Source organism: Sebastes umbrosus, chromosome 6 (genome assembly GCF_015220745.1).
Source record: "Sebastes umbrosus isolate fSebUmb1 chromosome 6, fSebUmb1.pri, whole genome shotgun sequence".
In the NCBI taxonomy this organism is placed as follows: Eukaryota; Metazoa; Chordata; class Actinopteri; order Perciformes; family Sebastidae; genus Sebastes; species Sebastes umbrosus.
In genome coordinates this window covers 11,061,469-11,133,557 of record NC_051274.1, presented here as the reverse complement: position 1 = coordinate 11,133,557, position 72,089 = coordinate 11,061,469, and the positions used below count along the sequence as shown (strand labels likewise).

The 72,089-nt window shown below is 40.5% G+C and overlaps 1 protein-coding gene across 1 annotated transcript; it reads left to right on the top strand.

Annotated features, from left to right (window-relative positions):
- The first annotated feature begins 15,714 nt into the window (after window positions 1-15,714).
- LOC119489434 (teashirt homolog 2) lies at window positions 15,715-61,912 on the top strand. The gene is made up of 2 exons (XM_037771853.1): window positions 15,715-16,836; window positions 58,165-61,912. Exons 1-2 carry the CDS (start codon window positions 16,797-16,799, stop codon window positions 61,197-61,199), a joined length of 3,075 nt encoding a protein of 1,024 aa, XP_037627781.1. The 5' UTR covers window positions 15,715-16,796; the 3' UTR covers window positions 61,200-61,912.
- Window positions 61,913-72,089: the final 10,177 nt, after the last annotated feature.

Below are 72,089 nucleotides of genomic sequence, written 5' to 3'. Positions count from 1 at the left end.
CAGAAAAAAAAATGTAAATCAAAATATTTCGTCAGCCCTCCCCCGATAAATCATTCTGCCTTTTCCTTTCATTTGTCCAGGTCGCCTTGTCAAGGGTAATGCCCTTAAAATGTCAATTGTCACAGAGAGCACGCATCGCATTAGACATAAAGTACAGTTCACCACACACACAAAAACAGCAGTCAGTCGCAGCGTTGTACAGAAAGAAATAAAATATGGAGCTCGCACTTCCCTTTTTCCCCGGAGGCCCTGTGCACTTATTATTTGTCAGAGTGACAGATGTTTTTCAAATGATGGTGTCTCATGTGTGCTGAACTTCTACCAAAGCCCCACCGTGAGAGACTGCGGGACGTTATACACCATCTGATGGTGGAAACCTCCACGGACCCAATCCCTTTGCTGTTAGGCTTCCTGCAGGGAAGTCTCAACAACAGAGGAGGAGGTTGTCAGGGTGGTCTGCTCTGCTGAGGTGATGGCGAGCAGCAGCAGCAGCGGGCTCGGACCTGGACCCGACTCACAGCAGCAAAACAAAACATATCCAGAGTTAGATTTGCTCATCGGAATTGAATTTGCAGAGTGCTGTGAATTTGTTTTGGTGGCTGCAACAAAATATTATTTACAGCGCAAGACATAAATATTAATATAGGCAGAAAACAAATTTGCAAGTAACTCTGCGACTGCTCAGTTCCACAAACTGAGCAGAAAGAAAGAGGTCATTTTTGCAATATGCATTTTTTTTTTTATATGTGTGTGGGAGGAAAACACTCAGGTAACATCATAGAGCTAAAATAGTTTTAGCGGGTGGTTGTGGAAATATGCAGTGTTGTCTACCAGCACCGGGAGGGTCAATGAGGGGGTTTTTGCTGGACTTTCAGCTCAAACAGAAGCAGACTACACATGTATTTAATACAGATATATCTGTGAGATTTTCCCTCATCACACAGTAGAAGTGTTAATATGTATTGCACTCTACATGGTTGCTTTAACAATATATAACCTCAGAAAACCACTCGTGTTTTGAAAAACATGTACTTCACTTAAGGACATCCCAGAGCAAACATACTATTTTTGTTCCACTACCTTTATGTAACATCCGCAGCACACTGTAAAGCTACATTTTCACTGTAAAACGCCAGCTCACTTAAAGCAGCAGTAGGCAGGATTGGAGCAAATATGATTAAAAAAAGTTTTTTTTATAAAACGGTCGATATATCCTGACAGTAGTGCATGAGACAGGTAATCTGAAATAAATCATGTGCCTCGGTGTCCTCCGGTGTCCTCCGGTGTCCTCTGGTGCTCCGAATGGCATCTGCAAGATTTCACAGAGTCAATCAGAGCCGAGCTGGAGCCTTGCCGTCTCTCAGCAGCTGTCAATCACTCGCGAACTGTGATCAAACGGTCAAACTAGGCAGCGCTGATCAAATATGAATCAATATTCTGTTACTGTAATGCCTATTTCTCACCTGAAATGTTTTCAGAAACATCTTGTAGTGCACTGTTTAGCTGTAAAATGAGAAAGTTTGCTCCCGCTGGAGGGCGATGCTTGGTATTTCCTCAACTGATCTCAACATGGCTGCCGTTCTCATTTTACAGAGAGAAATAGACATTACAGTAACAGAATATTGATTCATATTTGATCAGCGCTGCCTAGTTTGACGCTTTGATCGGAGTTTGCGACTGATTGACAGTTGCCTCTGTTGAATGAACAGCAAATAGGAACGCTCTCTCTCTGAAATGACCTGTGATTGGCCAAAGTCTCCCGTCACGGGATTTTTTAAAGCCTGAAAACAGAGCCAAGAGGAGGTGCAGAAGACTAGTTTTCTCTCAGAACACTTGAATTACAATATGCTGAAATGTAATTTTTGCCCAATGATGCCAAAAACATTCTGCCTACCCCCGCTTTAAAGATAGAGGAATCACAGCAAGTGTAGCTGGATCGCTGCCTCTATAGCTGACCCACTGATGTGTGGACAAAGTGTTAGGCCCGTGCTTTTCTTTTTGACACAACACATTTAAAATCAAGTACAACCCCGTGTTTATTTAACATTTTTATTAGATTGCTTCCCCGTTTGCTCTGTAAAGTATTTGTTTACCTCTATAACAGTTTTGTAATATTGAAATCAAACAAAAGAATACATCTTGTGCATTCAAGTGTAACTTGCAAAAAAAAAAAAAAGAAATCTGGAGAGAGGGCTGTTTCTGTTCTACATACGCTGCACATTCGCCAAGCGAAAGTGCAACTTTGTTATTGTGTTTACGACCATTATATGATTTTTGTAATGAAATCACAGTGTGTTTTCCGGACCACTGGGTGCTTTTAATAGCGTTGGCCACCTTTCTTTTTTCCAATTCAAGGTGTCCTCTACACACAGTATGTATATCCAGAGCAGCAGCATTGACTAGAGCCAGCACTCGTGAAGCGAAAATGCTTATTAGTCAAACAGTCCCCATCGGAATAATGCCACGGTCAGCCAGTGGTGAGGGATAACTCTGTGTGGATGACACTCCGGAGCCTATTCTGTAGGGGATCTGCTTTAGTACAGCACGCACAAACATGATGTATGGACACACAAGCAGAGAAGCATCATGGGACCGCACGATGGAAGAGCTGCGGATGAGTTACTGGAGCAAGAGCAGGGCTCGCATCGAACATGCTCTTCAAAACAATGACAGCATGTTCTAGTTTCTGTTTAACGACCCATTTGCCCCTGCAACCTTGATCAAAACCTGTCTGTAAAAATAAAGCAGTTAAAGATGAATATGGAATGATTATAGGTAATGTTAAAGACCGCGGCCTCCGTAGAATCCCTCGAACCCCTCGTGGTGAAAAAAATGTAGACCACACAACACAAAAACAGACGTCCAAGTCATTTGGCTACTTTTTTAATGTTACATAATGACTAAAGGATGGTCACAGAAGAAAGTGGAACAACGGAATTTGTCCGCGCATCTTCAGGAAACAGGTGGTGCAAGAAGCTTGGTGACGTCGGGACTACTCACAGGCGTTGTTGTTGATCTACAGTAGAGTTAATGACTATCACACCAGCAGGCCAGGAACATGCCAGCGCCAGTCAATCTGAGCAGTTCCCTGAGCTTCTTTCTATTTTGTGTGTGCTGGACTTTTTACACCAACCTGGCAGTTTTGTTTTAGTTTATTTGTCTATTTGCACACATATACAGCAGCATAAAACCAGCTAATATGTAAAACAGATGTGACAGGAGAGTAGGGATGTCATGATACCTTAAATTTAGTCGATACCAATACCAGGGAAATTCCACGATTCTCGATACCCAATTCGATATCACAAAACAATAAACTCTTAGAGCTAGTGTTATAAAGTTAAAAAGGTCATAATTCCCTCTCTAATATCTATTTTATATTGCTGTGAAAACATCTCCTTCCAACAACTGCATGTATTGATATTATATAAGTTCCAAGCCAAAGCCAAAAACAAAATTTTACAAAACTGCATTTGAAGATACCACGATAACGTTATAATTTACCTTCGCCCAATTTTTACTGAATAGAGCCTGAACGCATCATCAATGGAACTCAATGGAACCTCATTAACGTTAGCTCTGTTAGCTCTGTTAGCTCTGTTATTTAGACAAACAGGACCGGCTGCTAACAGCTAATGTCAACTAGCTCTCCTGCCGATTTCAACATGGATTTGCTGTTGACAATGTAGCATTAACAGGGAAAACAATAGGGTTTATTTCATCCTTTACTACGGGACGCCGTTAGTCTCGAGCCCTGCATACCTGAAGGCCACCGTAGCTCTCCGACAAGCTTGTGAAACAGGGGTAACGCGAGCCGCCATCTGACTTCCGTTGCTCCTAAAGTAGTATTATTATGGTTATTATGTTATTACGGTTTTGCACTTGGCGGCTCACATTACCGCGGTAACGTAAAGGGAGGAGTGAGTGGAGGGGTACTCAGTTGGTTGCAATCTGCAACCACACCACTAGATGCCGCCAAATCCTACACACTGTACCTTTAAAAGATGTATGTACACCATTGACTCCTGTCTCATAGCTCAATGTACACCATGCGTCTTTTGTGGAACAGTTTATACTCTGGTAGTTTAAATAAAAGTTAAAAGAGCAACAAAGCTAATAAGATAAAGATTGCTTCTTTCATTGACTTTGTGGCTCTCAAAGGCAGGGCAGCTTGTTATTGGTCAACGGTACAAATGTACGTGTCAAAGTTCACAAAAAAACTGCCCACATCTCGTGAGTGAATCCACTGATTGTGGTGATTCCGATGAAATGAGCTGATCTTTGCTGCAACATCCCCCAGTTTGAACTGCTGGTGGGACTGGGCCTTAACAGAGTTATATTTAGTCTGACTTTCATTGCCAGGACCCTTCAAGTTTAATACAAAGAGGTTTGTCAAAGCATCATATATTTATGTGGAACATTTGCTGCGTATGGGGAAGGGGAAAATCAATTTCCCGCCCCCTCTTGATAATTGATTGTTTTTTCTGAGTGTACTAGAACGATGACATGCCAGGCCTATCATAGTTTGAATGGTAGTAAAGCAGCCAACACCTGCTTGTCTGTCTATCTGTCTCTCTAATTTTTTATACATCTATTTTTTAACATATATTTATCACCCTTTAAATAAATCCAGCTGCTTTTCTGTACCGCGACAATGAAATATGAGTATGTGTAAAACAATAGAAAAACATGAAGCAGGGACAGGGTTGTACGCTTTACTGATTTAATTCCTCGCCTCCACTTAACAGTCTCTAAGACACCCCGTCATTAGCCGGTAAACCTTCTCAAAATAAATCCAATCCCATAAATCTACCTCTGAAGCAATCTGATACTTTTAAAAAGTGACAGTGACTGACCTTGAGATTTATTTTTGTCACACCAGAAACTGTCTCCCTCAGCAACGAGAGATGTGCCTGTCCAGATGGTTTTGTGTGGCATCGTCTTGCTAATTGTCAGTGATGCCATCAAAGGGATGTAGCAGACCTGACAACTTAGCTGATGAGCAATAAGATGAGTACGAGGGGGGAAATTAGAGCCAAAAACATGTGACAGTTATTTTGTGCAGCCTACCTATGCTTTTAAAGCACTTTATAAATCATTTGGCTTCCTTTGTTTCCTGCATTTGTTGCAAGAGTAGAAAGGAAAGCTATTATTATTATTAAACTGGGGTTCAAAATAGTCATTTCTGTGTTATTAGGATGTCTAATTACATTATGCAAGCTATAAATATCTCTGCAAACATAATAATGCAGAAGTTGTTGGTCCATAATAGCGTGCTGCATTAAATCGCCCTCTATGGTAATAATACGTCACATTCTTTGAAGCTATCACCTGTCTAAGTTCACTTCAGAGTTGAATAGGCTGCAGCAGTCCGTCCCCGGTGACTGTAAAACATGCAAGACAAAACATATGACACAGGGGATGATCCTGACCTGAGAATGACATGTGCTAAAGTACATTATAGTCATTGCCAGGATAAAGGTCACATTGACTCCTGTTATAAATTGGACAGGACAGCTCCAGCATACATGGAGTGTCAAGTGCGAGGAGGTCTGAAAGAAAATCCCTCGGATGTTTCGGGACACACGCGCGCACACACACGCAGGCGGACGGATAAAAGTGTCTACGTCTCGCTCTCACTTGTGATTAGCACACTTCATCATCACATTAAAGGAGAAGTCCGCGCTAAGTTCATCACATAATGGAGATGCTTTTTTTTCTGCTAGTGGTCATCAAAATACTGCAGGTAGGGATGCAAGTTGAAGTTCAGGGGTTTGTTATTGCCACTGCTTATACAGTTAATGAGTAAAATTCACAACTCTTCTGTTGCAGAAACAAATATATATTTACATGTTCATTTGAGGCATAATAGTAGCGACTAAGAATATCCCGCCTGGAACGGCAAGCAAGAGCTAGACTTTTGCTCTGAGATACAAAGGGAAGCGACTTGAAAGGAAATAAGCAAATGAATGCAATGCCTCATTAGGCGGGCTTTATTTGACCGTAGCCAATTAGAGAGCATCTGTAATTTAAAACAGTCAACCTAAAAAAAGACTCAACCAAGAACATATTTCTCTCGTGGGACCCAATTCTTTGCCTTGTTTTCATTCAAATTATTATTATTTTTCTTTATACCAGTGACATTTTCTATTTGAACGAGTATGAATAATACACAGAGGACACTCAAGTTTAGAAACATGCAGACAGTCAGCCCTACAGCGGGAGTTTTGTAAGTTGAGATAAAAGAGGGGATTTCGCGGAGGTCAAGGTTGCACGCTGATGTGTTTGGCCTTGCTCTCGGCTTGGCCGTGCTGCTGACTTGCGTTGTGATCAATATCTCTCCCTCTGTCTTAATCAGCGGCTCGCTGAGGTATTTGCGGGCTGTTACCTTAATGGCACAAAGGTGCACTTTGAAAAACAAAAGCTGCAGCCGGGGCGAGACTGACAGCTGTTTACCCCATGAATCACACCTGGGTGTAGATTAACGTGGCGCTCCTCACAAACAGAGGCAGCGCTGAAATATTGATAAGGAGAAGTGGATTCTGAGGCTTGTGTGAGTGATCCGCATCAAAAGATATACGACCGAAACAAGATTGCGACTGCTTACTTTGCAGGAGGGAGCCTCGTGGAAAAATAGTAACACCTGTATTGCTTATACTGGTTGTTAAGCATTGGAATAAAATTTTGTGCAATATGCATAACCAAATGCTGGAATAATGAGCCATCTGTATGTGTGGTCCCTTCCTTGGAGATGCCAAGAACGGCACCATCTGTGATGCAGCTACCAGCTGTTTTCCTTCTTATTACATGTTTATTAAAAGCTGAAGTTGTCCTCTTCAAGAAGAGTAAAAGAGAGCATGGGTGGCAATGTTGGTTATCTGATTGCCTCCGTCTCCATTAGAAACAGACTCCAGCTCCGTTTCCTGGTCCTATAAAAACACACTAACTGTTTCAACAGAACAGAGGGAGGGCTAATTAAATACTCCTTCTTTTTCATCAGCGACTCGCAGGAAATTAAGAGAACAAACACAAGATTGACTGGCAGCAAAGCAACAAACATGAAAGAGAGGATGAATGAATCTAATCCGCCAGGACTGGAAATAAATAAATAAACGATGCCACTTACCCCACCTTCACTTAGCCCTTTGGGTTTGTATTTCAAAATCCCTCAGCAGGGTTTACGCATCTTTTCTAGTCGCATTGTTTTCAATTTTCAAAACCTATTAGCAGGATATCGATCGACCACAATTGAGCATTTATGCACAGCAGGCAACCTACATCCCTCAAGTCAGAATCAGATCACATCTCCCATAATTGAGGGTGGCAGAACTGCAGACCACCCTCTGCAACTGTCAACAAATTTCAGGAGCTCAAACTAAGATGCGTCAGGAAAGCATCCCGCGCCGAGTGATGGACACCGAGAAGGAGGACTGGAAATGTCCATCAGCATCCTCTGCCATGCTGCTGAACGAGACAGGTCAGGTCTGAATAGACACTGACAAACCCAGGGTGGACACACTGTCGACGCAGACTAAAGCAATACCAAGGGACAAGTGACAGGCTGCTCTGATGCCTTACTTAACTGCAGAACGAACATGCATGCGGAGAGGCAAAAAAATAGTGCACGGCGGATCGGACACCGGCGTGCACGCTCGTCCATATGGACCGACAGGCCTCACTCCCTTTAAAAAAGAGATTAAAGAAACTTCAGAGGCGGTGTTTAGCCTATAAACGAAAAAAGTCAAAATGCTGAAGACGGCACCGTGCGTTAATATCTGTGATGAGAATCCGAGAGCAGAATGTAGACTAAAAAAGCAAATTGATATTTCTGACAGTGCATCCATTTCTGAGGTCAGTGTGTTCACTCTGCTCAATGCTCAATAAAACAAACAAAATGCCATCTATTTCTGTATAAACAATTACCTGCCATAGATTGTAACCTTATTGGATCGAGTGAAATGTTTGAAATAAATCATTAAAGGCGCTGACAGGGCATTTATCTTCACTCTTGCTTTAATGCTCTGTGCACAACACAGTGGATGAAGTCAGTCAAGGGTGTGTGTGTGTATGTGTGTGTGTGTTTTTTTTTACTAAGCCGGGCCCCAGTGCGCCTCAGTATGTGTGCTTGTAAGAGCACCGTTGCGTGTGTCAATCCTCCTGTGGAGCCATGTTCTCAAAGCTCTTCATTTTGAAATCAAGCATGAATAATTAAACCATTTCACAAGGCTGCTTTAACGATATATTACATGAGAGGAAATAGGTCAAGCAGCAATGTTAGGAAGATTGTTTGCATGGGTGTTATTGGGTTAAAAAAAAAAGACGGCGAACAATACTCCCCTCCCTTCATGCCCCATATACTGTAGTTACTCTACAGAGTGACTGACGGCTCCTACAGATATGAGTTAGGGTTACATCTGGGTCATAGCGTCGCTCCACCTGAGACAATACGTCAACTTTAACCCTATACCACTGGAGGTGATGTTCACGAGCACACAAAAGTATTAGTAGAGTAACCGTATTTAAATGTGTATTTAGTTTTATGCATGAAAGAGCAAGAACGAATATTGAGAAAATAAATGCTTTAAAATGAGTTTGCCACAGAAAACATAAAAGTGCAGCAAATAATTACATTATAATTATTAGCAAGAAACGTCTACTGGCCTAAAGGGGAAATAAATGGTGTTTCTGATGTCAAACCATCAGAAACACCAACATTATATAAATACAAAGTTCTACTATTCATAATTATTAACTAATTAATATGCAGCCTATTTAGAGAGCATGAAAGGTATTGTAAACATTACTTACATAGTAAGGGCTGTGTATTGGCAAGAAGCTGGCGATACGATAGATATCATGAGGGGTTACGATTCAATATATTGCGATATATTGCGATTTTTAAATCTAATTTTAGGAAAACTGTCATAGTATAAAGAATACACCACCATATGCATAAAACCTGAGTAAAAAAAAGTTGACTTTTTTATGCAATCAGAACAGTGACATCTGTATTTGCATTAATCACAGTCGCTGCAACATCAACATCATGTCGTTACTTTGAGAGGGTACATCTCTTTCCAAATGAAATAAGTATTAACTGAATTAATATTTGCATGTAAACAATTAATTAAAAATCTATAGTTTCTATATTTTTGCTTTATTAGCTTACCGTAGCATATTATAGTGGTGGCGTCCCACCTCACCTGAAACAACCAATTTCCTGAGGGAAACCCTGACTTTCTGGACTCCTTTGTTTATTTTAATCTTTATAGCAACTATCATTTTATTTACTGCCCCTTGTGCTGACATTTTCACTTCCTCGGATATTCCGTATCATAGCAATCAAATGCAACCAAAGCGTCTCAGCTGATAAAACAATATGTGCCTTATTGCCCTTCTGTGTACAAGTATTTAATCAGTCATCTTTGTCATTTATCAATAAACCAAATCATAGCCTGACAATAAAGTTTATTTATATTGCACTAAAATCAGGATAATTTAAGAAATTTGCAATAAATAAAGACAATGGTGCCAATACCGTATATCACGCTTTTGAGCCATTTATTATTATTACTACAGAGGAAATTCCAACCCTAGTTGTCAATACAAAATGAGAGAGACTGAAGGCTTTGGCGACCAAAGAAAGAGGACCAAAATTCTCACAGCGCGACTGCTGTTATGACCTTTGATCTACGTCAATCATAGCTCTACGATTCACCAGGAATTCATCGTACAGTGTGACACAGATTGCGACCGTGACTTTATCAGTACCGACTTGCACAACCTGCAAGATCGCTGTAATCGCACAGTGCGTAGTGGCCTTTACACACATTATATACACATACTGTACATACCAACTATAGCCTTTAGTTTTCAGTGTGTACAGTTTGTGATGCACAAAAAGCCGGTGGTGGTACCGAATCAAAAGTAGTCACCAAAATAATGGTAGTATGAGGTATTAACACCTGTCACGACGAGAACGACAAGTACCCACTTGTCAACTTACCACCAGCATTAGGTACAAACAGTGCAACAATATCACAATGGTGACTGTGTCTCTATAGTACACTATAAAATTGTAAAAAAGCAGTAAGTTGTGACTGATGTGAAAAAAAGCTCCAATGATCTCTGTCATCTGTTACATTCAGCCCTGAGGACAAACACGCTGAGTCCCACAAAGCTCCTTTAACTGTGCTTTCAACAACAGCAACAACAACACTCACATCAGCTTGTTCAACCTCACCTACTTTCAACTCAACCGTGTTCTTCTTACACAGGATAGGACCACATGCTATTGTGTGTATAACCATTAATACCCTTCACGTCTTTGTGCTGCTGAATGAATCGTTACACGGCAAACATTCCTTTTAACACGTAAATTTAATGTAATTTAGCCTGTTTCTGGAAACGTCTTCAAAACTCTACAACCAAGGCGTCATTTCTAGATGTGTTAAATGATGTTTACATCTGTTTATATGATCACAGATTACCACCATCAGTGTTTCATGTGATTTGTTATTCCCCATCCTTGAAGCAACTTCATATTAGGCTTGCATCATTATATCGCTGCACTATAGTCCTGCTCTGGGAAATTTTTATTTTTAACCGCTTGTCAATCACGCAACAGGAATCTTCTATTTTTTTGTTTTTTTTATAGACATCCTCTGAATAAGTAATAGCTCTTTGTTTTTAGCTTTGGTAAGTTTTCACAAGCATTACATGAATTACATCTTCATATCAAGCAGCTGCTTTTGACTGTATGCATATGCTGTTGTTCAGCTTTGAAAATTATGAAACCAGACTTCAATCACCGTCTGTCCATCGTACATGAAATCTCATTTTTGGATTAAAGACAGGTTTGGATTTCCTAGACCGTCCTCCTTTTATCATGAGCATTATAATTAGACTCCCTATTGTCGAAAGACTGTGTAACTAAATAGTGCAACCGCATAATATGAATGAGGCCAGTGTTATGATATTGGAAACAGTCTCAGGTTGAGTCCAGATTGCACTCCATTGGATTATTGACCCGTGGGATCAAAAAGCTTTTGTGTTTTTAAATGTTCTAGATTCACAGAGAGAGATTGTTACTCGTCACATAATGTGAGCAGGTCTGTGAAGTTTGTAAAACTGTGTTTGAACTCGCTCTGCTCCTGCAAATCGTTGTTTGTCAGATGTTTTGCCTTTTAAATGCATTTGAAAGATTTACCATTTTCCGCTCGATAATGTTTGTATGGACAAGCTATATGTATAGAGTAATCATTTGGACGTTGTTTCCAGAATTACAGCTCTGGGCCATAATGAACAACCAGGCAATGCAGCCCTTTCAAAATTGTAGAATTCCTGCAAATTAAAAAAAAGAAAAAGAGAAGATGTTTCACTTTCTAGAATACAGTTTTAAGTACTTGAACTGTGTGAGCTCAGATCCAACCAATTAGATGCTTTTGAAATGTTAGAGAGAGGGAGAAGACTGACACAAATGTCAGAGATGGAGAAAAAGGGAAATAAAACAGCTTAATTGCACTATTGTCCTCCTTCTCATTGTGCTGGCTGAAACCAACGTTTCTGAGTGCACATTTTGTCATAGAGTAACATGATAGATAGAAGGATAAACTGTTTTTTGGTTTTTTTGACAAATCTAAGTCCAATATTCTTTTAGGTCTGTTTTGGTCTCCACCATCTCCTGAGGGAAATATGTGGCTCTTTAGCCGCCAAATGCTCCACTACATCCACCAGCTAGTCACATTTGGTGCTGGGCAGTAAGTGTACACTTGTTTTTTTGCATTTTTGCATTCTGCTGCAGTCGAAAAACAATGCTATGAGAGCGGCGAGAGTGAACCAAAACAGTAAATGACTGTAAAACCAAAACGTACAGCTGATAGAAGCCATAGGGCTGAGGGGAACCACAGTCAGGTGATAATTCCCTGTGGGTTTGTCATTATGAGTGACTCATTTCATGTTAGACGTACTGTAGTCATTTGATAAATTGCTCATATAAAAAATATTGATGTTAGCAACCTTAAAGGGGACGTATCATGCTCATTTTCAGGTTCATACTTGTATTTGGTGTTTCTACTAGAACATGTTTACATGCTTTAATGTTCAAAAAACATTATTTTTCTCATACTGTCTGTCTGAATATACCTGTATTCACCATCTGTCTGAAACGCTTCGTTTTAGCGCCTGTCTCTTTAAGCCCCCCCTCCCAAAAAAGCCCAGTCTGCTCTGATTGGCTTGATATGTCTCCTTCAAGGTCATCATGGCATCATTATATTATTATAGAATGATGTGTTCCGTATTGCTGGTCAGTTATGCTGGACGGTTAAGTGGAGTGTCTTCATTTATTTAAGTATTCAGATACGCAGGTTTTTGGACTTTGGATCGGAATTCTTAAAAAAATTCCTGAATTCGGATCATGATCCGAATCACCACCAAAATTGAATGGATTGTTCATTGTCCTCCAAAAAATGTAATTCAAATCCATTGCAAACCTTTGGAGTAATCCTGCTAACAGAGAAACAAACAAACAAACAATCCAACGCCGGTGAAAACATAACCTCCTTGGCCCAAGGCCTTTAGCATCAACAGAGAGTGTCATGCGTAATATTTCTACCATAGCAATGAATAATGTAAATATGTTGTGGTTTTAAAATGTTGTTTAAAATGATGGTGTTCTCTAGTGATTTGCCTTAAGCCTTACTTGAACTTTGAAGACAACAAAACTAGAGCTGTCAAAGTTAACGCAATAATAAGTTCTTTTATATCTCAGGGTTACTACACAGACTGCATGTAACACTCAAGGTTAACCTGAATCTCCACTCCCACCTCTGAATGGTCCAGAATAGACTGTGAAGAAAAATCGAAAAATAAGAGAACTCAGGTCAGAGCTCTGGCTGCCGTCAAAAGACACTTTCTGAAGCTGCTTTGTTGACAATAAATTAAAGGCTGATTTTTTCGACATTCCAGAAGTGCCATGGGTGACTTCCAAAGAATGTGGGCACATTTTCTGTGTCAGAGCTGCCTGCAAATCAAGCGTACATGGGTGTAAAAGCCCAAACAAACATTCAAAGAATGTACAAACTCTGCTTCCTGTTATTTGACGGAGATGCAGCTCAAATTCTTGACGAGATCTGAGATAAAATAATGATCTGAATTCGGGCTTCGGCAAACATCGGCTTATGTAACTGGGAAGATTTTCAAATTCAGTTCACATTTCAAATATCTGATTGCAGTTCCACTTTAGGTTTAGACGCCTGTAAGGTCAAAGTTCAAAGACGTTAAGTTTTGTTGTCAACTTTCTCAGTATGTGGGCTGCATATTTTCTTCTTCACTCCAAAGAGAGCCACAGGTGGCTCCTAAAAAAATCACTAACAAGACATATGTTTGTCACATTTTGTTACAGTGGAGGATCACACGTAAGTGAAATCTGTTGAAGTTATATCCCGGAAAATCCTCAAGCAGCCAGGTATGAGAACTGCAACCATGTGAGGGAGGAAAAGCTCATCAAGACTTAAGGGATGACAAATTCCACCATCTGCACGTGGATCTGCCGCCGCTGACGGTGATGCATGAGTAAAAAGTTTGAAGTTTTTAAGAAGCAGTTTGGCGAGCAAAAGTGTGGGCGAGTCGGTGTGGGAAATTCAGGTGACGCGAGGATACAGCGAGCGGCCGACAGCGAGCGGCCGGCAGCAGAGCGAGGCCATTCTGCGAGAGATAAGGTGAGGTGGCGGTGGGCGCCGCCGGTGTAACGCCTGTCACCGTACGCGCACGCTTTGTGTACACACGGGGTGTTAAGAGCTGTCAGACAGGTATGGCTCAAGCTTGATCCGAGCCATGATTGATCGCACAGGTTCAGGTGGAGTTCACGGGAGGTCTCTGGTATCACTGGCAACATGAGTGACAGACACAAAATAGGGTGATGGAATATTATCAGGAAGCCATTTGTAATGCGGGGCGAGCCGGGATCTCTAAGGGGTGTTGTCTCTCTGAAATGAAGTCATCCATCACCTCAACTTCATATTTGATTAGGTCATCATGAGTATAGCTTTTAAAGAGAAAGAGAGGAGCAGTGTTGTTCTTGTAACAGAGTGATACAAAAAGTTAGAGGGTGGAGCTTAAAAGGTTCTCTGAATTGTAAACATATTCATTTAAAAATAAAAATGCAGAAGTGTGAAAAATATATTTCAGCATCAAAAGTTATTGAAATGTCAACCTTATGGAAGCATTTTACTAATTTCAGCTCTATGTCAAGTCTGTTGATGCAAAATCCCATTCTGTACATATAACTGTTTGTAAAATATAAGGTATTTCAGTGCTAATACAGTGCTGTTACAGAAGTAAAATACTTGATTAACTGTGTTACTTTTAGGTAGTAACATTAAAATAGACCTGAAATTATTAGCCGATTAATCCATTTTAATAATCGATTAATTGCAATTTATTTTTTAGCAGAAAAGTCAAATATTCCCTATTTTCAGCGTTGTTATTGCACAGTAAGGATTTACTGCCTTTCTTTGATTTGTTTAATAGCAAAGTGAATGAATTTAGTTTTTTTAAGAGCCGGTCAGAGAAAACACGCAACTCGATGACGTCTTTATTTAATCGACAGCTCCGGGAAACTGAGTTCTTCCACAAAGAATCACACTAAAACACCACTGTAAAGCTTGTGTTTACCAGAGATGTGCTCATAGGTTTCTTGAAAATACGTCATTCAACATGAAAAAGCATAAAAAATGACTAATCTACGAAAGAAATCTTAGTCTTCTAACACTCACACGATTTTATTGACTAAACCATGAGGTGATTTAATTGACAGATCTGTGAAGCTGCATTTCTCTGCAAAGAATCACACAAAAGCACCACTTTAAATCTTGTGTTTACCAGAGATGTTCTCATAAGTTCTTAGGAAATAACTTATTTCAAATAAGTCACTCAGCATGAAAACAAGCATGAAAAATGACTAATCTACCAAAGAAATCTTAGTCTACCATCACTCATACGACTTTGTCTGTGACTAATCTAGTTGATTTAATCGACAGATCCGTGAAACTGAGTTTCTCCACAAAGAACCACACAAAAGCACCAGTTTAAATCTTGTGTTTACCAGAAATGTGCTCATAAGTTCCTTGGAAGTAACGTATTTCCAGAAAAACTTATTTCAAATAAGTCATTCAGCATGAAAAAAGCATAAAAATGACTAATCTACTAAAGAAATCTTAGTCGACTATAAGACCAAAACGACCGATCAGTCAACTAATCGACTAAGAGGGGGCAACCCAAGTTTAAACTGAATGTGTTGATATGATAAACAAAAGTTTATGTATAAATAATATCCTGAAATTGCCAGGTGACCTAATTGTTTTGTATTATAAGTATGTGTTCAAATCTCACTGTTTACATAGCAGTAAACTAGTCTATTTTTTTTAATAAAAGATACATAATCAGATTACACCACTGAAATATTGTTCCCAGTCAAGTTTTAAGTAAACTGCGACAAATAGCATTTTTAAAGTGAACTTTGTCAAACATAATGTAATAATAGATAGATAGATAGATAGATAGTAACTTTATTAATCCCGAGGGAAATTCAAGTTTCCAGCATCACAGTTCCATAGTGCAGAGCATGTTGGCAGTAAAAAAAGTTAGTAGTGCAAAGTACAAAGAAATATACCAGATATAAAAATACAAGGAGCTGAAGAAGAAAACTGTTAAAACTAAATATAGTACACAAGTACTATAATACATATAGTACATAATAATACACTATACAATACATATAGTGCATAATAATGCACCTTGTTTAGTGCATCTTGTAATGACATACTCAGCTAAGGGAACAGCTCAGATGTAATCTGATTTTAAAAGCTAAATGTTCATGTAAGCAGGTTTCCCCCTCACATGAAGCAGGTTATTCTGCTACACCAGAGCAGTGACTCTCTGTGTTGGAAGGAAATCTTAAACAAACTTTGTGTCTTTCATTCAGCGAGCAAAGCAAAGCGGAAGCTGTAGGAAAAGGATCTGAAAAACAACAGAAACCGAGAAAAGGCAGCGAGATAGAAAGCAGCAGCACACAGCCTGTGTTCCTCCTCCTCCTGCTGCTGCTGCTGCTGCTGCTGCTGCTGCCTCTTTTTCCCTGGCCTCTGTTCCTTTAATAAACTCATGGTTATCTAGTGTAACAAATGTCTCGCTGCCATCATCAAGTCCAGGCGAGGAGGGAGGAGTTTTTAATGTTCAGTTTGTTCTATGGATCGATGTCTGCTGGCATCGCCTCTCTCTCTCTCTCTCTCTCTCCGTCTCTCCGTCTCTCTCCTGCACCGTGCGTAATATACTGTACCATTAAACCAAGAAGGCTTTTTACGCGCATTTCCTCTCCACATATTATCCGCCGAGAAAAACTGCCTTGCGGAAACTGCCTGACTGACACGCGTCGATCAACATATGTGGCACTGATGGACAAAACCGGATGGTGAAAGGAGACGAATCGCCCCCCGTAGGAGGAGGAGGAAGAAGAGGAAGAAGAAGAAGAGGAAAAGAAGAAGGTGAAAGAAGAAGAAGAAGAAGAAGCCCGACTGAACATCTGTTTCCACCGCTGAAAAAGCGATTCCTAACTGGATTTTGGTTTCATAGTGAGAGAGACTGAACTACTCCGAGAGAGCCAAAATAAAGACACGCTCTCTCTCTCTCTCTCTCTCTCTCTCTCTCTCTCTCTCTCTCTCTCTCTATGCATGGACTATCGTAGACCGCATTCAGATTTCACCTGGGCACAGTAGTGAACTGCGACTCCAACAAAAAAAAAAATGCCACGGAGGAAACAGCAGGCTCCCAAACGGGCTGCGGGTAAGCGCTTTTTATTCCCTCTTTATAATAATAACATGAGTGCAATAATGTGTGTATTATCTTTGTTATGATTCTGTGTATAGCTCGCCTATATAGCACACAGGGTTTTCACCCACCTCAAACTTTTATCATGTGGGACCCCCTGAATAGATCCGCATCAGACCATGTGTATTATAGAGAGACATATAGTCCCCCCATCTGAGCAGGTTTCTTGTAGTTGGATTTAGTATGCTGCAGTTATATAACTGTGTGTGTATACTGTGGTGAAGAATATGGACACATGCAGCTACATTTTTTTTAATTTGCTGAACTAATTCTCATGTCACCCGGAGACCCCTCTTCTCAGGTGCTCCAAATAGGGGCCTCATACCACAGTTTGGGCACCACACTGCTGTAAGAAAGGTCAAATATTAAACAATAGGTGGGAGGTTGCAGCATCACAAGCTGCCCCTCTGCAGTTTTCTTGGGGTTAAATTAATAAGATGTTAAAGAAAACTGTTCATTAGGATTTTTAAAAAGACAACAAAAGCTGTGTGGTTTAACCCTCAATAATCCTGTCACGAGGTATTTTATTCATCCATCATTGATCAGAAAGTTTTCAACTCACAGTTTTAGAAAAAGAAAGAAAAAAAAAACTCCCTCCGGTGTGTGTTTGATTTGACCCCCTCTTGAAGTGCACAGAGAGGGGCTGAAAGATGTGGAGCCGGCTGTATCCGTAGCAGATGAACTCTGTATGAACTCTTCATAATCTTATGGACAAATGGAGAATGGGTTACACTCACTCACTCACACACACAGACACACACATGCACTCCATCCGTGCTGCTGGCAGAGGGAGAGGTTGAGGTTGACGCTCACACACACACGCACTCCTCCACAACACACACATTTCACTTTTTTTGGTCAGCGGGGTAATATAGAAAAACCGACCATATGTGCATGTCTAGTGTTTGTGTGGCAAATTAATAATCTTCAAGGAGGGCCCTCACACAGTTTAGCTCAACGTGGGAGTGCGTGTGAATGTTTTCTTTTCATAATGTAAGATTTTGCACTAAATCTCAGCGTCTCGTCTCTTCAGATAAACACCGAAAACATCCCACATATCTTTTCCAAAAAAATGCACAACTTCTCCTTAAGAAACGTCCACGTTCACAAGGTCACAGAATCAACGTAGATCTTGACCTTTATATTTCCGCAGTCTTGGCTTCCTACTTCCTATACATTTTGTTCCCCCCCAAAAAAACTGCCTCATTAAGATGGAGCTGGCGGATTAAAACTAGTCTGATCAATGGCATTTCAGCATATGAGGATGCAATTACTTGGTTGTGGTGTGTGTTGAGAAGTTATCAGTCTTTATTATGGTTGCGGATGTAGCAACCAGATGGCGATTGTTCTCTGCCAATAATAGCGTCTCTTTATACCCGCTTAAGATACTGAGACCCTTATCTGCCCGGCACACTCTCAGTTTGCACACACACATGTACACACACACAAAAGCACTCGCTGCCATACACTAAATATTTTCCCACATTTCAGCCTCCAAAAGCCCCCTTTTCTTAAAAACAATGCCCCCCAGTTTTTATTCAGAGAACTTTTGAGAAGATGCCTAAGTGATCCCTTTACACGCTCTCGGCTGCCTCGCCTGTACTCTGGTAAATGTGTCAGCCCTATAGAGAAATAAGCCTTCCAGAAGAGTTTCTTCATTGTTGAGGTAATTGTCTCCTCTTTGACAGGCACATTCATCAGTGGCTTAATGGTCAATCAAAAGTTGGCAGGCAGAGTGTTTTCATTCTTTCCTATCCACTACATTAGGAATACTTAATCAAAATGTCTCCCGGTAATGGCTGTGAAGAGTTCATGACTGACTGATCCGTTGTCTGCGCCGATAGAAAATTAACAGCTCGGCACTGGAGAGATGTGGGCCTGCAGATAAACAAATTGTGCATTAATATTTCATCTTCAAGACCTGGGATGTGCTATCAAGCGGTGGAATATTCCTGGGCTGTGTTGTCATTTTTCTCGCGTTCATTTTTTTTTTTTTTTCTCCTGTATTCTTGAAGGCTCTTTGCAGCTGTAACTCATTTCACTTGATGACTTTACTGGGGTTACAGAGAGTGACGACAAATTGATTACCTGGCAGAGCAAGAATGGAGCGAAGAGAGACGCAGGCTGACAGTCATGTTATAATAATATGTTTAATGATGTGTGGAGGGGGAACAAGGAGAGAGGAGTATTGAAATAAGAGCATGGAAGATGCAAAGGAATAGGGTTTTTTTTTTTGTAGAGCTCTTAAAGATGCAGTATCCCTCTTGGTGGAAATGGTATTTTGCAAGGTGATGTAAAAAAAAATACCCACCATTCCCAGCTCCAAGCATTAATTCAGAGGACATTCGGCATCCAGGGTGCTTGTAATCTCCTCTGGGAATTGTATTATTAATAGGCACATTTGTAAACGTGAGACCACAGACGCACTAGTAAAGGCCAGTTGTATCTGATTTACTTCCTTTGCATGCATGGTTTGTATGGTAATTTAAAATGCCAATTACTCAGCGGTCCAGGATGGGATGCACTAAACCTTTGCTTTATCACTGAGAAAGCATCACTAAGACAGAGGGCTATCAGGCTACACATCCCAGGTTGAAATTTGTGTATCAGGTTTATATATGGTGTAAACCTAAAGCCCTATAAGTGCACGGGATGCATTTTTGAGTGAAGGGAGCCATATGTTATTTCGCGGCCGTGGGAGTATTCCTCTTACTGTTTTTTTTTTTTTTTCTTTTTACAATAGCTCTGCGCCTCAAACCGTTAGCCCAATTTGCTGTTAACAAGATAAATTGGAGAACAGACAAAGGCATTAAGTGTTGCAGTGCCAGCTAGTGACTGACAGCAGCTTGTGGGAATTGGCTAGCAGAAATTCCTCCTAAGTGGTTTGTTCAGAAAACATCCTACGATCAAGGCAGATGTTGTTTATCCAGTTTAGGTAGAAAAAGGAAGTCCATTTTGAATGACAAAAGCTGGGAGGAAAATGGCAGCAAATACAAGGGTGTCTTTATTTAATTTTTTTTTTTTAATACCAGATTATCACCCTCTTGGATTTTTTTCTTGTATCACAACACTGTTCTTTTGTCTGTAGCCATTATAACAACATCTCTCTTTTTTTCTGTGATTTGCTTAAATTTATTTAACCATTGTTACACATTGAGATCAAAAAGAGAATGAAGCTCTCGATGGACTTAAATTCAAAGGTTTTTTTGTTTTAGAATTTTAAGTCCATGTGTGATTTCATGTGTTTTTATATTTCAAGGCTACATTTGATCTCTTAGAACTACATTTTAAAGATGCTCATATTTTTTTGCCATTCTGAGCTTCTCCCTATAGTCCAACGATTTGATTAACTGCAGGAAACTGGGGATGCAACGATCCAACTTTTTCAGTCCCGGTACCGATAGTGATGCCTTGGCTTTGGCTATCGGCCGATACCGAGTACCGATCCGATACCAGTCTTTAATTAATAAGCTGTATACCTCTCCGTGTGGAAGTGATTGGGATAATTTTTTTTTATGTGTAAGGCAACATCAGGCTTGACTTAAATATTGCTTTCCTAACTTTGTAAAACAAAATGTAACAAATAAATACATAAATATAAATTTACTGAATTGTTACTTATTATTAAAATAATAAATTGTACACCAGCAACTTGTTAAAAAATCTTACAAATAAAAAGGAATTACATTTCAAGTGGAAACCTTGTTAATGCATTAACAAATTGTTCAAAACTTAAACAGGAATCCGAATTCCCGTATATAATATTAATAGTAAATAAACATAGAATTGAATTGAATAAATCGGCCCCATTGTCACCGATATCTGATTTAGCTATTTGAGTCAGTATAGGCCCAATATCTGATCCGGTATCGGTGCATCCCTATAGGAAACAAGAGTTCCCATTGACTGCAGCATTACTGGTTTAGTATCTAAGTAATCAGGTTAATAATCAAATTATAAAAATGGCCAATGGAACAATATTGTAAAGACAGATTACAGACGACTGCTTCACCTTTTGAAATGCACAGTTTCAATTCTACAGTTGTGAAAGAATGGAGAACAAATTCTTACCAGAGCAAAATAATACATGAAAACAACGAGGCGAAGCTCCTTGTTGGCCTTGGAAATCATGTGATAGTAGCAGTATGAATAGTTTCAACGCGTCATTTGGATCATTTTGACCTTTTTGACACTTGATTTGTAATACTGTAGGAACATGCGCTGCTGTGAAGCTCTTCTTTATGTACCTTTGAAGGCTGAAATGGGAATTTGAATCCATACAATGAAATGTGAAATGCTCCATTTAATACCAGATACTGTAGTTTGTAAAAATGTCACTTTGTCAGCTTTTTTTTTTTTTTTTTTAGCCCATGCGAAGTGCAAAACTCTGCCTCGAATAAAGTGATATTATCATTAGTGGGCATTACATCTTTTTTATTTTCTCTCTGGATTGATGTAAACAAGGCAAATGTTTAGTTTTGATCAAATCCAGCGTTGGCTTTATGAGCACACCAAACCATATACTTGCACTTTGTTGCAATGCTTGCAATTTTCGAACTTGCAGGCGCTCCCCACAGAGATACCCTTTAATAACTTTCTCCTCATCAGCTAGTTTTCACGCTGTATATTCATACTACAGTAAGAAAAAAAAAAAAAAGAGTAATATAACGTCAGGTGGTTTTTAGCGTGATCCCCATCACATTTTCCTCCCGCGTGCCAGTTAGGTGACAGGTGTAGATAGCTAATAGTTTGCGACGGCTTTTGTTTGCGTGAGAGGCAGACAGGGTGGTGCACTGTCTAGGTGATAAGAACCAAGACTCCTGTGCCCTCCAGCACATTGATCTCTCTCCTCCTCTGCTCTGCGCTCCCTCTCCTGTGTGGAAAAAACAGCCTGTTATGATTGGTCTCAAAGCAAGTGCCTGTGCAGTGTTGCACCTCTCTACAGCAACTGCTCATTCACCTTGCCTTCCCTCTGAGACCTGCACTAGTTTCCAGGCAAATGACACAATTTGATATGCCGTTGGGGTGATTCATGTGGATAATGTTTCCATGTGATCATCGCTGCAGAAAAGAGACGATTTCTTGTTATGATTTTTTTTTTTTCTTTTTCTACTCATTAAGTCTGACAATAACTAGAATATTGGGAGAGTTTATTGCGAGCAGGCTAAAACTCATTATTTCTGCTAGACATCCCAAGTACAAAAGAAATTATGTTATGGTATTTTGTCCAGGTCCCCACAGATATAATGATTTACAGAGGGAAAATAGGGAGGAGACTTTATAGCTTGGGTTGTTCATTTATGTGGATTTAGAGGATAAGAATGCAAGGCAAGCTTACAGTTAATACAGTAGCAGCGTGGGTCTGGTATTGATTACACGGAGGAGGTATACGGTATGTTTTATATGGTTTATGGTCAAACGCACTGCACCTCATGTGCTTTGTATTATTGTAATGATAGACATTCCCACCATAGTTTATGTCTTTGTAATTCATATCATCTGCAGTTTTGTCAAGAGCACGTCATCTCTTTTTTTTCTCCATACAGAGTCGAGAAGATTTAAGTGAGGACATCCATCTTGTAGTTGTTGACCTACATGTATAGTCAGTCAGAGGGCATACATGTTGGCCATATGGTTGGGGGGGGTCTTTAAAAACAATCACAGCCGGATCGGGTTAAACTAAGCTGAGATGCTTTTTTGTGAGGTTGCCATATCATATTTGCAGTTTTAAAAATCTCTGTACTCTGATTTCAGGGGTGTAGACCAGCCGAGGTTCATGTGCTGGTTTTATTAAGAAGCACCTCCGATGCTCATTCAAAGCATAATTTAATAAAACTATAAAGATTACAATTTAGATTTTTGCGTTAAAATTGAATTTAAAACCACACAATGATGCAGAATGCCTCGTAACGAATGAATGAATGTGACATTCCCCTTCAATATGAGAGCGCCAAAAAAACCCGGAGAAAACATTAATCTTAAGTTATCCGCGGTGTACCTGATTTGCTTCTTATCTAATCCTTAATGAGCTTCAATTAAGATTTATTATGCAAATTAACCCTCAGCTGCTACCGACTGCAGGAGCAGGAGCTATGACAATATTGTGCTAATGGCGTGATCTGTAACAATTACAAAGGTAAACTGCCTTCACACTGCACGCTCCGCAGTTCTGTGAGAGGTCAGTTCGCTAAGTATGCATTCAGATGTTCAGGAGATTTGGAAATTTGTTTATTAAGGTGTTTTTTAGACAACAGCGGATACAATTATTGATAGTATCACAGAAAATATGGATGCAATTGAGTATGGCGATATTATGTTTTGTGATACTGTATCGATTCCCAAAATCACTATCAATTTTCAATTAATAGTTAGACAGTAGACAGTCTTCTGATTGCATAAAAAAAAATAGTTACTCAGATTTTATGCATATGACATCGTTCTTTATACTATGACAGTTTTCCTAAAATTAGATTTTAAAAATTACAATATATCGCCTTGCTTACAGTATCGCAATATATTGAATGGTAACCCCTGTATCATGACACAGCCTTAGTGTCACTAATATAGGACACTAGGGCTGTATTCAGTATTGCTACTGTTTGTAGCTGCAGTCTTCATATACTATTAACTATCTCCACTATGTCAGTATATGCATTAACTATTCTAAATCTGATGAGTCAAATCTGGAGAAAATTATTATTGGTTTGTAAAAACCTAATTTCTTGGCAAAGTGAAAAGTAATTAAACACTTTTCAATTTATAGGGGACATAGCATGAAGAACTCACTTTTTCAGTGCTTGTGCACATACATTTGGGTCTCTGGAGTAGGGGTGTAAGAAAATATTGAAAATGTTATGATATTATATCTTGTGATACTGTATCGATTCTCAAAAATACTATTGATTTTTATTAATAGTTTACATTCAGAGACATGCAGTGAATACTTGTTTTCATTGGCAAAGAGATGCACCTTCTCAAAGTAGTGCTATGATGTTCATGCCACAGGGACTGATAAATGAAAATGCAGAACCTACTGTTCTGATTGCATTAAAAAAGTCACCTTTTTTTCTCAGATTATATTCATATGGTGTTGTATTCTTTATACTATGACATTTTTCCTAAAATTTGATAAAAAAAATTACAGTATATTGCCTTTCTTACAGTAGCGCAATATATCGCAATCACGTATGTATCATGATACGTACCACATGGCCAGATCTTGCCAATACATAACCCTAATCTGGAGTGCCTACCAACCCACAAACTGAAACTGAAATAAGACAACCCAGTCAGTTTTTTCTGGGCTGTCTAGACCTGAAAACATGTGATTCAACAAGCCATTCAGATTTGGTTCCCCTTCCTATGTCTTTTTTTTTTTTTTGTTGGATTATAAAGTGATTACAAAACAAGTGAAGACATGTGCAGGGACATATAAAAAAAAAAAGATGTCACATGCAGGCTCATTATAATATATCGCCTGCAGCTTGAGAACTACCTTTACAAAGGTGTGCCCATATGTTTCTCGCTAGCCAATCAGAGCAGACTGAGCATTTCAAACAGAGGGTGAATACAGGTATATTCAGACAGACAGTGTGAGAAAAACAATGTGTTTTTTGAACATTAAAGCATGTAAACATGTTCTAGTAGAAACCAAAAGTATGAACCTGGAAATGAGCATGATATGTCCCCTTTAATATAAGCGACACATATTACTTAAACAAGATAGGATAGGAAGAGTCATTTTCATCAATAATGTGATGTAAAACCCACCTTTCATTTGATTATAAGCAAACCACAAAATGTAGATGCAGGCCTACAGCCAAGCTCAGTTTTCTGATCACCACGGTGACGGCACACACTGAGGTTATGACCAGAGGAAGTGCTCCTGGACACTTAACTCGAGCACTGCATGAAGCTGTGAACCTTGCACCTTTTGTAACTTCATTTAGCTACGAGGCTGATGGCTTCCTGACAGCTTTATAGCCTACATGTTTTATGAGTCGTCATGCAGCGCAATTACATAGGACCTAATTTGATGAATCAAGTCAATGTTTCACCGGCTCCGTTGACCCTCCTGGCCTGTGATCTTCTGTCTCTCCAGGCGGGTCAAACAGAGGCTTTCACACTTTGTACATTTCAGTCACACTCTGGTTTTAAAAAAAAAGAATAAAATCTTGAACATTCGCCTGTTATTACAGCCAATCAAGAATGCACTGATTTGTAATGAGCTATTGTTGGTTTGTTTTAAATGGCTTTGGCAAACCATCAGTCCAAATGAATCAGTTAATCAGCCAGTCAAAGAAAAATAATGTATTTCTAAATTCCACCATATTGCAGTGCAAAAATGATTCCTATGTTTCTGATCTTTGTTTATATAAATAAAACATTTTATATAGTCTTGGTGCCTGCAAATAAACAAGCAAAAATAAGCACAGTTTAAAGTATTTTACAGCCCGTCACCCCGTAATTAACTCCATCTAAACACCTTTAACTCACTGATTTAAACTGCTGTGTTTGAGTGGCACAGCCATATGCAAGAGTAATAAAGAACAGGTCGCATTTAACATCAAATGGAGTGTTGTTAATACATTTTTTCCGGATATTTGATGATTTACTAAACCATCAAAGCAGCTTATGATAAATATGCTAATGAAATAAGTTATATATCAAGAGCCCAGATGTTTAACAAAAATAAGTCAACCTTTATTAACTATAAATGCGATAGTCGATTGGATGTTTTAACTACATTTAACAGCATTTTGTTTGTTAAATGTTATCCTACATATTGCTTGAATCCGCTAAAGATTGAGCTTCATTTACAAATGAAAGACATTAAAAGGTTAAGTAACAATTTGAATTAGTACAATTGCATTGGAGACCAACCAGCGCCGTTAGCTGGCTAATTGTTCCATGTATTGTTAATGCTTTCAGCGTTGTTATCTAACAAACTCTTCTCTCAATGGGAACACTGATTTGGGGGATAGAAACTCCAGCTTTCTAATTAGCGAAGCTTTCAAATACTGAATGGCTCATTTGATAATTTTCGTGAGCAGCAAACAAGTTTTAATGTCAAACTGAATGTAAAGTGACAAGAATAAAGAGTTTGTTTTCTCCTCATGGCAGGGGGTCCAGTGGCTCACGCACCCTATTAGACACATTAACATTCGGCCCCCGACACCTCCGCGGTGCAATTTGGATGTTTTTTGATGAAGCCAAAATATGGACATGAATGACAATATGGTTTATTGTATAACTCATATATATGGTATTTAATATACTAATTTAACAATGTTATAATTGATATGCTTGTGCTTAAGAGACATCCGACTGAACAGCAGTGTTACAGTACCAACACATGTGGGCAGAGATAATTTAATCAATCAATCCAATTTTATTTATATAGCACATTTCATACGACAGGAGTAGTCGACTCAGTGTGCTTCAAATAAAAAACAAAAAAAACAGGCAAAGATCATATATGACAAAAACATATAAAATAAGAACATATAAGATAAGAAAGTCTCTTATATATTCAATTCAATTAAATTTATTTTATATAGCGTCAAATCATAACAGAAGTTATCTTGATATATAATATATATATATATATATATATTATATATATATAAAACATATAAGATAAAAACATATCAGATAAGAAGATATTACATATATAAAACATATAAGATAACAACATATATGATAAGGTCTTACATATTTAAAACATATAAGATAAAAACATTTAAGATAAGAAAGTATTACATACAGTATATATAACATATTAGATAAAAAAAACATATAAGATAAGAAGGTCTTACATGTATAAAACATATAAGATAACAACATATATGATAAGGTATTACATATATAAAACATATAAGATAAGATTCAAGCCAAATCTTTTAATTTAAATGATAAAATTTCAAAGAAATGTACCGTACACATTCTCAATATATGTAACCACTATACTCGAATTGGTCAAATATACTTAAGCGTAAGCACAAATCTTTCCTGAAAAAGACTATTGCAGGTTTAAACATGCAGGTAGCAAAAAGGTATATGTAAATCTATTTAGATAAAAAAAAGTTTAAAAGAAAAAAAAAAAGTGAGAAATATATATATTAAAAAAGGCTCATTTTTAAGCATAGATTAAAGTGTTTAAAAAAGGTTATGTGTATATGTATGTGTTATGGACTAAAAAGACATTAGGATTTCTTTGATTGTGTTCCGAATAAAAAACGCCCCACCTTTGCTTTGTTTTCGCCCTAAAAGAGACTGTGCACCGCATTGTGTTCCTCAGGGCTGTGCCTGCCTGTTTGTGTCTACAGTATGTGCTGAGCTAGTCTGTTGAAACAGCTTAATTGATACTCATTAAACAGCAGTGACAGCTTAGGTGTCCGTGATGAATGTAGAATAATTCTGTTGTACTTACAACTTGATTAAGGAGAAGCACACAACATGTCGGTGCTGTAGCCTATGGCTCGGTCTATATGCACTTACGAGCTACTTAAAATGATCAGTCTTATTGGTCGTGCTACCTGCGCGCCTCCCTTAAATTAATCTGCCGCAATTGCGTGTGCCTAAGATAAACAACCTTTCAAACTCTAAATGAAAAAGTATTTAAAAAAGAGCTCATAGTTTGTTTGATTTTGATAACTTGGAGAGTGTAACACCTAAGAATAGACTTCATCTGGAAAATGTGAATTATGTTGACTTTTCTTTGTGTTTATTCAGCCGCAGTCTGGCATTTCCATACAATAATAAAGTCAATGGATGTCAGGCAGATGAAAAATGTGCATCTTGTATTATTTCAGTTAAAAATTAGAGGCAATTGGAATTGGTTCAAAATTGACTGTCTTTGTAACGAGTGCATGACGAATGGCATAATTTAGAGAAGAAAATGAATGCTGGGAAACCAAAAATATTATTCTGCAGCATTTTATATGCCGTGATATTCCATGAAGATGAACTAATTCCACTAAATACCCCACACAGAGTCGTCATAGAAACCCAGCTCCACACGGTGGAGATCGGGTCATCAGGGCATATGGCACATAATCAAGTTATCATAATGATCTGATTTTGGTTTTTTTTGTTTTGTTTGCTGTGACGGCCTCGGAAAAAAACAGCCACATTAAAATCTTTATCACTTGCTGATTTCAACGCCCCTGTATCTTCTCGCTTTGCTGACATCTGATTAAACGGACGCTCTTAACAGAAATAGCCCCCTTTTTCTCCATTTTTGAGAATACATGAAAGAGCGGGGGGGAATTTCCGCAGAGGATGGATTTACAACTTTATCCTCACATGATTAATATTACACAGGGAGGTCTTTGTACAGGAAGCAGCATGTCTAATTATGGTCCAACTGTGTCTGACTGAGAGCAAACACGATGCCAAAGGCTGCCAGTAGGAACTGCTCTGACACGTCACACAAACGATTTCACGTGGGCGCGGGGGGGTGATGTCATCGGCACCCAGATTTCGTGACGCCGAGCCCACAGCTGATTGAGCAAGAAGTCAGGCTCTCGGTATAGTACGTCCAGCTGGCAGCAACCTCCTAGAAATGCTGTGAACATATTAGATTTGGCTTCAATGAAACCCAACAGGGAAGCTTTTCATGTTTTCAAGGTTAACCCACGTCTACCAAACACATAATGATACCCATGACCTCACCGAGGATAACTACAGTATGTCCACATTTGCTGCACTGTTAAGAGCAGATGCAGATTCATCACCTTCCTCTCCCCCCCTCCTTTTACAAGAATTTCAGGGACTCCACGTCCTCCCACGTTCGCCTGTTCGTCATATATCTCAGCCCCAGACATTCAAGAGGTTGCTAGCCAGGCCAGCCATAAGTCATCCTGCCTATCAAGACGAGATCCGTGTTTCTCGGCTCGGTTTTCAGCTGTTACTTGTAAACCAGAACAGCATTCTTAAGATTAACTGAGTGACAGGGAGGCCTCTAAAAGCAAACTATAATAGTACAATATGTTACAGTCATATTTTATGGCCTTTAGCGTGTGAGGCCAAGTATGTGTGTGTGTAGATGGATCAGCTGAAGGATCTAATAGGCCTGCATTGCACCTCAGGGAGCGTAGAGAATAACGGTGTTGTGTTACTGCTGTTTTTCATTAGGCTGATAATAATAATACAGGTGTGCACGTCACAGGAAACCTGGTCGGTGCTGGTCATCCTCACAAGAGCACATCAGATGTGACAAGGTTATTCTTCTCATCCCGTATTTATTTTTTGTTTTCAATACGTCAAGTGTTCTTTTGAAGAATATGTTTTTGTCTTGAAGTGTGTGTGTGCATGTGTCTGCCCGCGAGAAAAAAAAAAAAGTCATTGATATAGAACTAACTGTCAAAATAAGTCGTGTTCAATCCAAAACCGTTTAAGTTGTCAAGGACACATTTTCCTCCTTCCCATATCCTGACAAACATTGAGTCAGCAATTGTCTGTTGTATTTTCAGCGCTGGTATCTCGTGCTCCCCCCCAGGCCATTTTAAAGTTGTAGAAAGTGGTCATTTTCTCTGTGTCAGTGGGAGGTCAGTGTTGTGGCAGTCAGCGAAGCTATTCAGTCTGGTGAAACAGAGTCTATTGGGAACCCTAAAGACATTTTGTCCGGCGCAGTCGCCTCTCGCTGTCTGTCTTCGTGCCTGTCTCATTGTACTCACGGCGCTCGTAGAAAGTCTAGAAGAGCTTGAAACATTTGTCAGATTATTTCCAGATCTCTAAACTTTTATCCAGACCTGACACACCTAAGGCTACTCAGCTGTCAACTGACTAAAACTTTAAAAATGAAATTGACACATGGGACCCTTATTGGATATTTGCATAGCTGCTTCTTTCCTTCTTTCTGTGTGGCCATTTGTCCTCCTGTCAAAACCAGTTCTTGTTATATTTAGCTCTTATTCTGTCTGAATATCTACCTGTCCCTTTAGCTGTCTGTCTCGCTCTCTCTGTTAGTGACTGGCATGTCGTCTCTGTGCTGTATAGTGTATCCCTGGTAACTGTCGCCCGGGGCCCGCTCATCCCTAAAATGTAACAGAGGTCACACACAGATCATTGCTTTTGCCAAAGGCCCTGACTTTAACACGGAGTGACCCGCGCAGGACAGCGGTGCAGCGGCCGGTCAGTGATGGGTCTGGAAATAACACGAGCATAATCTGCTCCATCATCACCATTAGAGAGAGTCTGGTTGCTTTTACTTGAGTGTAGAAACCCGGTCTGGATGAGATTAACGGTGTTCGAATCATATCTGATTTGATATCAATCACGGAAACATCTCAGATCATACCTGCTTTTAACTCTAACTGGTTGCACTCATATTTTCCACACACACTTACTTGCCTGCTTACACCACTGTAAGTCTAACTGTGCAGCATCTAGTGTTTGAGCTAGGATTGTCTGGGAGAGGTTCAAATGGGCCTAAAATTGATAATGAACAATTTATATTAGACACATTTACAACTTGTTTCCATTCGATTATACTACACAAATGAGGACTTTTAGGAAAATATTAAATCATATCTAACAGATTCCTTGATGAAGCAAGGAATCTGTCTATATGTATGTATGTGTGTGTGTTTGTATGTGTGTGTGTGTGTGTGTGTGTGTCCTTCGCATATCTCGAGAACCGTTCATCAGATCTACTTCACACTTGGCGGGTGTATTGCTTGTGACCCAATGACGTGCTGTGTCAAAGTTGGTGCAATTTGGACACGCGACACGTTCAATATTAATAAACTTTGAATAAACAAGCTGTAACGTTCTGTGTAGCAGCGGGTGTGGGGCTTCACGGCTCTGCGGATGGATTCGAACATGGCTTATGTAGTGGGTCTATACAGGCCACACCTCATTGACTGCCGCTGACGTTTACTGCTGGATATACTAACGTTACAACCGAACTTCTTCACGACCCGACAAGCGATGAGCGGTTCTCGACAACCGCAATCGGTTCGTTCCGAACGGGCACACGCTCCGAACGGGCACTGAGCTAGTGGATGAAAAATAAGTTGATCAATAAAGTACACCCCTTTGTTTTATCAGGGCTGTGCCACTAAAAAATATTTGAATTAGCAGTTCGCTTGTAGACGCCTTCAAAGTACTTGAAAATTGATCTGTATCTAGAAAACCAGACAAATTGACTGTAGCTGAATACAGTATTTGAATAATGGGAAATGATGTGCATATTCAGCTAACGCTAGATTGTCTTTGTTAAAAGCAAAAAGACGCAATCTTTGCTAATGTTTTAAATATCAAAAACTTAAAGAGTGACGTTTCACTCTCTAACAAAACATCTTTTAGTGTACAGACACCGTTTTTCATGCACGTTTACTAGATCAACAGCCAACAGTTTAATTTTGTAGTTTGGCTAACTAATGAAATAAATGTTGTTATGAAATCTAAAAACGAGAAGCCTGCTAACAGCTTGATTTAATGGGGGACAGTTGGGTGCAGCCTGTAGTGATGGGTCATTGTCACTCTGGCTCAAACCCTGAACATTGCACCAAATTATTTCTAATCTCACTGTTGGTCTCTAACAACAGGATAATGGGGCAGCTGACCTTGTAGGCCCAACGCCTCATTAAATCTGCAAACAGTAGCCTTAACAATGTAAAACAGTCATATCAGTTATCACAATCCACTTTATATGTCATGATATCCACTTCCGTTTTTTTTTGTTGAGGAATGTGGTTTGTGTCTTTCCATTCAGAGCCACTGCTCTTTTTGCAGCCTTGAATAGCTTCCTTTGAAGCCTGCTATAATCCCTAACCAGGAATTCCTCCTCACCCCCTCAGTGAATTAGTTGGTGATGTGCTGGATCCGTTGCACCCAAACTTCCAGGGGGGCACTCTGACTCTCCGTCCTCACTGTTCATCCTCGCCTGCTGGCTCAGTGCGTCTGACCAGTTATCTTATTCTTATGCCTCTTTTGCCACATCCTCACATGCCACGGTGAAGCGAGCAGCACCCGTTGGTGCCATGCGACTACTTGCAAAGAGTGATAACAATGTATTCCTTTGCTCTGAGACTTGTGACTTAGGGTGGCTTAGTAGGGGTTGATTAAGTTTCTGTATCGGTATGCCTGTGGAGGCTCATAGTTCTACTTTTGATTGTCCTGTTGAAACATGAAGCCTCTTTTAATCAGAAGCCATCCACTTGGTTTAGGTCTTTTAAAGACACTGATTTCTATTTCAAGTCCTTACATTCCTACATTTTCTTCACCTGTTTTCCCCCCATTTCTCCAAGCCTATGATAAAAAAGAGAGGGGGTTGCAAGCCGTTTAGCTAATCAGCCTCTATGTGCACATGCTTGTGTGTTCATGTGCCCTTAATTGTTAGTTGTTTGCGCGTGTGTTTGCATGTGCGAGCGCCTTCATGCCTGCATGTGTTTCCTACATGCTCCGCGGCAGCCCTCACACCCTGGCAGCGACCCAGCTGAAAAGTTCCGGTACTGTCCAGACGCATCCTTTAGGGACCTCATCAGCCCCTGAATTTCCTTCCCCTCACGCCTGAGGGCATCCATATTCATTTCCTCCACTGATTTGGGGAAAATGATGAAAGGCTGGCTTTTTTCCCATCTCTTATTTCCTGCCAAGGTTGCCTGCATTTCAATGCAACGCAAATCTGCAAAGACCTGCAAACACGTTCCCATTTGGACATGACCAGTTCCATGGTATTAGTATCACGCCGTGTCAAAAAAGAAAAAAGAGAGGGCCAGGGTTATTATTGTAATAATACAGTACTTTAGTGTCAGGATCTTTGTGTGGATCATTGCACAGTACAGTATATCGGTCTTAAAGCTGGCTCAATGTTAAATGACTCACTATTGTCTGTATTTACTTCACGCAGAATGCTCCCTCTGTCTCTATAAGGTCTGCTTCTCATAAAATAAATACCTCATCCATCGTCAAGTTATGAGGGCTTGATGATATCATGGAGATAACTGCATTGGTTTGAAATGAACCTGTGATTAAGCTAGTGGGTGGGTATTTATTCTTACCGGAGACGGGAAATGAATGTTAATGAAAATAACAGTCACATACAGTAATAACCCGACTCTGTAATTATTTGCATGCTTTGATGATGCCATATATACTCAACACACACACACATACACACACACACATGCGCCTACTTAACTAAACCTCAGGTAGACTATTAGCTCCGCTAGCAGGATCCTGCCCTCCGCTATGCACGACAGCGTTCAGGGCGGGGCGGGCCCGGCCCAGCGTAGGAGCTGGCTCGCCGTTGCCGAGACAACCCCAAACACACGTGTACACAAAGGGAAGGCCCCACTGTGAGAGAGGATCATCTCCACCTCTGGCTGGATATAGAGCGGCGTCGCTCTGTTCGCTGGAATGCACTCCTGCCCTTCAGGCGTATACAGCAGAGTGTGTGTATGGTTCGCAAGCATCCCACACTGATCATTATTCTTGACACAGCATTCATGGAGGTTTATACTTACAGTACTGTAACTAGAAGACAAGCAACTATTTCTGGGTATTTAGAATTGAAGCACATGAACGGTTATTACAAGACTTATTAAGACTGCATTAGCAAAAGTGAGATTTTTACCAAGCATGAAACTTAGGGTCGATCGATTAAAATATTTAATCGCGATGAATCATACCTTTTTTATCTGTTCAAAACGTACCATAAAAGGAGATTTGTCAAGTATTTAAAACTCTTATCAACATGGGAGTGGGCAAATATGCTTTCTTTATGCAAATATATGTATATATTTATTATTGGAGATCAATTAACAACACAAACCAATGACAAATATTGTCCAGAAACCCTCACAGGTACTGCATTTAGCATAAAAATATTCTCAAATCATAACATGGCAAACTCAAGCCCAACAGGCAACAACAGCTGTCAGTGTGTCAGTGTGCTGACTTGACTATGACTTGCCCCAAACTGCATGTGATTATCATAAAGTGGGCATGTCTGTAAAGGGGAGACTCGTGGGTACCCATAGAACCCATTTTCATTCATATATCTTGAAGTCAGATGACAAAATTTAGTGTAAGTTTGAAGCGTTATTTAGCCTCATTCACAACAATCTAGTATGACATGGTTGGTACCAATGGATTACTTAGATTTTCTAGTTTCATATGATACCAGTATCTTCACTGTAACTTTAAAATTGAGCCCGCTGCAACCTCCGAAATATTGATTGCGTTAATGCGTCAAAGAAATTAGTGGCGTTAAAACAAACACATTATTATTGCGTTGTTGACAGCCCTACTGAAAATTCATCTCATTATGATGATGTCGGAGTGATATCGAGTCGAAATCTGAAAACACTCTTAAGTGACGATCTGGACAACTTTACATCAGATTCTCGCTTCACTGTTTTGTCTCTTGTCGCCGGCGTGACAGCTCACTCTCAAACGTGGCACTTGATAGTTTTCACCAGTGGATTTATGGAGCTCAGAACTTAGTCTGTATTGTTGAGCTCCAAATCTGGGCCACATATGATAACAGAATTATCCTTCTGTACAGTAAGCGTGCGGATACTCATGCAGCTGTCTGTCATCCGAGGGCTGCAAGATGCAAAATAGCTCGTGGCTGTGGGTGTCTGATAGACCTCGGTTTCTTTTATAGTGCAGCTTTAACTCCATGCGGAGAGCGTGTGGGCATGTATCACTCTGACCCAAACACACTTTTCCCGCTGACCGGTTGCAGCAAAGTAGTTTGTGTACAGCAGCCAGTGCGTCTCTCACTGTGAGGGCAGGTTATATTTTGGTGGATATATATAATGCAATTTCCTCAACACATTCCACAATGTGAAAAATGAATACAGTTCATGTAACTGTAGAGCATTAGTCAGAATTTCTAACAAAGTATCACCCCATAGCTAAACCATAGAGACCATTTCAAGTCCAACAGCTTTTTCCACGACGCTGTTTTAAAATTAATAAAATTCTCATTATGGGCTGCGCAGGTTGAGTTGCATTGGGCTCATTTATAAAGGAGCTTCAATGGTAGGCCATCTGGAAAATACAGATTTTAAAGAGTGTGAGTAAAACTTAAGCACTGCTGCGGGAAACAATTGAGCTAATTGTAAACAGCTGCAGGTGATATCACCCCTCAGACTATAGACAAAGCAAGGGCCAAAAGTCCCACTGAAGAGCTCAGCATATAAAGGAACACTTCAATGTAGCCTTACCCTTTAAAGTGTCTGTTTTAACAATAAATGATACCAATTTACTCTGGCCCCAAGTGACAAATGTGTGTATTTTTATTTATTTTTTTGTGAACAGTCATGCATTCGCACTGCAACGTCCTACAGGCAAAGGCAAAACCCCCACTGAAAAGCCCATTAGAATCAAATGAATGTCAAATCCTGCTAAGTGTTTGCACATGACAAACATCTAACATGGCTAATTGCAGATAAGTGTCAGGGTGAAATGTGTTTTGAGCCTTAAGATGGTGCAAAATGGCGCCATGTATTTTTGCACAGTAAGTAGTGATAAAGCCAAGGTCTCTAGTAAACATGTTAGAAACATCTCTGTTAGAGACTGAGAAACGTTTGTCTCTGCATCCTCAGTGTTTGTCAGCACTGAGTCATAGCGGTCAGTTAAAAGAGAGACAGACATCTTTATTTCATGTAAAAAGATAAAGACACATGCTACACAGCATAATGCTGGATTTGTTTCCCTTGTGTATTCAGTATATTATGAATTTAGCACCAACGAATAGGCCTCATGCAGCAACGTTCTCTTAAATTTCTCTTATATATTCTGTTCAGAAAAAAATAAAATAAGAGAAGTCAACTCCAGATGCACCAGACATTCTTAACAATCCAAATCTGCTCTTTCCCAGGTGTGCTGAATGATGAAAATTGGAGGCGTGTGGCCGTTGTTTATTCTTAGCATAGGTAACACCCTCTAAACACTATATAAGGGCAGGTGTTGTGCCGTGTGCAAAATACTCTGGCACCTGCACGAGAATTTGAGAGATGCCACCAAAAAAAGGTCAGTAAGAAGAAGAACTTCAGCAGTAGTGAAATCGAGGTACAGGTCAGTCAGTGACTATTCAGATCATAGGTTTCACTCCCTCCACAGTTAGAATTCTGGTCTTAATCATGTCTAACAAACAAAATCTGTTCAGATGGAGGTCCCTGAAGCGGAATCTTATCAAATGTGTATCAATTTAGTGGTCCTTGACACAAAAGAGGTTGAAAACCACTGATCTAAATGAATTTTTTCTGATTATATGATATTCATGCATTTTTTTTTATGTTCCTCAGATTTAAAACTTATGTTTCCTTGCCTTAAAAACAAGATGTGTTTTTCCTTATCTGGTAAGAGGGCTCTCGACAACTAGTACAATTTTCTGTTACCTAAGAGAAGAGCAAAAATAAGAAAACATTGGTGAATCCCAAAAATCAATGGCAACTAACAAAATAAGAACAAATCGTGGATATGAACAAAAATAAGAGGAAATTTGTTCTTATATCGCTTCCTGCACGAGGTCCTCTGTCAAATAAAGTGGAAACAATTAACAGAAAATCAATCGCCAACAATTTTGATAATCTGATTTAAATCGTTTCAGGCAGATTTTTCAAATGTGACTAGTTGATGCTTTTGTTTGTCATATATCATAATCAGCGTAATCCATCTTTAGCTTTTGGACCGGATGAAAAACAACACATTAGAATATGTTAACTTGGGAAATTATATTTTATTTTATTGACAAAACTTTATTGAAAACATGTGAATCGAGAGAATAATCAGCAGATTAATGATTAATGAAAAGAGCTTTTTTTTTTTTAGTCTTGTATTGTTGGTTGGTTGGTATTTTTGGTGTCTCCTCCAGTATCTCACAGTGTGTTCCTGTGCCTGCTTGTACTGGAGTTGCACAGCTTCCAGTGTTCCCATGTAGTAGCGTGACTGGGCACCATCTTGTGTCCTGAGCTATAGCAGCAGGCTGTTCTGTGGCAGCACACCAGCTGCCTGCAGTAGAGAGGGAGAGGAGTCGGGCCGGCCTATTTCAGATTTGGGTCCGTGAGTTATTGACCCTCTTTGATAAACCCCTCTGAATGACAGTGGCATAATTCAGCCGAAAAGTTTGCACTGTCACCGGGATGAGCTAACTGTCTTCGCTGAATATATGGGTGCAATTTTCGAAATAGGTTTATAGCAATTCTTGGGAGAGGAGGGCGAGATAGTGATATTACTGACTTTATCACTGCAGCTGAGCAGCATCTAGCACCTCTCCCCTCTGTATCTCTCTATTCCTCCTCCGCTGTAGAGCAGTGAAGGATCACACAGTGCATACATTGTAGGTATTACTGAAGAGAAAAGAGTCCAGCTCCTAATGGGCGACAGGGAAATGATATGTCATTATTACAGTAATGCTGTGTTATCCACTCTTATCATGAGATTACGTGGTTCTTCTACCCGCTGGTTGTATTTAACATTAAGTTTAGTATCTTAACTCAGTGTGTGTCTCACTGTTTGTCTTCTTGCAAATGGATCTGGTATCTGGATAAACATTTATGGTGTTTTTTTTCATCAGATGGGTAATTTTCGCTGAATTAGTATTCAAGTGCAGTTCCTTATGTTGCCATGAAAGTGTCTCACTTAACTGTTTTCCTTCTCAAATAACATAATCTTTGGTCTAATGTGTAATTTAAGGACATTATCTGAACCTTGCGGAAACTTTTTCAGTCCATTTGATCTGATTTTCGATGATTATCTATATTTATCTGAACGGTTACTACTTGAAATGACTAATATAGAATCACAGTGAATGTAATTTCATAGTAATGGGAGACCTGTTAAGCAATAGGCAAAATAATGAGTCATCCTGCACCTTTAATCCCACCACATTTTTCTCAGTCAGGCTGCATTCTTAATGTATTTTCGTCAGTGTAATATGAACAGCTCATTGTTGAAATCTCACTCTTTTTTCTTCTTTTCCCTTTCATGTGTCGAGACAGAATCTGAACCCCGTAAGAATCTAATATACTGAGCCCGCTATAGTGCATCCTATAAATTGATTTTGACCCAGCCTTTGAACAAAAGGAACACTGTTGCATTGCCATCCACGGCTGATGCCACTCCCTCTTTGGCTCACGCTGAATACTCTCCTTTAATAGTGAGATGGGTGGTAGCTGGCTTATTTAGTCGGTTGAGGAGGAGAGGTAGGCAGAGCGAGGATGGGCTCTCTGTGACTGGCACCGATCAATCACTCTGTGAGGGGAAGCTAATGAAGCAGGCTATGGTTTATTAAAGGGTTAGCAGAGAAAAGATTACTGCGGGGCCCTCGGCTTCCCAGAAGCCCAGGGAAGGAGGATACAGTGCACCTCTAATGGTTCGGGGCTAGCCATAAAGCAATCAAGGTGTTTGCTCTAAGCTGGCACATATAATGCGATCTGGGTGTGGACACAGATCGTTTTCAAATCTGTCCTTTTTTGGCAAAAAGTGAAGCAGAAAAATAAACTAAAGAATGCTGCAGGTTTGAATGCAGATTTACAGTTTGATAGTAATGGTATTGACCACTGCGTAAGCCCTTGTTTTGGCATCTGCAAAAACACAATCCTGATTTTAAAGCGGGTGAAGTCTGTAAAATAACCTTACCCTGAAAAAACACGAGCACATTGAAACCTCTCTAAGACAGTTTGAAAGACAAATGAGCAGCAGGGGAGTGAAAAATGCAAAGCAGATGTTTTTCTCACCGTTTTTAATGGCAGCGAGACATTACTGATGCCATTACAGAGACCTTTTATGGCTTCTTTTAATCCCCTGGCCTGCCGGAGGAAAGAACCCCCTTGTGGTGCGGAGTAGCCTCTTTACTTCAGAGCAACAATTTGAACCCATTTCCAACTCACTTCCCTAATCTGCCACGGGGTTTTACATGGCTTCCTCTGTAATTATTCTGCTAGGAAATCAAAGGTAAAGAGGCATTACAATACACCTCTTAGGTAAACATATGCTGCCCATCACGCATCGGCTTGACTCAAAGTGTCTTTTGTAACAGACAGTCCCAAAATACCGCAGCTCGTGCATTTTTTTTCCCCCTGCTGCAACTTTTGGTCATTCGGTTCACATTCTCAAACGATCATTGATAATGAGATCCAATAAGTACCTTGTAACTCTAGTTCCACATTCACATTTGGAGTTGCCAGATTTACATGCGGTGCAGCGTTCGCTGTCTGCTTCCTGCATCAGACCCAACCTGTAAAGCTCAGAGGAGCACTTACAGGGGTCTGGTTAGGGGCTAAAAATGAGGAGGAGATGAACTATACGGCTCCATCCCACAGTCCGGCCCGACAGTATATCAGCGGAATCGCAGCCGCTTGGGCGTGTGTGTGTGAACGCTCTGCTCATAAATATCTCCCTCCACCCCACCCCCCTCCTCTCGCACCACCCCAAAGGGGCCTCTCTGATGGTGATGGCGAAAGGATGTCGCTGTCTGGGTGATTGAGTGCTGCTGGTCCTGGCCCTGGGCACATCCCCGCGCTCTGAGCCCAAGTGGAAGGGCCTACCGCTGAGCGCCGGCCTGAAGGGACTAGCCTGGAGGCGAGCAGCCGCACAGCAGCAGGATGCACCTCGCTTTCTGTCTGTCTGACACAAGAACACCAACTTAGTGCAACTGCCTCGATTGCTAATAAAAGAATAGACAGTAGAAAGTATTAAATCAGCTGAATGCTTTATATTTTATACTAGGGTTGTCAAAGTTAACATGATAATAATGCATAAAACACAATTTCATTTTAACGCCAATAGTTTCTTTAACGCATTAACGCAATTTGTGATTTTTAGGTTCTAACGAAATCTGTTTTAAAGCTATAGTGATTATACTTGCATCATATGAAACTGGAAAGCTAAGATAAACCATTGGTACCAACCATGTCGTATTAGTTTTTCGCAAACGAGGCTAAATAACGCTCCAAACTTACGCTAAATTATGGAAAGGAAAAACTATCATGGCCATTTTTAAAGGGGTTCCTTGACCTCTGACCTCAAGATATGTGAATGAAAATGGGTTCTATGGGTACCCACGAGTCTCCCCTTTACAGACATGCCCACTTTATGATAATCACATGCAGTTGGGAGCAAGTCATAGTCAAGTCAGCACACTGACACACTGACAGCTGTTATTTTTTATGCTAAATGCAGTACCTGAGAGGGTTTCTGAACAATATTTCTCATGGTTTTTTGTTGATAAGAGTATTAAATACTTGACAAATCTCCCTTTAAGGTACATTTTGAAAAGATAAAAAATGTAAAATTACTCGCGGTTAATCATGGACAATCATGCGATTAATCGCGATTAAATATTTGAATTGATTGACAGCCCTAATAAATACAGGGATTTAAATTTAGTGAATTGTTATTTATTATTAAAATAAGCATTCGTACACCAGCAACTTCTTAAAAACATCTTCAAAATTAACAGGAATTACAATTCACCTGTAAACCATTTTAATGCAGCAAAACATTGGTCAAAACTTAAACATGAATTTAAATTTCAGTATATAATGTAGTATATATAGTATAAAACATAGAATTGAATTGAATAGATCAGCCCCATTGTCACTGATATCCGATCCAGCTATTTGAGTCCGTGTCGACCCGATTTCAGATCCGGTATCGGTGTCTGTAACACCAACTTAGTGCAACTGCCTCCGTCGCTATTAACAGAACAGACAATAGAAAGTATTAAATATTCAATTCAAACTATATTTTATACATTTATTTATATATGTTAAATCTGCCTTATCTGAACTTGCACCTCATCTCTCCGAGTCTTTGTCAGTCTCACTCACTCAGAAATCTGAAATAATCAAGGCGCAGTAATTAGCCTCACTTGCTGCATTGTAATTGGGGGCAGAGGGAGGTTGCTCATCCTATATTTTTTTCCCCCTGTTTGATAATTGCAGACTTTAACGTGCCCTCTGTTTAATTTTTTTGATCCTCCTAAGCCCGTTCCCATAGATGCCGATGCTATTTTAATGCAGTGGCTCTTGTGCCTTTCATCAGTCATCAGAAGCTCCAACGTTTCGAGAGAGAGACAGAGAGAGAGAGAGAGAGAGAGAGGGGAGAGTTCATCTTGGAAACCCAACTGTCTATTCCCTTTTTGGGTTTTTCAGCGCCGTCAGCCTTCCCACTGCCTCCGCCATGAGAGCCTTGACACTGTCCAGGTCCGTCCTACTTGGCAAGGGGGAGAGCTACAGAGAAAGGCAGAGTTTATTTCCTGTTCTTGTGAATCATATATCAGTACAATTCCCCTCTGTGCTGTTTGGCAACGGCGGAATGACGGGTGTCATTTATCATACGGACTGAAAGAGGCTGTGGGAAAAGGGATTTGAATTCTTCTGGAAGTGTGTGGACTCTCCTTAGTGGTGAATCATTAAACGGAGGAGTTTTTCAACAGGGATATGAGTAACTCCTTGCGCTGGTACTTTGTTCCCCCCGTTTCACTGGCTGGCTCAATCATTAAACGTCTCAAAAAATAAGATTTACTACTTTTATATAAATTGTAAAGAGACATGGCGTTTAACTTGTAATTGGGGATTTTGCCCTGCTGAATCCATTAAGTCTCTTCAGTTTTTGGTTTGCTCCGCGGTCATGCTTTGCGAGAATTATAGTTAAGCTAATTTGAATTTACAAATTTGATTAACAGCATATTTGTCAGCTTCTTGTTGTCCCACTAAGTGACGACATTTTCATCTTCACCATACAGTTATTTTCTGCTCTCGGTTACGTTGACTGGTATTTAAGATTGTGCTTTATAAACATTTTGCGTTCCTTTGGATTCTTCTTTTCACTTGTCAGGGACGGTTACTATTTCCCACACTTTGAGTCGGGTGATCAAAGAAAACGACTTTTGATAGTCTGTCACCAGCTCTTCAGCTGCACTGGCAGAAATAAACGTGTCAAGCTTTAACTTATCCTCACAAAAACATACTCCTAACCCCTGCTGCTCTAATTGAGTGTAACTCCCAGAAACCTGTGAACACACATGCAAAACTGAGTAGATCATAAATCAGGCTTCTATAGACAGCCGCTGCCACCCCACCCCTGCCAGAGCCTCCCCAAAGGAGCGACTGGTTTCCATGAGCTGGCTGGAAATCAACCTTTTCTTTATGATATTTTTGTACCCACCATACAGACGTTTTTTTTGTTTTTTCTAGTTGAAGTCCTCATCAAATGAAAAGTGTCAATAAGGTATCGTATAGGGAGATGGGGCTCGGTGTGTTTCAGCTGTCAGCAACCGTTAGCTGTCTCTCATGTGCAGATCACAAAGTTAAATGTGCTGTCAGCAAGTCCTCAGCTAGAAATAGACGTGTTGAGGTTAGCCTGAGAAGCACCGCCACCCCCTGCTGCCCAGTAGAATGTGGATCCATCAAACAATGTAGCAAATCTGAGCGTAAAAGGTGTAATGAAGCACATTTTCAGGTTTCAAGGTGTCGGAATCTGCTATGAAACAAAATGATCCAGAGCTACCTTTTTCGGTGCGTCTCCGTCTGCAAGACTGCATTAATAACACATCTGATGTTGTTTGGTTATATTTCGCTTTGAGGCTACAGCTGCGTGCAGTGTGCAGAGGTCTGGGCTGCCTCTCTTTCTTGCAGAGAGTTATATCTTGATGTTTTCTGAACCTAAGCTCTTAGTGCGTGACCTCTCCCAGAGGCCCAGAGTCCCGGGCCGGTATCTTGACATGTTAGCCTGCCACCGCCTGCTAAAGAAGAGTGTAGATGCCCCTGAGGTAAATGAAAACATTTGGTTCTTGCCAGACCTGTTCACATCTCAGCCCGGGCCACATGAGCTGGCAGGTGACGCGTGTACAGAGGAGAATCGGAGACCGCAGCGGTGGCCTACTTCTTTTCTTCCACACAGGCCGTGCAGGCCACAGCCCAGGAACACAGATGAATATGTTCTTGGCTCACACAAAACGCGGCGGTGAAACTGACAAAGACTGACCCGCATCCAGGTGAAATTCAGGCTGTATCGTCGCCTTTTAACGCTTAGGTATTAGTTTCATTCACTTCCTGCGATAGTGCTTCTAGGTCTTCTCTATAAAATCCTCTCATTAGTGAGTTTAGGGGTTCATTCGGTGGCTTCCTGATCATCCTCCGTTTTGTTCTGTAATTTTCAGAAATAGACTTGACATTGTGTCACCATCTCATATGAACATCTGCAATTACCAGACAATCCACATTCAAGTCCCATGGGGAAGTATGATTGCAATTAAAAGCGCGGGGCAAATGTTAATTAAGTAAACTACTTGAAACTGGAAACAGGGAATGTTTTAAATGTTTTTTTTTACTTTTAACCTTGTACTTCTTTTTCACTTCCATTTATATTCGCAGCCCGGTGCAAATTATAGCCCAATTTTTAGAGACGCTATCAAGGTTTTTTTCATTCTTTGGTTAATATTCCACTATGTGTTGTTCACACGTTGAGCCTTTTTGCCACATAATGTTTGGATGTTCTCCACTTGACTTGAAGACTTGTGGTGGATAGCACTGCGGTTCATCGGGTTATTAAATCAGAGGGAATAACAGGCCAACTTCTGGCCATTCCCGTGATTGATGAGCCAAGCTTTATTTGCTGAGGCGGTGTGTTTGTTCCTGTGTAATTGTCTACCAGATGGCTAAGCTAACTGTTCTTAAATGCCTTCAGACCTGCAGGGGTCCTGGGCCTTAACATTTTCCCTGCTAATGACATTATGCCTGCAAACATCTCATAGTTTTGTTTTTTTAGTTTTTCTGATCTCTAATGTTCAGGATCAAAATGGCTTTGCGAGGCATTTAGTTCACATTATTTCCTCTGTACAATTCTGTTTTTAATTTGTTCAAAGTAGGTGTTTTGAAGTCGCTCTGTTGGTAAACTCCTTTAGCGAAAATGAGCGAATTTGAAGGGAGATGAGAGAGAGGGAGGAGGGGGGATGTGGGGGGGGGAGGGGCAGGACTCCACTCTACCTGTGAGGAGTCAGATTGGAGGAGAAAATGGATCTAGGTGGCAGTGCGAGTCATCAATCACAGCCCCTCAAGGGGAGCTGCAGCTAAAGCTGCTCTGAAGTGCTATCTGTCAGCTGCTCCGATCCAGCCGGGGGACCAGAGAGGGGCCATATCGCCACCCATCAGCTCATACCCAGCACACAACTGCCATGTAAACATGCGCAGGTGCTCCTGTCAAAATAACCCTTGTCCCAGTTCAAGAGGTCGCGCATATTCTCACAAACGGTCAGTCAGCTTTCTCATTGTGAGAACGAGAAAAATATCTCCGGATGTTTGCACTTCCTGTAATAGCTTTTTGATTGCTAACAGTGTTGGGTGGTTTATTGTAATTTAAAAGTGAGCGTACTGTTTTCTCCTGCTTTCCCCCGGCCCTCCCATCCCAATCCTGAATAAAGCCACCAAGTGCTTCTCGAGCCGCGTCTGTCGATACCTCTCAAGATGGATAGTTGTTCTGCATGCTTATTGATTCGGCACAGGCCAAAGATATAAGTATCATTTGTCATTTCTGGAATTATTTGGAGTCCTAGTTAAAACCCAGAGTGGTGGGAGTGGGGGGAGATGGCCATGCCTTGGGGGGGTTGGTAGTTGGTGGGGGGAGTAGCGACTTGTCTGCGCTTTGATGAATGACTGCACGGGTTTTTGGTTTTTACTGCGAGCGCCGGGGCCCTTTAGCTGCTATTTGCTTTCACCATGGTCCAAGAAAAACAATGCGATGGGTCCAAGGACTGAGCAGCATCGTCCTGTCATGTAGCGTAGCACAGCGAGCAGGGTGGTCCAGGCAGAAGATTCAGGAGGAGGGTGGGCTTTGGACACTACATGCTGCTTTTTTTCCAAAAGGCCCAGTGGGTTGCGAGCCGTCCTGCTGCTCTGTGGTCCCAGCTGACGGCCCCGAAACACATGCTATGAATTTGAATATTTAGCATCCAGGATCTACAGTGTAACGACAAGCAGATTTTTTCTTGTTTTTAATTTTAAAAGAGCATGCGATGGGGAGGTTCGGTAACAGAAGCTCCAGCGTATCCCCCGTGACTTTGATTATGTCCTGTTTTGGGCTTGAGGCCAGCTGCGGAGCTGGCTTCATTACTGTATGGATCATCTTTTAAGACCATTTAAGATCAACGAGAGCGATTGTCCACTAATGACAGAGACTCCGAGAAGTTCATTACACTCAAACTCTTTGATTTATTTAGCCGAACAGTCAGTTTTATATTTCTCCTTTTTTTGAATCGAATGATTTAATTTTTATTTTAAAGTGCGACTTGAAAGTTTGAATCAAAGAGGTTTTTGGAGTTTGGCGAGGAAAAAAAGTGTTTAACAGAGGAACATGTTTAACAGCAACAACAGAGGAAGAGAAGAGAAACCTCAGACACATGAATGACAAGTAATTATTTCCCTTGTCCATCAAACTGTGTTTTGATGCAAGGATGCGATCAGACATGATATTAACAACTTCAAGCCTTCAAATGGAAATGATTCTGAAATCGCGCGAAGCCCGAGTGTGAGCTTTTGTGTTGCGCTGCGGCATGAATCATTCATAAACATGCACACTGGGCAGGGCAGCCTTTTGCCTGACCAATATTATTGCCACAGCTTTTCAATGCTAGATGACCATTGTGTATTCATTTCCATTTTAGCTTGCCAAAAATCTCTCCTCACAGCAGGAGAGGGATGGAGAGAGAGAGGGAGCGACAGCTTTGTGTGTCTTTTCAGTTTGAGCCGGTGAATATCCCCATACGCAGTGGGCTGACCGACTGCCCCCGGTCCCCCTGCATCGCCGTCAAACAGGACGGTGCACCGAGCCTGCATCACTCGGCCTCTCTCACATGGGCAAAGCGGGATGAATTGCCGTGCCCAATTTCCAGCTCTCAAATACAAAAGAATCGCCTCATTATTAGCAGTTTGACATTGTGCTGCAGAAGCCTCTTATAAAAAATATATATATAAAGTTTGAATAATTCAAAACAATTCTGGTTGTATACTGTAAGTATTCATTTAAACACACGCTTGCTACAGTGTGTCATGAAAGAGGGTATTTGCATTAGCGGGGCAGTCTTCTCCATTTTGTTTGCCAGAGCAGCGAGAGGACAGACAACAGAGGCCCGGCTTAATCCCTTTGGAGAACTAGTGCATGAATTGATATATCCTCCTCCTCCTCCTCTCTCGGTCTCTCTCTCCCCTCTTGCTAATGTCTTTCCTAGAACTTGAACAAACAGCCCGTGCGTGTAGGACACATAAGACAGATGTTTAGGATTACTTTCACCTCATTGCTCTATTGTGTGCACTTTAAGGGGAGCTCAGCTGATGTGGAATGCCACTCATTCAGGCTCTGTGCTCCTACAGGGCTCCTCCTGTTTATCAGAGTGCCATCTGCACTCAAGACAGAACAACACGATTTTGAAGAGCGGGATGTTGGGAGAAAAATGATTCAACGGCATGTTTGTTTGTTTTTTAAGCAAGAAAAACCATAGTCCTCTCTTGCTACATTTTTAATGTTGTTTAATAGGTTTAAACCAACAAGGTAAGCTTATTAGTTTACATAACGTTACTATAGAGTGCTCCAGGGATGATGTATTTCTGTAGGCCAACCAGGATGTTAGCATCGCCCTGGTTCCCTCGACAAAAATTCAATGTGATTGTTCTGTTGGGTTTTGGAGTATTGCAGAAACACACATTTATGATACTTTTGCTCAGCAAGATAATTTCCACAAATGAACACCACTGTTATGATTTTTGAAGTGCGGATGCAAATCACCAGAAGTAAAAAGCTAATGTTAGGCTATAAACGAACTACACCACGGTCACATGAGCGCGAGTATGAACAACGAGGCTTTAAAGGAGGACGAGTTGGCAAGATGACGTTTAGTAGTCTAATTTAGCCACTTGTTAGCAATCGCCTTTATAAGACACCTAAAGACTTCAAAAGAGAGTGGGGTGTCTATTGATGTATTTTATGTCATAGAACAAAACGTTAAAATATCTTAAGCTTGTGTTAAACACAACCGACCTTATTTCAGGCATCTAACTGAAAACTAGGGCCGTCAGAGTTAATGCGATAATAATGCCTTAACGCAAGTTGGTTTTATGACCACTAATTTCTTTAACGCATTAACGCAATTGATTTTCCGGAGGTTGTAGCGGGCTCAGCTTTAAAGCTAGAGTGAAGATACTGGCATCATATGAAACTATAAAACCTTAAAAACCCATTGGTACCAACCATGCCATACTAGCTTGTCATGAAGGAAGCTAAATAACGCTCCAAACTTACGCTAATTTTAGGTGAGGAAAAACTCACATGGCCATTTTCAAAATTGTCCTTTGACCTCTGACCTCAAGTTATGTGAATGTTAATGGGTTCTATGGGTACCCACGAGTCTCCCCTTTGCAGACATGCCCACTTTATGATAATCACATGCAGTTTTGAGTCATAGTCAATCAGCACACTGACACACTGACAGCTGTTGTTGCCTGTTGGGCTGCAGTTTGCCATGTTATGATTTGAGCATATTTTTTATGCTAAATGCAGTACCTGTGAGGGTTTCTGGACAATATTTGTCATTGTTTTGTGTTGTTAATTGATTTCCAATAATAAATATATATATAAATTTGCATAAAGCAGCTTATTTGCCCACTCCCATGTTGATAAGAGTATTAAATACTTGACAAATCTCCCTTTAAGGTACATTTTGAACAGATAAAAACTATGGACAATCATACGATTAATCGCGATTAAATATTTTAACAGATCGACAGCCCTACTGAAAACCCATTCAAAAAACCCATTGACTTCCAGCTGAGGGAACCGGAAATGCTGAAATGCTAACTCCTTTCTTGGGTTTTAGGACACATTCCTGTAGCACTCTATTCCTATTTATTTGTTTTCTCCCTTTTAAAGAAATAAAGCTAGCCCTCTTTCCTCCCTGTCGCGCGCTCGTCTCGGTTTATGTGTGTGTGTTTACAGATGTAGAAACAAATGGGCCAGACCCACATTGATATTGTTGAGGGGTGACATTATCTTTTAGCAGAGCACTTATCTAATCTGGCTGCTGTGGGAAGCCGGAGGAAGTGGCTATGGGACAGGGGCCGGGGATACTGCATCTTTAATTACCATTGATATCGCAATAGAGAAGAGAGGGATGGAGGAGCGTAGCCGGCGGGGGGGAGGAGGATGAGGAGGGTGGGGTGGGTGGGTTGTGGGGGGGGGGTTGAGAGAGGGAGAAGACCCGTGTTCACTTTTTAATTAAGGCTCCGTAGTGTAACTCGTCAATGTACATTATTGGAAGAATGAACGTCAATGCCATTGCTTTTTCTCCCCCTCCTTTATCTCTGTCAATGATTCAAAGACATGATTTATGGTTCGTCTCCGTCTTTCAGGATCATCCATCAAGCGCTGGCTCTGCCGCAGCGCCACCCGTTGTAAATCATTCTGAAAGCCTGTCACTCATTTCCATTAACCGTTCCTCTGTCGCTCTGGTCTCCGCCTCCCTCAACCTCCTTTTTTTCTCCACCCCCCCCCTCTTCCACCCCTCTCTCCTCCCCCTCGGTGCACAACCTACAGCCACGCAGGGTATCAGTTCCGTTCCGCTGCTTCGTCCGCCTACCTTCTTTTCAATAAATTAACCACTTTCTCCCATGCAATGAATAAAAAGGCTCTGCACTCGTCTTGCAGTCGGCACCTACTCCTCCTCCATTACAGCTGAACACCTTACAAATGTCACGCCGCTGACTCGTGGGCTAAATGAGGATATAGCACAGAGAAAATATTTTTGTTGCACCGACTTCTCCGGTGGCAGTATTTGAACAGCTTTGATATGTTTGCAGTGTGTGTGTATTAATGAACATATATCCCACACGAACAGTTATCTCGTTTTATTATGTTTCTTTTATTGTCGGTGACTTGTGGATAATTTAGCAAAAATGGAACACACATTAAAAGTGCCTAGGTGAGACTATGTTTGTTTCTTTTATGCATTCATTCTGAGAGGCTCTGCGCTCAACTTTAACAGTTAATGGAAACAATATCACGCCTGTAATTATTCCATGTAGTAAAAGCGCACTAAGTGGGCAGCGCTGCCATTAAAAGCTGTTGGTTTTTCTGTAAATTCTACCACTAGTTTAATTCAGACACTCCAACAATGACTGTAGTCTTTAACCAGTTTTTATAGAAACAGGTCTTATGAACAGAAATAATTGGCTCAATGGAGTGACTGTCAATCTCATACAATGGTTGATGTGCCTGCTCTGGGGAGCCCAATTCACTGGCTTCTTTTTTCATTCTAATCAACATCTAGATATCAGCGCAGCGGAATACCCACAAACAGCAGAAAGCCTGTTTTGAGGGGAAACTTTCAACTATTGGGTGCCAACACATTTCACTATTTGGGCGGCCATTGTTCTCAGAATGGGCTGTCAAAGTGACAATGCGCACCAGGCAAATCCAGAAGTTTGCACTTTTCAGAAAACAGCGGGCCCTAATCATTTTGTGGAGGACACTTGACAACAAATTTGCCATTAAAATGAATCTGAATAGGAGGGGAGCAGGGGCTGTTTTTTGAAGCGTCTCTGCCTCTCTTACTGTTGCTCGTCTTGTCCCACGGAGCTGCAGGTTTGGCGGGCTTGCTTCTCTCCCTTTATGCTTGCCATGAAGCAGCCTTTGGTCCCACTAGAAAACTGACAGTACCACGCTTCAGCTGCAAATTCACTCTGTAGCCTCATTGTATTTAATGAAGGGAAAAAGTGGCAATCTACTATTAATGAACTCGGAATGTAAAAAAATGCCTCCCTTTGCTGAAAACGGCATAAAACTGCTTGTACAAGGAAAGCTTTGGCTGGAGCCCGTCCAGAATCTAATGAAAGATCCATACAGGGACAGAGCGGGCGGGAAGAGTTAGTGAAATGCAGATTGTTTTAATAGAATACACACACACAGTCTCTTCCAGCTGCACAATCAGATCCATCAAGGCCTGACCTTGATGGAGGGCTGTTGTTGTTTGGGAAGGCCAGTGTTTAGGGTTCATGCAAAGTTTATGATGCAGAGACTGTATGGACTGTATATACTGATCTCAAGGGAAGACTAAATGGTCCGCGGTCCATGGAGCAAAGAGCGAAGGAGACTTGCCTGTGGCTTTTCATGAAATAACACATGAGATCACCAGGAAATACATTTAATATTAAAAACAATTAAATCCTGGATATTGCCCCTCAGATGCAAAATAAAAAAAGAATCATATGATGAAGCAAATGTTTACAAAACATCCGACAATGATTGAGTTGGAATTGAAAAGCTATTTTATTTAGTCGGGCTAGTGGGCATGAAAAACAAACAGCACGTTAGGCAAGTGTAGGCCATCATACCTTTCACTCAGTATCTCATAAAACTAGAACAAAGGCCTTATGTGTGCAAGGCAGTGGTCCTTTAAATGATGGCCCACTTTCCTCCCCGCTGCCACGCAAACATTCCTGACTGACATTCAATCAGGGAAATTTGAACCAAAGCAAGATGGTCTTTTATTAGTACCGCCCTGTTTGCTCGACTGGTCAGCTCCAATATGCGGAGCGCTTTGAGTGGCGTACTGTAAGATGATGGGTTCACTCTCTGATAAGGGTGAATGAGGGGTAAACTGCTATTCTGCAGAAAGGAACCATCAGACCTCATCATGTCGCTCCTGGAGAGCCGTGTCACGGGCTCTTCAGAAACCAAGTGACAGAGCGGCGCGAGGCGGCTCCCCTCCTGCTATAGTGGAAAACACACTGGAGCTGAAGCCGCCCTGCTTCTGCTCCGCCAACTGGAACTTTGTATCAGTCAGGGCAGAAAAGATCATCTATAATCTGACAAATATACACTGAGGCTTTTAAGCCTCTTCAGTTGTAACGTTATCCTACACGCTCGCCAAAAATTGTTTATATTTACCTTTCCTTGTTAGCAGAAGAGGACAAATAGGAGGCAGTCTTGCTTTGTAGAGTATATTTTGAACTGCTTATACGAAGCAGAACAATGCAGCTTATTCAGCGGCCAGCAGTTTGTTCAACCAAATTACAGAAATAAAACCAAACCCATATTTTCTCACTTATCTTCAGTGGCATCTAGCCATCCAGATAGTTTAGGAATTTTTTTTTCGCCAGAGTTTGAGATATCTCTTGCCTCCTTTGTAGAGTGGAATTTTGTTTTGATTTGCAGTGATATAAAAAGTATTCAGACCATTTACTTAAAGAGGTACGGGCACACTTCAAGATGTTTTTTTGAGCTGTAAACTAAATCATTTGACCGTGACTGTGATGAAAACAAGTCAGTACTGGTGATTGACATTTCTTACCAAATTTATAAAAAATCTGCATTTCATGGGTTAAAAATGGCTCAACACGCCATCTACTGGTTTTAATCAACCCTGAAAGTTTAAGGCCAATGCTGACATACTGTAGAGTCGACCGTTTGGAACTTATCTATGTCATGACATTTTTTTTTAAAAAGAATGTTAACATCCTCTGATCAGATGTCACTGAGCAACTCCTGCTTCACACATCCACGCCCCCGCTTCACAGCCCCTTGCCCACTTTTTTACAAAATGATGCAGCGGGTGGAGTTAGGCTCAGACCTGGGGGGAAGTTACACTTAGAGTAAAAGTAATTCTGCAATATAAGTATAAAATTCCTAAATTCAAAATTTTACTTAGGTAAAAGACGTATTAGCAACAAAATCGACTTGAAGTATCAAAAGTAAATGTACTCATTATGCAGAATGGCTCCTGTCAGTGTTTTATTATTATGTTATACGATCTTTGTTTTTGCTGCATTAACATGAAAGCGGTACTTTGATGCTAAACTTTGTTGAGTTGGAGCTAATTTTACCTGCTAATATACTACTGGATAATTTAATCTATAACAATGCGTCATATTTCATAAACTGATATGTTTTTATATTGTATAATGTGAAAAGTAACTTGTAGCTACAGCTGTCGAATAAATGTGGTTAAAAATACAATATTTCCCTCTAAAAAGTAGTGGAGTTAAAGTGTAAAGTAGCATACAAATTATTTTTTTAATATTTGTTGAAATTTCCATTACATTCCGACATCCTTCAATAAATAAATCAAAAGTTCTGACAAAAAAAGAGAAAACAATCCGGTACCTGTGGCTGTCGCAGGACTTTAATAAACATTCGGGCCGAATGAAATGATTGGACGGGCGCGTCACAGAGTCTTCCACAAGCTGTTAGCGTGACAGCTGAGTACTAACAATTGCTATGTTTCTTGTTAATGTTAATTATATGTCTACGTTCATAATGATACTTTTTGGGGGAGTGGCTTTGGAAGGGAGGCCTGAACAGACAGACTGTCAGTGTTTCTGACTTGGCGACTTCCTCGTTAGATTTAGTGACTTTTGGAGCCAGTGCTGCTAGCTACTTTCATAGAAAAAGAGTTGGCAACACTGGGATGGGTTTTTCCGGTTGAATCATTTTTTTTAATCTAGCATACTCTTGCTAGTTTCTCAACATTACCAACCCTAGCTTTAAGTACAGTACTTGAGTAAATGTGCTGAAGTTACTTTCCACCACTGCAGATTTGAAAAATCTCAGAGACTCAAAACTTGACTTCCAGATAACGTAGATAAAAAGTTTTAATCTACATGTCTATACACACGCCCTGGCCACTTTATTATGTACACCTATACAACGTAATGCAATCCAATGCAACTGCTCTGCCACAAATTCTAAAACTTTCCGAGGAATTGTCATTTCAATTACATGTTTGTTATTCAGGTTGTAGTAAGTGATTGTAGGTTGTATTGTATTGTATTGTATTAGATTGTTCAGGTGTGCCCAATAAAGTGGCCATTGAGTGGGTGTTCATTGTAATTGGGGTGAACCAACCCTTTAAAAAAATGTCCTACCTAAGACTGGTTCTATAATAATATGTTGCCACCTGGCTTTGTGTTGCTGGTCTGGTGAAGGTCTATGAGAGACAGGGTGGGGATATTGTGTGTATAATTGTCTCTGCCGGCGCTCATAGGGGACCCTTTGGTGAGATGCAACACCAGGCAACTGCATGTGATGCGGCGGCTGTGGCAATGTTCAAAGTGATGACTTAGGTGCTGGAGTGCAGATTGCAATGCTCTCCCACCGCTCACTTCCAATTAGGCAGCGGGCCGACTGATGCGTCTCGGAGCAGAAGCTTCTAGTAGGCATCAAAAGGAGCAGCGTCGCTCGGTGACATCACGGAGGGAAGGGGGCTCCTGGAGCGTCAGCCACGGCAATCTGATGTGGCTCAGTAAATATCATGATTAGCGTCCATGCAAAGACAGACTCCCACATTTGTATCATTACATAAAAAACACCCCAAACAGCTCAAACTAAGGCTGTGTAGCTCAGGCTGACTGCCTCTCGGATATTTTTCTGTGTTTATTGGTGTGTTGATTGTGCATTTCCGAAGTTCTCTGTGTTTTTAGTTAACAGCATGTTGGTTGTGAAAACATTTTTGATTAATTGCCATAATTATTGTGATCATTTTTGCCCAAATGAACAGCCAGATGGCAGGATATGGTGTCATATTTGCGATCCTATCATTAATCTGGCTCTAGGTCCATCTGAGCACATTGTGCCGTTTGCTGTGTTCACAATCTGTCCTCAAGTTGTCCATGTCTTTTTTCTTTTTTTTTTGGAGCTGCGAGTTTTTATTTGATTATATTAGACTATAAAATATTAAAGTTGAGGGCGTATGAAAGCCAGGCATTTATCTGCATGAATAGCTTGTGTTTAGTGAAGTAAGTAATGCACTTTAAGTAACATCTCCGTCATGCATACAAAAATTAACATGAGTGTTTCCGTCTCATGGTTTTGTAGTGGGAGCCTCAGAAAAGATCTGACAAAACCACTTTGTGGGGGTTCAGGGCTGCTTTTAAACCCGCTTTTCAGTATCGAACCTATGGATTATGCTTTTTGTTTTTACCAGAATGTGTACCACAATACAGATAATAACAAGAAGTCTGTTAAGGACGTCATTTAAAAGTGTCGAAAATGAAATAATGGGCCAGGTGGGAGCTAATGACACATTCCTATTTAAAAGCAAGTCAAACACTATTTAATTCTGTGATATCAATTAACCTCCAGACAAATGTTGTCAAAGAGAGCAGTCTGGATGTGATTGTTCTCTCTTTGCTCTGCAGTGTCCTTGGGCTCGGGGAGACTGTTTCCTGACAGGGAACAATGAAGAGAGAGGTGTTTACAGATCTTTACAGATGGCTCCGGGGCTCAGAATTAGCTCTTACGCGATTCAGTTCAGACTTAACTTCAGATGTGTCATCAAGACTATCATCAGGATGTCTGACAATGTATCCATTTGATCTTGACGCGCAGCGCTCACCGAGTTAGTCAGATATCACTGTCAAATATTAAACCTCGTGACATGTGTCTAATGATAGCTCACTGAAGAAAAATCACAATCGCATCATGGCGGCTCTCAGAAAACACACCATCCTGTTTCCGAGAAGCTTCACAACTTTGGAATTATGTTTTTGTACACCAAGTACTTTTTCGACTGACATTTCACGCCTATTTATAACAACAGACGAGCACAGTGACTAAGTGTTTTTAAATGTACAGGCACAATTAATTGGGCACATGTGAGTGGAAACAGGGAGGAGAAACAGATGATAGTTACTGAGACAGCCTGGAGATTGTTCAGTGATCCTGACCTGCGTTGTTAGAGCCTATCCAGCAGGCCTTCCTTTTTCTTTTTTTTCCTCCTCCTCCTCCTTTTTTTTTTTCTTTACATGGCATAAATCCGGGAGATGAAAATGTCATGGAGCAGGTTCATTTTGCAAAGAGGTTTTGATTGCCATGCGCGTGTAATTGATTGTTCCAAGGACAGGGGGAAATCTAGAAATGTCATAACAGTCCTGCTTAGGTTGGTCCCACCACAAGGCAATCAATGAGAAGTAAAAAGAGATATTGATTTGCGAGCAGCAAAAACTGTAGCTTGAGACAACCGGAGAGCGCTGGGGAAAGTGGCACAGACGTGCAGACCTGTCAGTGGCACCTATGAATTACCCAATCTTCTCTGAAGATAGTGTTACCTCGGATACTCACAAAAGTCCTGCGCTGGGTATTGCAGCTGTCCATTAGCTAAGCTCCTCAGGCTGCTAACTCTCTCTGGCTTGTCAGATTAATGAAGGAAGTGTTGACCTTCCGAGGGATAAATGTTGATGTTCTCAAATTTACAAAAGTTTCTACTGGCATGCTAACATTGGAAACAGAGTGCCCTTTTACAGCTGGCTCACACGTTTCTGAAAATGATTGACGCATTTTGAATAGACTCACTTACACAAGGGAGAGGGGATTGTACTCTGTGAAGATACTAATGCTTCAAGTTGAGTTGTAAATATATTGTCATGTAAGCCTTTAGCACCAATCCAGTTGGACAGCGGGCTGCCATGAGTGTTGCAGTAAACGTAATCTACGCAGTTAGCTGGTTTCTCTAGATGTAAGGGGGGAAAAAAAGCGTTTTGGCTCAGAAAGCGGCGGCTGCTGCTTCTGTAAATCCAGGCCTTGCTATGCCAAGAGTCTGCTCCAACGGATAAAGGTTATAAACACTTCAGCTGCCTGATTTATGATGGACACCTCAGGTTTTTTGACCTTTGCATATCTCTGTCTGAAGATATAAATTTGTAGTGACACAGATTGGAGGCTTTACAGCAGTTTATGACATGCTAAATCTCAGGCGAGGCATGCCTGCCTCTTGTTTTGTAAGGCTAGTTAGGCTGGGAGTTGCCTTGCTTGGAGTCCCAGACAACATTTTCAAAGCAGGACTTTCCTATTTTTTTTTTTTTTTAATAATAATAAGCAATTACTGCTCTTTACTTAAGGTTAACATAATGACGCCTCAGTTCTTTGAGCGATGATGTTTGAGGAGACGTATTGGCAGTTAATTTCGGCATTCTTGACAAACTTGTTTCTCATAATATGATGCCCTTTAATGGAGGTGCTGCCTCTTATTGTGGCATTGCCCTTGAATCTGATCTTGTATGAGAGAGTAACACAACCTGGCATGGCAGCAGTGCTGTTGTAGACCAAGAAAGCTGGCAAAGCACGGTTACAAATGGTGTGAGAAGCGGAGTTAGACGTGCGGGTATCTTGGAGTGATCCCTGCCAGAAGGTTAATTGGTGCCTCTGGATGTCTGCTACTTGGGGCATCTGATAGAAAGGCATAGAACAGCAGGAAGGGCTGCTGTTAATCTCTGTCAGTTCCATCCTCAAATACCACGATAAGACGCAAACATTCACATTACGGTGGATATAACTGCATGTAAGTGGTTATTTCCAGGAAAACAGTTTTTAGTCTTTGTGAAACGCACATTTATCTCACAATAGGGAATGAACTGCATGCATTGGTGAATTTGAAGCTACATAAAATATGCAGGAAATAGTCTTTACATGATGGCGTATACTAGGATTGAGTCATTTCTCTTAAATCCTCACTGGACTGGGGAAAATGTTCATCTCCTCACTTTGGTGCACGTTCCTCCCAGTCCCTCAGTTTTAGCGGCGACTTTGAAGAGAGAGGACATCAACTTGGAGCTTGTCATAGCCATTGGTGTTCTCCTTCACTGTGAATACTATATATAAGACTATAAATAAAACATACCTCTGTGCTCTTGACAACTCTCTCCCTTAGCATCAAGGGTGTTTTGGAGGCCATCACCGATCTCGGTTGGCCAATCAAAACATCTCTCTTGCGGTGGATCAAGGTCACAGCACATTGGGGGCTCTTGGGTGCGAGTGTGAGTGTGTGTGCAGGCTCTTGTTCACGAGGGCCCCCATTCTCCGTGTTTGTTTTGAAAGTCCGAATCCCATCTCCATCCATTAGCTGGCAGGCAATTCACCTCCAGGGTTTCTCTTGAGGCACTTGTGAAATATTGATAAAAAAAAAAGTCTTATTTTCAGAAGGCAAAAAGAGGGGAAGACATTCTATGGGCCGCCCAGTGTGGGACTCCTGAGTGCTCGGCTTCAGCCATCCCCCTCATGGAGTGCCCTCTATTCAGAAGAGAAATATTAACCACATGAAATGCATAAGTGCCTGGACAGGGCTGTTATGTCCTATTCATATTTAACTCGGAGCACATCTGCCACGTCTCTCCCAAAACGCACATTTTCCAGCACGAGGCGGAAAAAATATCTCCCAATATGTGACAACGCTGACAAACTGCATTTATTGCAGGGTGCCTTCAAAAGATATGCAAAACATTGCTTGTGATATTGTTGTGTGGGTTGCCGGGTGTTTAGATTTTAAATAATCTGAAACAGTTATTGTCAGAAAGGACACTTTAATCTTCCGCGGCTGTGTTCACATTATGTCGAGCAGACCCTGCAGCCACGTGAACCGAACCCTCTATGCTGAGTCAGAGTTTCCACTAATTGGATGATGGGAAATATGTCAATTAGAAATACTGTTGTTTAATTATCTGTTAATTGGAGCGATAATGTTTGTGCTCTATGAGTTGGGAGAATGAACAGGTGAATAATGAAAGAAGTAATTGCTGTTTATGAGACTGTCAGGGAAAATATAATGACGTGACAGATTGCCTGTAATTTTTTGTAATTTTTTTGTGTGTAATTGTCTAGTTTTAACTCTGATAATTGGATCAGCTTTTCCACCAGCATGATCAACATCTTTATCTGCATTCACATTTGCAACATATTTTTATTTTGCTAAATGGCCACATCTTCAGAAGTTATGCTTCTTTTTTCAGTCTTTTAATTTATTGATAGAGCCATGCGGGACATTAACATTTCTGAGTTAGTGTTAAGCCATTCCTCGTACTTGGCTTCAGGGAAGCTGAGATGTTATCCAGAACAGAAGGCTCACATTTTCATTGCAGTTTTGAGGCATCCATAATCACTATGGAATAGGTCATTTACAATAACACTTAGCGGGCCCCAGAAGAATCAATTTCCTTTTGTCACTCAGTGGCCAATGATTGTTGTAAACATCTCAACTTGAGGCCAGAAAAACCTTGAACACAGCACTAAGTCAATGGCCTGTCGTGAATCACATGGTGCTGTTACACCAGCAGCAGTCTGTTAGTAAAGACATTATGTCCAGCTATACTCTCCAACCTCCTGAGGCACAAAGCAGCCGCCATCATGTTGTCTTAAATGGCTTCTGTGACTTCTCATAAGAAATTAATACTTGACGCTGAATGTGAATTTTCTAAAAATTGCACCTTGGTAATTAAATTCATTAAACTGCTGTTACACAGTGTGTTTCAATGCCATTAATCTCCATGTTTCTTCCTTTTCTAGTGTACATGCCTGATGAAGACGGTGTTCTCCAGGACGTCACCGCTGAGGAAGACGCCGAGAATGACACTCAAACTGAAGAAGAGTGCTCGGAGAAGACCAGCCCCAAAGTGTCCGAGGACAGAGAGCTCGACAACAAGAGCACCAACACTTATAGCAACCAGAACTCTCCCATTAGTGTCCTTTCAAATCAAGAGGCCGAGTTGGAGTCGCGCCTTAGCGACACCAGCGACAGACTCTCAGACTTCAAAACCGCCTCGCCGCCTGAGAGCCAGAAGGATGAGGAGAGCCGTGGCTCCAAACATGAGGTGGGCGGCAGCTTGGAGAAGATGAGGGCGGCCTATGCAAACTTTCTCTCTGATTCCTACTGGACGGGGATAGGGATGGACTTGAAAATTGGCAAAAACACCAGCAAAGCCAACTGTGACAGCACCAACGGGACCGCCAAGACTGAGTTTGACTGGCACCAGGATGCCCTCTCTAAGACCCTGCAGCAGACACTCTCCCCAAAACCTACATCCAAACCTAACCTTTTTAGCTCTGTCCACCTGTACAGGCAAACCACCAAACCCTGTGGCTCGGTGTTCACGGGAGCCAGCCGATTTCGCTGTAAGGATTGTAGCGCCGCTTATGACACTCTTGTGGAGCTGACGGTCCACATGAACAAGAGCGGACACTACAAGGACAACAACCACGGCAAACAGAGCAACTCCTCTGCTTCGTCCTCTAAATCTAGGAAACGAAATTTCCAAGACATGGAAGGAAAAGAAGATGCACAAAAAGTTTTGAAGTGCATGTTCTGTGGCCACTCTTTTGACTCACTCCAGGATTTGAGCGTCCATATGATTAAAACTAAGCATTACCAAAAAGTGCCTTTAAAAGAGCCAATCCCAGCACTCACAGCCAAGTTGTTGCCACCAGCAAAGAAACGGGCCTTTGACACGGTGAGGCCTTGCTCCCCTGACTCTACGACCGGTTTATCTGGCTACACCGAGGCGCAACGGGCCGCCGCCATTTCAAATGCGAACAATAATCGCTACGGCTATCAGAACGGGGCGAGTTACACTTGGCAGTTTGAGACATGCAAGTCTCAGATTCTTAAATGCATGGAGTGTGGAAGCTCCCATGACACCCTTCAGCAACTCACCACGCATATGATGGTTACTGGACACTTCATCAAAGTCACAAACTCGGCCTCTAAAAAGGGTAAACAGTTAGCTCTTGATCCCCTGGCCATAGAAAAGATCCAGGGTTTAGCTGATCCTGCTGCAAGTGACATAGAGGGAGAAAAGGTGTCTCCAAAAAATCCTTCCCACGGGAGCAGTGAGAAGGATAGCCAGGGGGAAGGTACATCAGACAAAATGGAAGAAACTGAAGCTAAAGATGACAAGCAAGACAGTGAGGATCAAAAGCCAGGCAATGGGGCTTTTAAGTACCCTTATCTCCGTGAGGAGGATCTTGAACAGGACTCGGGAGGAGGAGGGGACATTCTTAAATCTTTAGCCAACACAGTGGCCTCTGCCATCAATAAAGCGCAAACAGGGACGCCAAGCTGGAGTGCATATCCGAGCATTCACGCTGCCTATCAGCTCTCCGGCATCATCAAAAGCTCCCCTCTCTCTGCATCACCCCCTACTCAGCTAAAGCAGACATTTAACCACAAGCTGAGACCGATTGCCCCAAAGGGGAAGTTATATCACGGTGCTGTGGGAGTTGAGGCTCCCCAGGGACCGCATCAAAATGTGGACATCAAAAAAGAAAAGGTTGGCATTAGCGATGGTAAAGAAAGTCAGAATATTAAGTTTGATCTGTTGGAGAATGATGACAGCGATTGTCAGGATGATTCCTCTTCCTCTTCAAAGCTTGATGCAGACTGTATGAATGAAGGGAGTGAAGCGATCAAAGGAAAGTTGAGCCCAGATTTCTTTGACAGAGGCAAGACACCGAGCCCCTCTGCCAGCAATGGACGCAGCACTACTTCAGAGCCTCTCAGTGACACTCCAACTCTACTTGGCATAAACCCTCTTAGTGCACTGCAGTCAGTTCTGAACAATCATCTGGGCAAAGCAAATAAGCCCAATAACTCAAGAGTAGATAAACTATCTGCTCACACCCAGTCTATTTTTGCTGACATTAACCGTAGCAGTGAGAAACCAGCTTTAATGCTTGGAAATGCTATAAGAAAGAGGCCTGATAACCGCTTTCTCTTTGTTAATGACGACCAACCAATAGACCTGACGAAATCTAAACACAGCAAGGCAAGCTCCTCGCTACTCCAGCCATCCACCCCGATGCCACAGAAATATGCTCTGTCCGACATTGCGGATATGGTTAAAGTTCTTCCAAAAGCCACAACTCCAAAACCCTCCATACCATCAAGGATCCCGACGATGAAACTGGAATCCGACGTCCGGCGCTTCGAGGACGTGTCCGCCGACTTGTACTCCGTCCACAAGCGTAAAGGTAGACAGTCAAACTGGAATCCTCGCCATCTCCTCATCCTGCAAGCTCAGTTTGCCTCCAGCCTCTTCCAGACCTCCGAAGGTAAATACTTGCTCGCAGACCTCGGCCCTCAGGAACGGATGCACATCTCCAAGTTCACCGGATTGTCCATGACCACCATAAGCCATTGGTTAGCAAATGTAAAATACCAACTGCGGAAAACCGGAGGGACCAAATTTCTGAAGAGCATGGACACCGGGCACCCGATCTTCTACTGCAATGACTGTGCTTCCCAGTTTAGGTCCCCGGCCCTATTCATTTCCCATCTGGAATCCCATCTCGGGTTCCAAATCAAAGACATGTGCAAGATGCCGGTAGAGCATCAGACGAAGGTAGAGGAGCCAGAACTGTCGAAGGCCCTCAGCGTCAGAGCCACAGAGGCTCTAGTCACGGACGACGACATTGACTCAAAGTTCAAATGTAAGCTCTGCTGTCGGACATTTGCGAGCAATCACGCAGTCAAACTCCATTTGAGTAAAACTCACAGCAAATCCCCCGACAACCATTCACAATATGTGGAAATGGACAGGGAGTAGTTTTTCATATTATTGTCACTTTTTTCCCCCTTTTCTTCCTTTTTTATTTTAATACAGGTCAGATATTTCAACCATTTTTCAATTAGCGTTGTGTAGTGTGCATCATTATGACGTTTAAAAACATTTCATGGACAGCGAAGACACACTGGTTAGAAATTGTATAAGGAAACACTAAGAGATACTTTTGCACCCTGCTCAAATGCATCACCAGTAATGAAATGTATTACTGCTTGAAGAAACATAATTGCTGATGTTTGCATGCAATAGCCCCGGCTATGACTACTATTTATTTGTATGATATGTCAAGTTTCAATTGTATTTCGAAGACAAAATAATTAACTAATTGTACTTTACAACTTCTGTGATACAGTACACCTGCATACATGTGCAGCTGTTAAAACAGGTAGCCCGACACACGATAACACACATGCAGATCTGTACAGTGTATTGCTATGTAAAGATGTTTTGTGTTGCAATGATAGAAGAGAAAAAAAAGCACTTTAATAAATGTTTAATCACCAGTTTAGACTCGGATTCTGTATATGACTCAAAAATAATTAGGGCGCTTTGGAAACAAGGATATTTCACATGTAAATATATTTTAGAAAGAAAAAAAACAGTGCGTTTCATGCAACAAGGATAACAGCAAGACAGATGATACCTGTGATACCTGCACCTTTTTTTACTTATTCAAATAAAGAGTTAACATTTGATAACAGCTTGTATATCTTTTTTTTCTCTCTTGACTTGTTTGCTTGCGAAGTTAGAAGCTTGAGTTTGTTTTTAAAATTACTAAGAATTTCCCTGCTTATCACTGAGATAAGTGTTTTACCCGCTGATCAACTGATGAAATGACGGACAATAAATATCTATAGTTTACCAACAAATTCTACTCACGTTATGCAAGTATCAGTAACACTTTTATTATTACATTATTTGGTAATTTCCTGATAATGTCCTAGGAAGTTTCCCAGAAAGAACCAGGTCATTTGGTACTAATTTGGGAAAATATAAAAGCTTCCACTTAAAAATATTACAATTCATTTCTAGTGAAATCTAAAGTGTTCAGCTGACCTGCTGTGCCCTGACTAAAGTGCACGGTAGGTCAGCTGAACATGCAAAAAAAATGTCTACAGGCAAACATACAATTCAACATACATAGAGTATAAAATTACCAATAATAAATGAATAATAGTTGAGCCTTCCTTTCACGAAAAAAAACATATTTTTGCAATAAATATTACCAAATCACATCGTTCATTCCAGCAAACCTCTAAGGAAATTATCAGGAAAGTATTCAGAAATTACAGACCCATAAAATAAAGCATTATATCTCATATTAAAATTCACAATATCTTCCTCATCTATTACAAGTTCTTAAATCCACGGAGAAGCTCAATGCGACAAAGGATAGCATCCTCATACTGTACAGTACACTGCATTCCTTTTTACCTTTATGACTTTTAGATACACCTCAAAGATACATCTTCTTGTCAGACTTTATTGCTTTCCTGTGAACGCCGCCGCTGTTGCTGCAAGATGGTATCATAACAATTAAACATATTTCCTCCAGCTCTATTATTTCAAGGCTATTAAAAATAATTGCCTTCCAAATTCATAAACATTTTATGCAATTCATCTCTTTTCGAGCAATCAAGTCCTCAATTACCTCCACCCATCAAATCTCTGCTTTATAACGGCCAACTGACATTTGATGGCAAATGGGAAAAAGCACATGGGCACTGTGCTGATTTGAATGCTGTGACACCAACTTGCCCCCTATTGTTGGAAATGAGCAGGCAATCACGTTGTTCATCAGATGACTCCTAATGCAGTTAAAGTATTCAGCTATAATTTCTCCCTGCATTTATAATTACTGTCAAAGACCACACACCTCAGTGAGCAGATTAAAGCTATAAATTATTTAGTGCCTTTCTTCGCCGATGGATCTCTGATTTGTCTGTAGGGCCATTATGTTTTAGAGGAGCAACTTATTCTAAACTGAAGCAAAGCATTGTCCTTAAGATGCAGCAGAAGGCTTTGCAGGGGGTAAAAAAAAGATTAGAATATTATTGTCTGTTTGTGTTTATTAAGTGAAAATTAAAGTGAGGCTTTTTACTAATAAAAAGGGGACATGCGACATAGATTTTCTCATTTTTATTGATTTTATTTAGACTTTAATGCAGCAATTCCCTATATGTAGATACAAATCATCATTCAGTGCATATACATTTAAATATAAGTACATTTTGAGTATTCAGCACAACCTAGTAGAGATTCACCCGAGGCTAAGCAAAGAAAAATGCTCCCATCAGTGCAATCACAGAAGGAAATTAGTTGTCTCTGACCATAATTTGCTCTAATAAGTCAAAGTCGATGTGGGATTTATTGTTGGTACACAAAAATGCTAAATGGCTGTAATCTAAAATTTAAAGCAAACTTTATAAGGTTAATATGATTTGTATCGTGCAATCAGCAATCATTTGAAGGCGCATAAACTGTAGTGGGTGGAAAATCAAAATACACATCAGCTGCTCTGGATTTTTCAAATAAACATAATGCCCTCTAATAGGAATACCTGAGTTATTAAATACTGATAGACTCCAGGTAACGCTTCGCAGGTAATTAAGTGAAATAAACCCATAATTCTTTCATTGCTTTATATTAATTCATTTTGGATGTTTGCATATTAATACAGTTAATCGCACCGTATATCTAACATGTCATGGCTAATTACAGAACACAGTCAGCTTTCTGCAATTATACAGACGCAGGCAGACACACAATCTTGGGTTTAAACTGATTGATTACGAGAGATATTAAGCATAGTAACATGCCCATACATGGACACAGTTTATACGGAAAATGTGAACATGTCTTTTTTGTATTTTTTGCAGTACTCTACATTAGCCAGAACACTGGGCAGTTACATGGTGACAAAGCTTGCCTGTGTGTGTCCCGTCCAGGGTTATTATAGTAAACTAAAAGTGAAACTAAAATGAAAATAAGCAGTGAAAAATATTTTTTTGTAAACTTAAACTAAATAAAAACTATATCCTTTAAACTCAAATTTAAATGAAATGGTATTGCCTGCTTAAAAAACTAATTAAAAATAGTTTTAGTTTTTTTAGCTATAATATATCACTTCTGAAAAAAGGAGACGGCATGAATTTCCGTCAACTCACATGAGATTGAACCACAGAAATTGAACGGACTTGACCTTCCAGGAGATGTCACTATGCTGCAACTACTTCACATCGGACTCTAAAGTAGCATGAAGATTAAACATAAACATTACGGCCATTCCTATACATTTCTCCAACCGTGTATTTTGTACAGCCCTGTCTCCTAAAAATGACATTCCCATACAACTAAACTACAGTCTTTGTAAGTCTGTGAACGGCCGCAGCAAGTGACGTAGTATAACGAGCGACGCGCAAAGTGGGTGAAGTAGTATATCGAGCGACTGTTAATGAAAGTTACGGGAAATAATAACGTTATTGAAAGTTACCTGGTATAATAACGACTATAACAAGCAAGAAAGTCCACTACGGGCGGGCAGGAGGGGTGGTGTACGGGTCCATCAAACACCGAACTTGAACCCAAGAGACCGACAAACTATGATGTTTTTTTACTAATTCTAACCTAGTAGTTTTGTTGCGTAAACCTAACTAAGTTGCGTTGTTGCATTTTTTGGTTTGTTTTGTTTCAATTTACAATTTTAACCACATGTTTAAAAGTGCAACTGTAATCCGGGAGAAAATTCCCCTTGAGAACTGAGAACGCAGTTTAGCTGTATGGGAAAATAGTTATTTTAGGAGACAGGGTTGATTTTGAGACATTATACCTGGCTCCAACAAAAACAATCTAAAGCAATCTGCTGTAAAACTAAAACTAAACTAAAACTAGCAAATGCACTCTGAAAACAAACTAAACCTAAACTAAAATGAAATTGAGAAGTCAAAACTAAAATAAAATAAAAAATACTAAATGAAAATTCAAAACTATTATAACCTTGTCTTTATGGTTCCTCTTAATAAAAGAAAGAGAAACATGATAAGAGAAAATGTAGTTTAAAGTCACATCTCAGACATTGTCTCTCAAAGAAATCACTCTTAAGGTAGTGCAGCCAATCAAAATCTACATGCCACACATAAAGAGTGCTCCAGGGATGATGTATTTTTGTAGGCCAACCAGGAGGTTATCATCGCCCTGGTTCCCTCTACAAAACGCCAATGGGATTTTCCATTGGGTTTTGGATTATTGCAGAAAATAAGCTCTGGGGCAAACACGTTTATGATACTTAAACGTTTTGTTCAGCAAGATGATCTGCACAAATGAACACCACTTCTATGATTTTTGAAGTGTGAATGCAATCGCCAGGAGTAAAAAGCTAACGTTAGGCTATAAACAAACGACATGACGGTCAAATGAGCGTGAGTATACCCAACGAGGCTTTAAAGGCGGACGAGTCGGCGTGATCAAGTTTAGTAGTCTCATTTAGCCACTTGTTAGCAACCGTGTTTTTTAATTCACATAAAACCTTCATATTTCATGAGTGGGGATTTTTACTGACGTATTTTATATTGTAAAATAAAACGTTAAAATCTCTTAAGCTTGTGTTTACCACAGACCTTATTTCAGGCATCTAACTAGAAACCCAATAAAAATTAAAATACTGACTTCCAGACAAGGGAACCGGAAGTGCTAAAATGCTAAAACTCATTTCAGGGTTTTAGGACTCATTCCTGCAGTACTGTATAGGATCAGCATCACTATGAGCGTCATTGATTTAGCTCGCTGTTAAACTGTTTTGAAACGTCTCAAACCGAGAAAGCTTAAAAAAATGTCTCACTGACACATTTTTCCCAGCTTGGAGTCACTTTCTAAAACAGTCCTAATAAGTTCTAATAGCTTAGTTGAAAAATCAAATTATGCATATAAGTACACTTGCACTGCCAACGCAGTGAAACCCGACCTTAGCAAAATTGACGCCAACTCGCATTTGCAATTCCTTTGTCAATCTGTCATTAAACATGCTATCAAATAATGATAAGTGTACGCTCCTTGCTCGCACTGGCGTGCGTCTCCCTGACGCTGATGTGCTGTAATAGGGCAAATGTGCATCAGAATTTGCCTGCTTGGATACACACAAAACATTTACACTGTGCCTGACTTTGCTTCGCCCTGTGCCAGACAAGCATGGATTCTCTGCATCATCTGGCCTGTAAACCAGAGGAGGAGGGAGGAGGGGGGGTTCAAAATGTTCATCACACAGCAGCAGGGTAATGACTAGCTCATGTGTTTAATGAAGGGCTCTAGAACTTATAGCTATAATGACCCACATCCTAACTCCCTTTTCTCCCATTTATTCTCCCCAAAGTCCTCAGGTTATTACGTCCCTCTGAGAAATATCCCAGAAAGAGCATTACATCTCTCTGTTCCTTTTCACAGAGATATCAGAACATTTGTCCTTTTACCTGCATTGTACTATCGCAGATTTACTGACATGATATTATTTTCAAAATGTGGAGGAGCAAATACTCGGCGCATAAAAGCAGTGATAAATGATGTGCCTAAAAGCTGTACTTTTTTTTTTTTGCTAAATAATAAGCTGTAAAATATGATTTATAATGAATTCAGCCTCCTGAGAATGTGAGCTCATACAAGACAAAGAGGAATGCATGTATGTCTGCTCTCCTACATACATCATATCTTCCAAATAGCCCATAGTCCTCCACTGTTAATGGTGTTGCTTCAAATATGCTAATTAAGCAAAAAATAAGTGATGAATGGAATACATTTGATCAATCAAGTAGGCCTAAGCCCCTGGTGCTGCATATTCATTGTACATCATGAATATGAAACCAAAGTCATTTATCAAATATCAGTTGCACATTTGTATCTTATTAATCATACATGCTGAAACTTCTGTCTTGTCAGAAAAGCTGAAGGTTGATGAAGCACTTGCAGAAAGGATTAAACTCGGGGAACTCGGGGTAGTGCTTCACTTATAATGCATGAGGTATTTTCAAACTTCCAGAATCTTAAACAGTCGGTCGATCCTCGCTCCTGATAACGTTCAGATGATCCTAACCCCATTTCTCCCCCTTTTTCTGTCTTCTAGATATTCACTTGTAATAATTGCTTCATAATTACAGCTACTACTGCCTTGCTGTGAAAAGGGTCATTGATTCATTTTATAACTTTATCAGTGAGCCAGCCAGGCTTTGAGCACTCGGGATGCAAAACCGAAACGTAAAAAAACAAACCGTTCAGTGACTGTAAAAACCGAACCGTGGGCTTGTTGAAGCGCTGCAACACTATTAAATGCAAGCCTGCTAATTATTTGATGAGGTGCCAGAGACATAGAAGAGACAATTATCTGAACATAGGCCTACTTGACCATTAAGTATCCTGCCTTATTTCATATATAAAATCAGTGTTTTGGCTTCATATAAGATAGAAATAGCATTCATTACTAATCAATCAATCAATCAATCTAAGTATATATTTTAGAGTTCAAACACTTTAGAAATTATAGTGTTTTTCTTCTCCCTGATGTGCAAAACAAACCGAACTAAAACCGTGACTCAAAAACCGCAACATAAACTGAACCGTGGGCTCGTTGAACCGTTGCACCACTATTCAGTACACACTAAAAGTCATTTTGATTAATATAGTACCAATGCACTAATGGGTAACTTTGGTGTTTTTCAACCTGGACCCTATTTTCCCATGTTTTTGTGTCTAACTGACTTATAAGGATAATTTCTGAAATTTGTCCAGTATTGAAATATAACGCTGTAAGCGGCAGCCACAAAACCAGCTGCGAGGGCAAGTGAGCAGCGTCAATGTAACGTTACATCCATTAAAAGTACTTGTTTTTGCCACTGACAGGCTCAGATTGTTATTATAAGTGTCTGACAACATTATGGAAAGGACCCTACAGCGAAATAAAAAAAATTGTTTACCTTTCACTTGATCAGGTTTTTTATTGTGTTCAAGTCTCGCTCAAGGAGAAGTCTCGATATGAAATCGAAATATCCGTATACTCTGGCTCAAATAAATACGGGCGGCCATTAAATTCAAAGACCTCATCCACATTGTCGAAATCATCTAAATATTCAGCCATGACATTGAAAATGTTTTAGACAACACTAAGCTACGCTTTCTGTAGTCCAACACAACAAACTCTGCCTGCTTGGCACTCGCATTTCCACCATGGATGTATTCCACTATTCCACCGTTGTCTTCTGGCAACACATCATCTCGCTAGATTTCAGAACGAGACTTTTTCCATGATGTCAGACACTTATAATAACAATCAGAGCCTGTCAGGGCAAAAACAAGTAATCTTAGTGGACTTAAATGACGGTGCCAGCTTGCCCCAATAGGATTACATTGCAGCTTGTGAGTAGCTGCCGTCTACAGCGCTCTCCCTCAATACAGGACCAATTTCAGAAATTGTTGTCGCTGTAAGTCTGTTAGACACAAAAACATGGGAAAGTAGGGTCCAGTTTGAAAAATACTGAAGTTACCCTTTAATTTTACCCAGCACCCACTGGTAGAACACACCACAAAACAAGGAGTTATTTTTTAATATTACTTTTGGGTTATTTCCCCAATATGGTATGGTCGCAAACTCTTATAATCTGTAGCTGTTTTTAAACTCACATGTCACTATTTGTTAGTGATTGTTAATAATTTGTACACATTTTTTTGTACGACTAACAATAAATTTGGTACCATTTTAATGAAACGTGAGCTTATTGTGTCTAACACTGGGTCAAGATAACCATATTTTAGTTTGGACAAATAACCCAACAGTAATATAAAAACAATACAAATGAATAGCCCTGGAGAGACATGTAGGGTGACAGTGACCACTGAAATGGGTTAAAGTGCTGCATATGTTATTGTGAAGCAACATTTAGCAGAAACATAAATGAATAATTGATTCATAGCAAGTGAACAAAAGATGAATGAATAAATAAATCAAATCCCCTTCTTTTTTTAGCTGATTTATCATATTGTATAAAAAAACTGATAGCATTAGCTGTGGCCAAACCTCTGTGTAACAATGTGTGGAGGTTTTCATTGCCATCATATAGTGGATGAGAGAACTAACACTTGATTGCCAGCAGTTCATCAGTGCATCCTTCATATTTGTCACCCAGCCCGCCTCAAGGCAGCGTGCTAGCTCAAATTGAAGCTGACATCTTCCAAATATGAAAGCAACAAATCACACATTTTTATTGGGCTTAATCTCCAGCCTAGCCCCTTGCAGACGTCAGCACAATCATGGACGCTGCTCTAATTCTTGCCGACTGGCTGCTTGTGCCTCCCAAGCATCTCTGGACTCACAGAGCAAACGCAAAGGGCCAGACACCAGAGACAGGGGTGACACCTACGCTTATTAGGAGGCTTTAATGCGGTGGTAAGAACATGTGCAACTCGTGTAACAAGATTGTGCTTTGAGTGATCCATGGATGAGCTGTAAATAGAGATCATACTGTATCTGGGAATGTGCTTGAACATTTTGGACCTTGAGACAGATGAAAAGTGGATGTCCGTTTGATTCACTGGATTATTCAGTTGTTCACTTTTTGCTGTACATTGACATCTGATATTCTTAATATGTTGCATTTGAACTTTTAGCAGGGAGTTGTATGGGAGTTATGCTTGTAAAGCACTGCAACGGAGGACAGAACTGTGGAAAAATAAACCCACTTTGAGGATAGCAAAAAAAAATTCATGTCAGCACAACTATTTTCTGGGAATGTTCAATATATTTAAAGCAGTTTGTTATTTTTCTGTGTCCAAGTAAAGGTCCAATTATAAGTAATATCAAAAAGTCTAAAACCTAATTTTTCTGTAAAGTAATATTAGGCAAAAAGGTCTGGTGCCTAATGTTTTAGATGAATTGTAAGTCCTTTAATCGCTCCAGTGTGAAATGCGGTTCTCATTAAAGGGGAACTCCAGAGATTTTACACATCCATGCCTGTATATAGGTCTTGGGGAGTACTACTGCATATGCTATATAATATATAAAATATATAATATAAAGCCTTTTGAGCCTCCAGAGGGAGCTGCACAAAATCTGCTGAATTGCCTCAAGTGATGTCACTTGAGTCAGCGTCGGTTGAGGCTGAAGACTGCAAGATTAAGAATGAAAAAAATGTGTGTGTGTCCTCATCTCTGCTCGAGACTACATTAACTGCTACTAGCATAACACACCCAAATCTCTGATTGAACTGTAACCAGTGGATTGCATTGTGGGTAATGTAGGCACCAGGTTTTGACGGGGAAGACGAATGTGTGAAACAAAGCATACAATCTGTAGTTCTGCTGCATTGATTTTTATCCTTTTCTTTAAACTGTCCACCATTAGTCCAACAATATTATAGGAGTGCAACACTACATTAGTGGAGTACTATTTTAAGGCTAGAAACTACAATTCAGTGTAGGTGTAGTTGGTCCAAAAGTTTGTAACAGAGCTTCCCAGCCACCTCCTGCACTGTAAGATGTGTAGACGACAGAGACACACAGCTCTCAATAACAAAACACATCCTAGCAGGAACCATAAAGACTGGAAGCTGCTGGGAGCAAACAGAAACCCAGTCACTTTTTGTCAGATTCTAGCCAACAGAAACCCATTTTTCATGAGGCTCTGATACCAGAGAGTGCCAGTGTGTGTGACAAGGGGGCTTTAAATGTTCTTCAAAGATAAACTGAACTAAACAGCCAGCGCCAACAGGAACAAGATAGCAATTGACTACACTTTCTGTAGGACTAGGCACCCGCTAGCTGTATTGTTGGTGTAATTTCCAGCTTGCCGCTGACCACAGAGAAAATTCAGCTTGTTTGATAGCCACTACACTATAAGACTGGTATCAAGTATATTTGATAATGATTGGTACATTGTGGATGAGGTCAAGAGCTTTAGCATAGCTGCCAATGGCTACAAGCAGAGAATAATTAGAGATGTTTGCTGTCCCTATACAGCCCAAAAAGTAGCAATTGTTTTCTCATTTTTCAGCTAAGCAGAAAGCAGCTAAGCGCGGCCATCATTAGTGTGTTGCTATACTAGTTATACTATAATTCTTGAAAAAAACAAATGCTTTGATTCTGACCAGCTCTAATTAGTTTTTTGGCCACTTTTGGGGACCAGAAACAAGCTTTAAACACAACAACATATTATCATCTTATGAAGTTGAACATGTTAGCAGACAGTTGCCTATGTACGCAGTCAGCAGACACAAAGCAACATTAGCATTCATTTGGCGTCGTGTTTCAGACCACCTGGCGAATGTAAGTCTAATATTCACTCTCCTTTTAGCTCTGTTTTAGGTCTCCACCAACTTCTGAGGGAAATATCTGGCTCTTTAGCTAATAAATGCTTCATTATTTGTACCCAATAGCCGCTAACTTTGTTTGTCTAATATTTCTGCTGGAAATGAGGTTGATGAGAACGGGGAAAGTGAACCAAAACAGTAAATTTGCGGGCGGTAAAACTAAAACAATGAGCTTAAAGAAGCTGAAATGCTCTGTAGAGCTGGGGGACATTTGGGAGTTTTGTCATTTTGTCATTAAGAGTGACCCCTTTAACATTATGAATAGTCATTTCATCTATGGCTAATATAAAAATCTTAAATTTAGCACCTTTAATAAATACAGGTAGCATTCAAGGCGTTACTGATAGAGTCATAAAAGAGTAGTGGAGCATTCTTTGTAGCAAATAATGCAATGTCTTTTCAAAATTAAAGTGATTGGCCTATTAGAGGCGCGCCACAGTATTTACTTGTTGGATTCTGCTGAAACTTGAGGAAATGATGAAACTCGCAGCTGTGTTTTCAGATTTTCAGAATTACACAGATGAGCCCAAGG

What these genes read in the sequence shown, in the direction of transcription:
- LOC119489434 (XM_037771853.1), top strand. Translation starts at nt 16,797, where the DNA reads ATGCCACGGAGGAAACAGCAGGCTCCCAAACGGGCTGCGG. An exon ending in GGCTCCCAAACGGGCTGCGG is followed by an intron (nt 16,837 to 58,164) that starts GTAAGCGCTTTT and finishes TTCCTTTTCTAG; the next exon opens with TGTACATGCCTGATGAAGAC.